The sequence below is a fragment of the Macrotis lagotis genome, chromosome X (assembly GCF_037893015.1).
Source record: "Macrotis lagotis isolate mMagLag1 chromosome X, bilby.v1.9.chrom.fasta, whole genome shotgun sequence".
Lineage (NCBI taxonomy): Eukaryota > Metazoa > Chordata > Mammalia > Peramelemorphia > Peramelidae > Macrotis > Macrotis lagotis.
The window spans coordinates 624,317,841-624,389,929 of NC_133666.1; the positions used below are offsets into that span (position 1 = coordinate 624,317,841).

Sequence of the window (72,089 nt, forward strand, 5' to 3'; positions counted from 1 at the left end):
GGGGAAAAAACTGCCTGTTCACATCCTTTGATCACCCCTGCCCTTTCTATCACATCCAACAACTATCCCTATGGATAGGTCTGCTGCCTTGTTGGGTCAGCAATGGGGTGAGTGTAGTCACCCTGACCTCAGTTTCTCCATTTGTGATGCGGGGGATATTGAACTTGGTGATATCAAAGTCTTTTCTAACCCCCTCCCAGGATATGTACCCTACCAAAGGTCCCTCCATGCCACTTGCACCCCATTCAGGGACCAAAGAGGATGACAATAATTATTATTAGATTATCATATATTATGTTGCATGACATTGTTTATTATTTGATATAATTAACTATATCACATTATAATCATAATTTGCTTTAAGATTTGCAGAGCACTTAACAATATCTCATTTGATTCTCACAACCACCCTGGGTAGTGGTGGCTATTATTATTTTTTTTAACAAATGAGGAAACTGAGGAAAAATATGAGTTAAGTTACTTACTCAAGGTCACACAACTAGTAAATATCTGATATTGAATCTGAACTCAGGTCTTCCTGACTCCAGGTTCAGTGCTCTATTCATTGGCAGGAGGAGGAGGACCTTGGGAACTGGCCATCTTCTGGTTCGCATGATAGTGACGGTCCAAGGGAATGAAGACAGGGTGAATGCTAAACCCACCCAAACAAATGGTGTAGACATCTCAACATGACACCCAATAGAAAGGAAGAAATAGGATAGTTGTTGGATGTGATAGAAAGGGCAGGGATAGTCAAAGGATGTGAACAGGCAGTTTTTTTAAAGAAGAAATCAAACAATATATAGTCGTGGGAAAACGCTCTAAATCATTATTGATAAGAGAAAAGAAAATTAAAACAACTTTGAGATATCATCTTCCACCTATCAGATTGGCTAAAATGACAGAATGAGAAAAATGGCAAAAAGAAGTAGGTTGTATATTTCATAAAGGGAAAATGACATGACCTCTTCAGGAATTCAACTAACATCAAATAAATTCCTATTGTGTGAAATGCATTGGGGAAACAAAAAGCAAAAGCAAAGGTGGCCCTACTCTAAAAGACAGAATGTCTTCTGGAAACTACATCACACAACACAAAAAAGGTATAATTGAACATCTGGCATTAGCAAAGTAGTTTTGAGAGGCAAGGTGCTAATAATGGGATTAGGAATGGTCTTGTGTAGGAAGAAGCACCTCAGCAATGATTTACAGCAAGGCTGTCTAAAATACAGGCCACATGCAACACCCCCTGTAGGTTTAATTTTCATGAGTAAAAAAATAAAATAATTTGCTTGGAATGCATATTAGATTTTTAAATTCCATCACTAAATAAATAATCTAGATGATGTTAATTTTCTTTGGTGTTTTTAAGCAGTATTACAGCTGGAAATATTATATGGAATTTTCAACTGATCTGTGGGATGCGTTCTGTCTGTACAATGCAGACTAGTCAGCATGCACCTACCTTTACACTGTTGTGTTGTCACACCTTCACCTGTGTTATTAATGATGCACGGTTCCCCCAATTTCTTTTTTTTATTAGAGATTTTATTTATTTTGAGTTTTACAATTTTCCCCCTAATCTTACGTCCCTTCCCCCACCCCCCACCCCCACAGAAGGCAGTTTGTCAGTCTTTACATTGTTTCCATGGTAAACATTGATCCAAATTGAGTGTGATGAGAGAGAAATGATATCCTTAAGGAAGAAACATAAAGTATAAGAGATAGCAAGATCAGACAATAAGATATCAGGGTTTGTTTGTTTTTTTCTAAATTTAAGGTAATAGTCCTTGGTCTTTGTTCAAACTCCGCAGTTCCTTCTCTGGATACAGATGGCATTCTCCATTGCAGACAGCCCCAAATTGTCCCTGATTGTTGTACTGATGGAATGAGTGAGTCCATCAAGGTTGATCATCACCCCCATGTTGCTGTTTGGGTGTACAGTGTTTTTCTGGTTCTGCTCATCTCACTCAGCATCAGTTCATGCAAATCCCTCCAGACTTCCCTGAATTCCCATCCCTCCTGGTTTCTAATAGAACAATAGTGTTCCATACATATGCCACAGTTTGCTAAGCCATTCCCCAACTGAAGGACATTTATTTGATTTCCAATTCTTTGCCACCACAAACAGGGCTGCTATGAATATTTTTGTACAAGTGATGTTTTTACCCTTTTTCATCATCTCTTCAGAGTATAGACCCAGTAGTGGTATTTCTGGGTCAAAGGGTCTGCACATTTTTGTTGCCCTTTGGACATAATCTCAAATTGCTCTCCAGAAAGGTTGGATGAGTTTACAGCTCCACCAACAATGTATTAGTGTCCCAGATTTCCTGCATTCCTTCCCACATGTCCTTTCTGGTCATATTGACCAGTCTGAGAGGTGTGAGGTGATATCTCAGAGATGCTTTAATTTGCATTTCTCTAATAAGTAATGATTTGGAGCAATTTTTCATATGACTATGGATTGCTTTGATTTCCTCAGCCATAAATTGCCTTTTACACCATGCCCTTTTTGATATCTAACAACCTAGGTTGTATACGGTGACAGGAAGTACTCTTAGAGGAGCAAAGACAAGAGATTAAAGCTCTGATTGTAACATTTGCAGTCAGTGATTGCAGTGTGGCCCATAGCTTAATGTCATGAAGGACTATTCCCCTTCCATTTAAATCATCCCTAACAAGGTATGTGATTTAATTAGTCATTTTGATTTTCTTAATCCAGAATTTTATTTAATTCAGGAAATATTTATTTAAGGAGAATTGTGTACAGAGACCTGGGCTAGGTGTTGGAATGACCCTATAAAGAAGGAGAGAAGGTGGGTCCTATCTTTCTAGAACTTATATTCCCATTTGATTATAAACCAAAGTTTATCATGATAATAAGTGAATAGGAGAAGTAGAAATTAAGTTCTGTGAGGTGCTTGTATGTTGGGAAGGAGGAAGAAACCATCTTTGACTCAGAAACTTCTGAGATGAAAGGTCATAAGGGTTCACTTAATCTTACCTGTACCTGAAGAGGACTTGCCTTTTTAAAATTTCCAACAAAAGATCCTCCACAGTCCACTTGAATATTTCCAGTGATATACTCCAAATGTGGTTCAATTAGGACAGGATCCAGTGAAATAATCATCTCTCTGATTCTTTGTATATTGTCTTTTGAATACAGATGGAGATTTTATCAGTGATTATAGCTGTTACGTCATTCTGTTTACTCATATTGAGCTTATTGTCTACCAGAGATTCCTTATTCCCCTAACCTTTCACATTCAACCCTTTTGTGGTGAGTTTTTAAACTAAAGGGTAGAAATTTGCATTTATCCACATTACATTTCACTATATTTGTTTTAGTCTATTATCCTAGCTTTTCAGGTTCTTACCAGATCCAGAATCTGTTGTCCAGTGTGTCAAATGGCCATCCTAGCTTTGAATCATCTGAAAATTTGACAAACGTGTTTTTTTTCCTGCCTTCATTCAAGTCATTGGTAAAAATGCTAAATATATATGACAAATACAGGTCTTTGAGATACACTGCTATGAGTTTTCTTCCAAGTTGATTAGCCTATTCAATTAAAATTTTTTTTTTTTATTAAGCACTTATTTATTTATTAAGGTTTCTTTGTTCCACGGAGCATACTTTTTACAGGAGATGCAACTTATTCATAAGTGTAATTCAGAGTAAAGCGAGGAGGAAGAAAAATGTTCAGGGAAAGCTACAAGAAGAAGGGAACACATAATTTGAGCCTTGAAGGAAGACAAAGATTTTAAGAGATAAAGATAAGAAGAAAGTATATATCAGCCATATAGGAAGGCTTGGGTAATATTCAGAGGCAGGAGATAAAATGTCAGTGTCAAATTCAAGTACAGCTTGCCTGGAACATAGCTATTTATTAAGGAGAATAATATGACACAAGATTGAAAAGGAAGGTTGGAGCCCAGCTGTGGAGGGCCTAAAATTGCTGACTGAGGAGTTTGATTATAGGATAAACTATAATGGTTGTTTTTTTTTTTAAACAGGAGATTGACATAATTAGATGTAAAATAAAATTATTTTGACAGTTTTGTGGAAGATGGATTGGGGGATAGGAGAGACTTACAAACTATTTGGATCTGGTCATTCAGCTTGTTCCTAATTTATCCAACTATAGTCTCATCTACTTACATCTCTCCATCTTGTCTTCTAGGATATTAAATTCTTTTTTTTAATATGCTTTACTGAAGTCCTGATAAGCTTTATTTACAAGACTTTCCTTATTCCTAAGTCTAAGAATTCTGTCAAAAAAGGTTCATTTTACATGACCATTTTTTTATGATTATCCTTTCTCTTTTCTTAACCCTTTGCCCCCCCCCCCCCCAGGTTCTTGTCTGTTTCCCTGAGATGATTCCAGGAGATTGGGTGATGGTGAACAAACTCCTACCAGACAGATCTCAGGTGAGCTCTCTTTCCTAAGATACCTTCATTGTTAGGTTTCCAATGTGACCTTTTTCCCTTTTTCTAGGTCAGGAGTGTTTCTTCTTAGAAACTACCATTACCCTCAGTGGACATAAATCCCAATATCCTTCTCTAGGAACCTGAGCTGAATTCTGGATGAGAGATTCCACATACTCTGTTGTCAATTATTTATTTTTTATTTTTTTAGGTTTTTGCAAGGCAAATGGCTTTCCCAAGGCCACACAGCTAGGTAATTATTAAGTGTCTGAGACCGAATTTGAACCCAGGTACTCCTGACTCCAAGGCCGGTTCTTTATCCACTATGCCACCTAGCCACCCCTCTATGTTGTCAATTATACCCCTGACTCAGCAATACCTATACAATACAATAGCAGTTTCCTATACCATTTGGAAATATGTACTATGTGATCTTTTCAAATAAGTGATACCTGACATATATTCTCTACCTTTAATCTCCTAGGTCTCTACTGAAAAAAAGTCCTGGACTATTTATTGCAATAACTTCCCTGCCTCTAATCTCTCTCCTTCCAGTTCATCTTTGACACAGCTCTCAGAGTGATATTTCTAAAGCAGAGACCTGATCTTACTATTATCAGATTTAAAAACTTCCAATGGTTCCCTATTGCCACTAGGATTAGCCAGTTAGACAGTAAGTATTTAAGAAGTCCCTACTATGCTTAGCACTGGAGATAGAAAGAAAAGAAAGAAGATATTTATTAAATGCCCACTATGTGTCAAACACTCTGCTAAACACTTTACAAAAATTATCTGATTTGATCCTCACAACAACTCTGGAGGAAGCTGTAAGCTTCATTTCACAATTGAGTAAATTGAGGTTGACAGAAGTTAAGTGACTTGCCCAGAGTCACCCACCTGGTAAATATTTGAGGCAGTATTTGAACTCAGATCTTATTGACTCTAGGCACTCTATCCACTCTGACACCTAGTTAGCTAGATGGCCCCAGCTCTCAAAAAGCTCAAATGTCATGAGATCAAGTACAAACTCTGCTATTTGGCATTTAAAGCCTTTTGTATACCAATTTGTTATTCCCCATATCCAGTCAAATTATCTTCTTGCTGTTCATAACACATCATACTATCTTGTCTTTGCATAAACTATTTCTCTTTTTCATCTATTGTTTACATACAGATAAGTTTATGTACACATAAGTCCTCAAGGTCAGAAACTTTTTCATTTTTGTCTTTATATCTCTAGTGTCTTGCATATTTCCTGACAAATAGTAGTTGTTTAATAAATGATGATTGTTTGATACAGACATTTGTACCCATCAATATTCAATCATTTGCACATGGATTTGCTTGAATCACATATGCACTTATTTCTACTCATATATACTTAAACACATATATTTGTACATTCTCCCTATTCTTCTTTTCAGAATCACCTTTTTATGTAGTACTATGTTTGAGGATATGGCTTTCTACCTCACCCAGAATGAATGGGGCCACCTGGGAACTGCTCAGAAGAGTTTCTATAAGGATGTGATGCTGGAGAATGTGGTGCTAGTCTCATGGGATAAGGCTTATCTCCAGGGACTCAGATGTGATTTTTTAGCTTCTTTGAGTAAAGTCTGATGGATTCAATTAAGTTTGGGCTTTAACAGGTTCAATAATCTATGACTGCTGATCTACTTCAAAGCTAGAACATTTTTATTCCCTTTTCTCATCTTGAACATGGTCTGTATAGAATAAGAAATGAGTATTTGCCTTAAGCCTCTTTACATTTGTGCCTTTCCTCTCTTTCCAACTTCCTATAGAACACTTCACTTTCCTCTTGGATCCAATGGGGATTTTTGTAGATGGAAATTTTCCACCCTTCTGATTAAGGAGAGGATGAGTTAATTTTTCCCAGTCTCCAAATCACCAATTCCTTCTTTAGGAAGATTCTTCAAGAGGTGTTCAGCTTGGGCCAGTTTGTCATGACTTTTCTGGATCTTTCTCATGAAAATTATAGGACTGGAAAACACAGGAAAAGCCCAGGAAAATTTTGTGAATCCACAGCAAATTATACATATTTTTTTTTCTTATAGGTAGGATACAGGATCCAAACCTGAGGTCATCTCTCAACTGGATCAAGGGCAGGAACCACAGATCCTAGAAATAAAGAGAATTGAGAAAAGAGAGAAGTCAAAAGGTGTTGACCTCCCTGAGAGAATGAGAAATTTTCTTTCATTCAATCATTACGCATGTATTCATTGAATATCTCCTTGTGTTTGTTGGGGTCAAGTTCAAAGGATGTAGGAGAATCAACTTATGCCCTGGAGATCTTCCTGAACAATTCATTCTTTCAGGTTTCTATCCTTGAGCAAAGGGTTGAATGTGTTAGGTCATATTGTCCCTTTGGCATCAAATTCAATTTCCATTAAGAACCCTATAATCCCTATTATTGATAAATGTATATATCTTTTTAAAAAATTTGATAGTTGTTTTTTAATGCAAAAATTACCTCACATTTATTTGTTACTTTCTTCACAAAGACCTTGTGAGGTAAGTAGCTGCAAGTATTATCTCCATTTTATAGATGAGGAAACTAAAGCTCTGAGAAGTAAAATGAATATGCATAGTTAGATGGCAAGTAGTTGGAACCAAGATGCAACTTAGATCTTCTAGCTTCATGTCTAGTGATTTTTTCAGCATATTACACTTGTCTTTCATATTGTAATATAACCTGTAAATGATCAATTAAGCCTTTACTTTAAAGCCCCAAGTAAAAGGGATCAGTTACCAAGACAGGCATTTCCATGTTAGGATAGTTGAAGTAATTAGAAGCTTTATCTTGACCTCTGTTAGGGACTGTTGTGTGTGAGAATACTGTAAATTATCATCATCTGGTGCCTTTGAACATCAGAACCTTATTTTACTAAGTGCCACAGGAGTGGATTAGGGTCTGGGAAGAATATTTGTATAAGGCCATAGCAGATACAAGCAAGAGAACCAGGAGACATCCCAGAGTAGAGGACATTGGAGAAGGTAACAAGTTTACCATGGGTCTGATGTTGAGAAAGTTGGAACAAGGAGGTGTGGAGGAAAGCGAATGTAAAGTGAAAGTGCATTTGCCTCTATGGCCTGAGGCAGAAGAAATAAAGAAATATTATAAGAAAAGCCTAGGATCAGCCCTACAGCACCTAGGGAAGGGATTTCAGCAGTACAAAAGACCATCAAAAAAGCAAAAGATCAGGGAGACAGTTTGATGGATCTAGGAGCTGAGTTTCAGTCATATCCTGTTATTGAGGAGCCAGATCCTTTTAATCCAGAAAACCTTAGGTGAAGACATAAACCACTAGATATAAAAGCAGTCAGAGATTTAAAGAAGGCGGGGGTGGGGGATATAGGGCAAGATCACCTTTTGTCTGGCTACAATTGGATACTCTTGCATACTCCATTTTAACACAATGATTAGAAACAGAGCACATTTGTCACCTGGACAATCTGTTTTTTTGGATGATGGAGTTTATAGAACAATGTAGACACGATTTTGAGGCATGCACAGGGTCCCAATGACACTACATATTATGAACAATTAAGTGGCACAGGTCAATTTTTCAACAATACAGACCAACTATATTATGGGTTAGAAACATTTGAAAGAATTACTACCTGTGTAAAGAATGCTTGGGGATGTATTCCAATAAAAATGATAAGAAAGAACCATTTGGAGACTTCTGGCCAAGATGGCAGAGGGAAGACAGGCACAGTTCTAAAGTCTCCTGTTCTTTCCCCATCTATCATATGAAACAAATCTCTTAACAGAAATCTGACCCACAAAACCCAGAAAGAAAAGCCAGGACAAAGAACAACTACCTTAGGATTTGTCTCCTGCAGCAGCATTGGATGAATTTGGATGGGTGAGTCTGGGCTCAGAGGGTGGATCAGCCCCAGATCAGCCAGATTAGCAGCTGAATTGGAGCCAGGGATTCTGAGGGCCCAAGAGCCTGACCTGCTGGATCAGTGGTGGGGCTAGATGGCAGGGGATTGAGTCAACTAGAGAGCAGAGGCACTGGTGTTGGTGCTGTCCCTCTGCAGCTTGCCAACAGGGCTGGGGGGAGAGTTCTGGTGCAGGAGAGCTGCAGACACCATCCCTGGGCTCCTCTGGTCTAAGGAACTCTGAGTCCTTGTCTCCATTACAGCTGAGACCTCTTCCTGGAACAAACAATTGCAGACTAATTCTGCTTCAGGCACAGGTGTGTGAGCAGAAGAACCAGACCAGCTGACAATAGAGAGAGGAATGACCTCAGGCTAGGGTAAAGCCCACTATTGAAAGAATTCAATACCTCCAACTCCTCCCTTCCAGCAAAGGGAGAAGGCCTCAATCAAGGTCACAGACACTCCAGAGAAAGCAACCAGCACCTCCTACTGGCCATCCAGAGAAATTGCATTCAGTGAGTAAAGCCTTTAGCATCCCAAGCCCCTGTGAACCAGCCCCTCCCCAACTCAAGGTCTTAGCAAAATGAAGAAGGGTCAGTGGAAAGGTGGAGCCATAGAAAAATTCTTGGAAGGAAAAGACACTAACTCAGAGAGACCTAGAACCTCTGAGGAGAATACAGTCTGGTCTTCAGCACAGAAAGACTTCCTTGAAGAAATAAGGAAGGAATTTAAAAATCAACTGGAAAATATGGGAGAGACAATTAATACCTTGCAACAAGAAAACAAATCCTTAGAAAATACAATTGGACAAATACAAAAGGAGAAAAAAATATCTCAGATCCTCAATTGGACAAATACAAAATGAGAATAAATCTCTCACATCATCAATTGGACAATTACAAAATGAGAATAATTCTCTCAGATCCTCAATTGGGCAAATGCAAAAAGAAAATAATTCTCTCAAAACCTCAATTGGTCAAATGGAAAGCTCTTTTAAAAGTAGAATTGACCAACTGGAAAAGGAGTTGCAAAAGGTTAATGAAGAAAACTCCTCCCTAAAAAAACAAATGGAGTCTGCAAAAACTAATGACTCCATGAGAGAGCAAGAGCCAGTTAAACAAAATCAAAAAATAGAAAAAATAGAAGAAAATGTAAAATACCTCATTAACAAAACCACTGACCTTGAGAATAGATTGAGGAGGTGCAACCTGAGAATTATTGGACTTCCTGAAAACATTGAAGAGAAAAAAATCCTGGACTTAATATTACAGGATCTAGTGATGCTAAACTGCCCTGATATCATGGAACCAGAGAGCAAAGTAGTTATTGAAAGAATACATTGATCCCCTCCAGAAAAAGATCCCAAAATGAAAACACCAAGGAATATTGTGGCCAAATTCCAGAACTATCAGATAAAAGAGAAAATCCTGCAAGCAGCCAGACAGAAACAATTTAAATATCAAGGAGCCACAGTAAGGATCATTCAGGACCTGGCTGCATCGACATTAAGGGATTGAAGGGTCTGGAATGAGATATTTCGAAGAGCAAAGGAGCTTGGAATGCAGCCGAAGAATCCACTATCCTGCAAAGCTGAGCCTTCTCTTCCAGGGGAAAAAGGTGGACATTTAATGAAATGGAAGAATTCCAAAAATTCCTGATGAAAAGACCAGAGCTAAATAGAAAATTTGGACATCAAACAGGAGGTTCAAGAGACAAATGAAAAGCTAAAAAAGGGGGGGGGCGTGGTAGAAGAAAAAAACTGCTATCCAACAAGTTGAAACTGGCTATATCCCAGCATGGAGAAAAAGATTCTCATTAATCTTGAGAATTGTAACTCTAACAGAGAGAATATACCTAGCCAGAAATGATGGACATTCATGATCTATCCATGAGACTGCTATCTAATGGGATGTAACTGGCTTTAACCCCACTTGGGAGAAAGACTCATAACTCTCAGGAATTTTAACTCTATTAGATAGAATGTACTTAGCTAGAAGTGACAGATACTCAGAATTTTCTATGACTCAGATAATGATCTAAAAAACACTACCTCCTTAAAAAGGGGGACAGGAAAGAGACAGGAAGAGGGAGGGGGACTGAATGGGGTAAATCTCATTACACTAAGAGGTACAAAATATCTATGGTAATAGAGGGGAACAAGGGAGGAGATAAGAAACACCTGAATCTTTTTCTCATCAGACTTGGCTTAAAGTCAACCTACACATACTTAGTTAACTTATAAAACATCTAACCTTTCAAGTATTAAAAGGGGAAAAGGGGAGGGGGGGACAGAGAAAAGGAAGGGGAGTGGGGAAAAAAGGGGAACTAACAAAAGGAAGGGAAGGGAAAAGGGAAAAATGGAAAGGGGAGGGAGTGATATAGGAGGGCAAACACACTGAAGGGGGTGGTATTCAGAAACAAAATACTGGGGAATACGGATAAAGGGGGGAAGGGGAAAATACAAACAGAGGGAAGATAGCATGGAGGGAAATAAAGAATTAGTAATCATAACTTTGAATGTGAATGGTATGAACTCTCCCTTAAAATGTAAGTGAATATGAGAGTGGATTAAAATCCAGAATCCTACAATATGCTGTTTACAAGAAACTCATTTTAGGCAGAGAAATACATATAGAGTAAAGGTAAAAGGTTGGAGTAAAATATATTTTGCTTCAGCTGAAGTAAAAAAAGTAGGGGTAGCAATCCTTATCTCAGACAAAGCAGCAGCAAAAATAGATAGTGTTAAAAGAGATAAGGAAGGAAACTTTATCCTCCTAAATGGTACCATAGATAATAAAGTTATTTCAGTACTGAATATATATGCACCCAATGGGATAGCATCCAAATTCTTAGAGGAGAAGCTGAAAGAACTACAGGAAGACATAGACAACAAAACTCTACTAGTGGGAGACCTCAACCTCCTGCTCTCAGATCTAGATAAATGGAATCATAAAATAAACAAGAAAGAAGTTAAGGAGGTAAATAGATTGTTAGAAAAACTAGATATGGTAGACTTATAGAGGAAACTGAATGGGGATAGAAAGGAATATACTTTTTTCTCAGCAGTACATGGAACTTATACAAAAATTGACCATGTACTAGGACATAAAAACCTAATGATTAACTGCAGAAAGGCAGAAATAGTGAATACATCTTTCTCAGATCACAATGCAATAAAAGTCATATGCAATATAGGGCCAAGGAGTTATAGACCCAGAACAAATTGGAAACTGAATAACCTCATTTTAAAAAATGAATGGACCAAAAAACAAGTTATAGAAAGAATTAACCATTTTATCCTAGATAATGACAATAATGAAACAACATACCAAAACCTATGGGATTCATTCAAAGAGACTCTCAGGGGATATATTATAGCTTTAAATGCTTACATGAATAAATTGGAGAAAGAGGAAATCAATGAACTAAACAGGCAACTAAAATAATTAGAGAAAGAACAAATCAAAAATCCCCAATCAAATACCAAATTAGAAATTTTAAAGATTAAAGGAGAAATTAATAAAATTGAAAGCAAAAAAATATTGAATTAATAAATAAAACCAAAAGTTGGTATTATGAAAAAACAAATAAAATTGATAAACCTCTGGTCAATTTGATTAAAAAAAAGAAAGAAGAAAACCAAATTACTAATATCATAAATGAAAAAGGTGAACTCACCACCAATGAAGAGGAAATTAAAGTAATAATTTGAAATTATTTTGTCCAACTCTATACCAATAAATTTGATAAACTAAGTGAAATGGATGAATATTTACAAAAATATAAGTTGCCTAGGTTAAATGAAGAAGAGATTAAATACCTAAACAACCCTATCTCAGAAAAAGAAATTCAGCAAGCTATCACTGAACTCCCTAAGAAAAAATCTTCAGGGCCTGATGGATTCACAAGTGAATTCTACCAAACATTTAAGGAACAGTTGGTTTCAATTCTATATAAACTCTTTGGAAAAATAGGGAAAGATGGAACTCTGCCTAACTCTTTTTATGAAACCAATATGGTGCTGTTACCTAAACCAGGAAGAGTTAAAACAGAGAAAGAAAATTATAGACCTATCTCCCTGATGAATATAGACGCAAAAATCTTAAATAAAATCTTAGCAAAATGATTACAAGTTATCACTAGGATAATATATTATGATCAAGTAGGATTTATCCCAGGAATGCAGGGATGGTTCAATATTAGGAAAACTGTTAGTATACTCAATTATATCAACAACAAACCTATCAGAAATTACATGATCATATCAATAGATGCTGAAAAAGCTTTTGACAAAATACAGCATCCATTCCTACTAAAAACACTAGAGAGTGTAGGAATAAATGGACTGTTCTTTAGAATAATTAGCAGTATCTATCTGAAACCATCAACAAGCATTATATTCAATGGGGAGAGGCTAGAGGCATTCCCAATAAGATCAGGGGTGAAACAAGGGTGCCCATTATCACCATTACTATTCAATATTGTATTAGAAATGTTAGCTTCAGCAATTAGAGAAGAAAAAGAAATTGAAGGAATTAGAATTGGGAAGGAAGAGACAAAACTCTCACTCTTTGCAGATGACATGATGGTCTACCTAGAGAATCCCAAGAAATCATCCAAAAAACTACTGGAAACAATTAGCGATTTTAGCAAAGTTGCAGGTTATAAAATAAACCTCATAACCCCTCAACTTTTCTATATATGTCTAGCAAGAAACAGCAGGAAGAGCTAGAAAGAGAAATCCCATTCAAAGTAACCTCAGACAATATAAAATACCTGGGAGTCTATTTGCCAAGACAGACTCAGAAACTCTTTGAAAACAATTATACAACACTTCTCATGCAAATTACATCAGATTTAAATAACTGGGCAAATATCAATTGCTCATGGATAGGTAAGAGCTAATATAATAAAAATGACAATTCTACTAAAACTAAATTACCTGTTTAGTGGCCTACCAATCAAAATTCCAAATAATGACTTTAATGAGTGGGAAAAAATTGTGAGTAAATTCATATGGAGAAATAAAAAGTCAAGAATTGCCAGGAGCTTAATGAAAAAAAGTGCAAAAGAAGGTGGCTTAGCCCTAAATGATCTGAAATTATGTTATAAAGCATCAGTTGTCAAAACTGTTTGGTATTGGCTAAGTAAAAGAGTGGTGGACCAGTGGAATAGACTAGGTGCAAAAGCAGAAGACGATTATAGTAATCTGCTGTTTGATAAACCCAAAGAGTCCAGCTACTGGGATAAAAACTCCCTCTTTAATAAAAATTGCTGGGATAATTGGAAGTTAGTATGGAAGAAACTTAGATTAGACCAACAGCTCACACCCTTTACTAAGATAAGATCCAAATGGCTACAGGACTTAGACATAAAAAACAATACTATAAGCTAATTAGAAGATCAAGGACTAGTTTACCTGTCAGATCTATGGAAAGGGGAGCAGTTTATGACTAAGGAAGAGGTGGAGAATATCACCAAAAACCAACTAGATGATTTCAATTACATTAAATTAAAAAGCTTTAGCACAGATAAAACCACTGTAACCAAGATCAAAAGAAATGTATTAAATTGGGAAACAATCTTTACAGCTAATGATTCTGACAAAGGACTCATTTCTAAAATATACAGAGAACTGAGTCATATTTTTAAAACAAAAAGCCATTCCCCAATTGACAAATGGTCAAAGGATTTGCAAAGGCAATTTACAGATGAGGAGATCAAAGCAATCCATAGCCATATGAAAAATTGCTCAATCATTCATTATTAGAGAAATGCAAATTAAAGCTTCTCTGAGGTACCATCTCACATCTCTCAGACTGGCCCATATGACCAGAAAGGATAATGATCATTGTTGGAAGGGTTGTGGGAAATCTGGGACACTATTACACTGTTGGTGGAGCTGTGAACTCATCCAACCTTTCTGGAGAGCTCTTTGGAATTACACCAAAAGGACAACAAAAATGTGCATATCCTTTGACCCAGCAATACCACTACTGGGTCTATACCCTGAAGAGATGATGAAAAAAGGGTAAAAACATCACTTGTACAAAAATATTCATAGCAGCCCTGTTTGTGGTGGCAAAGAATTGGAAATCAAATAAATGTCCTTCAAATGGGGAATGGCTTAGCAAACTGTGGTATATGTATGTCATGGAACACTATTGTTCCATTAGAAACCAGGAGGGACAGTATTTCAGGGAAGCCTGGAGGGATTTGCATGGACTGATGCTGAGTGAGATGAGCAGAACCAGAAAAGCACTGTATACCTTGAAGGACTCGCTCATTCCATCAGTGTTCCAATGCGAAACAATTTTTGGCTGCCTGCAAAGGAGAGTGCCATCTGTATCCAGATAAAGAGCCACGGAGTTTGAATAAAGTTCAAGGATTATTCCCTTTAATTTAGGAAAAAAACCCAGATATCTTATTGTCTGATCTTACCTCTTAGACTTCTTGTCTCTTCTTTAAGGATATGATTTCTCTCTCATCACACTCAATTTGGATCGAGGTACGACATGGAAACAAAGTAAAGACTGACAGATTGCTTTCTGTGGGGGGGTGGGGGAGGGAAGTAAGATTGAGGGGAAAATTATAAAACTCAAATAATATCTTTAATAAAAATAAATTAAAAAGGGATGGCTAGGTGGTGTAGTGGATAAAGCACCGGCCTTGGAGTCAGGAGTACCTGGGTTCAAATCCAGTCTCCTATACTTAATAATTACCTAGCTGTGTGGCTTTGGGCAAGCCACTTAACCCCATTTGCCTTGGGAAAAAACTAAATAAAAACTCAAAAAAAAAGAAGGAACAATTTGTACTTATGAGACAAAGAAATGGTGAGGCTTTTGTAGACTTCTTTGCCTGGTTACAGGAGGCAGTAGGAAGAACTTTAGGAGATGTAGCAGGAATAGATGTATTAATAAACCAATTAGCATGGGCTAATACAAATGCTGATTGTCAGAAAGCAATAATTGGCTTAAGAAGGGATTCCACCATTGAGGAAATGATTCAAAGATATGAAGTATAGGGTCTCATGTATATCATACCGAATTAATGTGACAAACGTTTTTGCTAATATGTGCATTGGAAATAAAGAGAATCAGACTTGCTTTGTTTGTGAAAAAACTGGACAATTAAAGAAAGATTGTTGGCATGCCCAAGGAGCTAAACCCAGAAAGTTGGGGCACATCATCCTAAAACTCTGTGCCCAAAGTGTGAAAAGACAGGACACTGGGCATCAGAATGTAGACAAGGAAATTTTAACTGGGAAAGGGGCCCTCTGTCAGGGGCCCATCAAAAATAATCATGGGGTATGACAGTTCAGGACCAGCAGAGATGGAATGAAAAAATCAGTCTGCAGTTTTGTCAGCAAGCTCACCTGTATCAAACTATTGATAGTCAAAAATGCTGGGAAATTTAGGGTGCCTCCATATGCTTCTATTGAAGTACCTATTCACCCTTTATGATTAATCAATGAGGAGTTTGCAATCATTCTGGCTCCACCAAATCCAGATCATACTTACATTATACCTTTGGTAAAGCACATGAGTGGGGAAATTTTCTCTATTGCAATAATCAGTGCTAAAGATGATGATAGCTACATAAATGAGAACCAATGCATAGCTCAGTTATGTGTTTTTTCAAGATCTGGTATAGGCTTGATTGACACTGGGGCCGATCGGACTGTGTTCCCCACACAAAACTGGTCACAAGCTTGGCCTAAGCAGGTTGCTTATACTAACCTAGTAGGCATTGGAGGTAGACAGGAAACAGAAATTTCTTGTCAACCCTTGAAATGGAGAAAAGAGGATAAAGCAAGGGCCTGTTACTCCTTTCATAGTTGAAGGACTCCTTACAATATTATGGGAGAGATATATCAATTAGGGGTTAGAATTAGCACAGATCCTCTGATTGGGGCTGCTGTTGAATTGGGTAGTGGAATCTCCGAGTTAGTGCCTCAGGGGATGGAGCTTTTTGCTCAGCAGGAGTCCATACCAGTGCCATGAACGGGAAGTGGAGGGACCTGGAGGACCGGCTTGCTGCTCTTTTTGGCTGTGGCTGCCGGCCTGATTGTATTATGCCTGTTAAGCACGATCCAAACCTCTAAATCTACAGGCAACTTTAGAGACTTCTCATTGTTGCCGAAGACCCTGACGCAGAGCCTAACATTGACCCAGACTTTGACACAGACCCTAACTCCTACAACCAACACAGCTAGTTTCACTTTTCAGCCTACAGCCAGGGTTGTCAAGACATTTGCTGGAGCAGCAGAGGGCTGTGAATTGCTGCTTCCTGTGTTGAGAGGGAAAGTGTCACATGTTGTTGGACAGTTTGTTATGGTGATGGCTACTGTTCACAAGGTGCAGCAACCTCAGGTTGTACTGGTGTTAACCGCTTAGGTGATTTCAAATGCTCTCTCTCATTTTCTACCCTTCCCTCTGCAGAGGGAGGGGGAGGGAGAAGGGAAATCTTCCTTTTTGGAACTTCAAAACTCAAGCTTATGTCTTAGATGGAATGTAGACTTTGCTTCAAGGACAAGACCCCTCCAAAAACTTATTTTAGAAATCAAGGGACCCCCATGCCTTCTTCCTGCTTTGGGGAGGAAGTGGGGTTTGGGCAATGACTATGTTTTTCAATAGGTTATTGATTGGGAAGCTTTGTGCATCAGTTAAGAAAAAAGGGAAAGAAGACTTTTTTGGGGATTAGGAAATTTGGATTTTTGTCTTATGAAGTCTGTGCCTATGGCTTATATTTTTGTTGACTGATCTTGATTGTTTATGTATGTATGTGTGTATCTGAATGTCTATAGGCCATTTTCCATCTCTCTAACTGGCCTGGAGAGGTGGGAAAATGTTTCTATATTCTGAGATCTGGTACTGGCCAGGGTATCAGTCTCAACTTGGTAAATGTGATACAGGAGAGTTGTTTCTGTGTTCTTGTTTGTGTCTAAATTCCTGTGTGTGTGTGTGTGTGTGTGTGTGTGTGTGTGTGTGTGTGTGTGTGTAATTCAGATCTGAAATAGTTAAATGTTACCTGAGTTAAAAGTTACTCCTTTTAGTTTGGGTTTCGAATTTGATTGCTTTGAAAGGTTTTTTTTTTTTTTGTTGGCAAAAGAAAAACTTTGTAATCTTTGTCTGTTTGTAAGTTGGGGATAAAATGTATTTCAAGGAATTTGGGAATATTGGTTTTGTTACATTGACATCTGTATATACTGTTTTTGAACTTTTGTTTACAACTTTTGTGGCATTCATCATGTAATAATTTTATTTCAAAAACAAGAAGGGGGATATGTTAGGGACTGTTATGTGTGGGAATACTGTAAATTATCATCACCTAGTGCCTTTGAGCATCAGAACCTTGCTTTACTAAGTGCCACAGGAGTGGGAGTGGATTAGTGTCTGGGAAGGATATTTAAGCACTTGTATTCTGGTGAATAAATGGAGCACTTGGAGATCTTGATGGAGTACTCGTCTCCCTTGTCTTCCTTGATTCCCACCCCTCCAGTGCTAGCCTGGGGAAGATTGAGGGAGTCCAGAAGTGGGACTCAACAGACTTCAAACCTAAATTCACTTCTTGACAAAGTTTTACTGATTGCTACTAGCTCTTCTCTTTAGGCCAAGCGGAACTATTACTATTTCATATTCAGGAACTCTAAAACGGCAGCTTGGTGGTGCAATGGATAGAGCAATGACCTAGAAATCATGAGGATGAAAGTTCGAATCTAGCCTCAGACATTTGACACTCACTGGCTATATGACTTTGGGCCAGTCACTCAACCCTGATTGCCTCATATCCAGGGCATCTCTCCTGATTCGTATCTGGCTACTGGACCCAAATGGCTCTGGAAGAGAAAGTGAGATAGGTGACTTACAGAGCACCACCTCACTTAAATCCAATTCGTGTACTTGTCATGACATCACTTCCCTGATGTGACTTTCTTTGATGACAAAGGACAAACATCAATCACTTCAAAACAACTATCATTTGCTGCCCTAAGCCTTCTTTTGTTCAAGGTAAGGATCTCCAGTTCTTTCAACTATTTCATGATCTTCATCTCTAACCATTCTGGTTATCTTCCTCTTCATGTTTATCCAATACTCTCTCTAAATCCTTCAGTTTATCGGATTATATTTGTTCAACCTATGGTAGAGCATTCTGAGCTTGTATCAGTTTGATCATCCACTGTATAATATAATTTGTCTCCAACATAGTGATGTCATTTTGGACTTCTTCAATAATGAAGGACAAGAATCAATCACCTTCCCTAGATGAAATATGATGTCCATGTTTTGGGTGTCATGGTTTTCAAGCAATCTGATGTTTTTAAAACTATTTCTCTTTGACTTATTTTCTGGTCAGTTGTTTAATGATAAGAAATATCTTACATTTTCTTCTATTTTTTTCAATCTAAGGATTATGTTCTTGGGCCATTCTAATTTTTAATGGAGCTCACTATTTAGGTAGGATTTTGCATCTCTTGTATTGAGCTATTTAGTCATCTATCCATTTTTTTCTTCTAGAATTCTCATTTTGTTTGTAATATCCTCTTTAAATCTCTTGCTCTATTTCTTCCAGGAATTCTTAAAGACCATATGATTAAGCTAGAATATATGCATGTGTATTTGTATGTGTGTATACATATATGTATGTATATTTATGCATATACATTTTTGTTTATGTGTGTGATATATATGTATATATGTGTCTATCTATGTTTGTGTGTGTAGATATATATATATATATATATATATATATATATATATATATATATATATGGCTTTATTTGTTGTTATTTTCTTCTGGATCTATGTCTTTGTGCTTTGCAGTCCAAAGAAAATGGTTTTTTCCTTTTTGATTGCCATATTCCTGTCCTAAGTATCACTCTGAATTCAGACATGATATGAATTTTGAAAATTTTTTTTTTACCTGATGAGACAAGCTCAAGAAACAAAGAACCTCCTTCAAAACAAAAAATTTATGAAAAAGTAGAATCCTGGTATATGACCTTAGAAATACTCAGAGGGGATGTTCCTGAGTTCCCAAAGTTCAGAGAAGTATATAAATATGAGGGCAATATTGAGCAACACCAAGGAGAAACTATTGAAGAGAGACAAAGGAACTGTTCTTTGGTGAGAAATTTTAGGCCAATGAATATAATTCAGAATGAAAACTTCTTAGAGCAGAGACCATATGTAAACACCAAATTTGGGGGATTATATTTGTTCTCAAACATAATGGATACCTGAGAGTTTCTGCTAAAGACATACATTATAAATGTGATACATGTGGCCAAGACTTCAAACAGAATTCAGTTGTAAGTAAATATCGAAGAATATCCATACAGAAGAGAGACTTTGTAAAGCTAATGTATTTAGAAAAGTGTTCAGGTAGAATTCAGAACATCCTGGAAAAGAGAAAATGTACAATGGTGAGAAATCCTCTGAGTGCAATGAATTTGAGAAAATTCTCAGTTCAAGATCTAAACATGAAAGACCATTTGCTAGAGACAAACCATATGAATGAGATGAATGTGGCAAAGCTTTTAGCCAGAGAGCACACTTTATCCAACATCAGAGAATTCACTCTAGAGAGAAACCTTGTTAATGGAATGAGTGTAAGAAAACTTTCAGTCAGAGACAACCCTCTTTAAGTACAATAATGGAAAGAACACATAATGGAGAGAAACCCTGATGACATCAGGGAAGTGATTCCATGGTAAGCACATGGGTTGGATTTCAGGGAGGCGGGTGCGGAGCTAAGTCAACAGTCTCACTTTCTTCTCCAGAGCCATTTGGGTCCAGTGATCAAATATAAATCAGGACAACCGGAGATGAACTTGGATGCAAGGCAATCAGGGTTAAGTAACTTGCCCAAGGTCAACACATAGCTAGTAAGTGTTAAGTGTCTGAGGCTGGATTTGAACTCCCATCCTTCTGACTTCTAGTTGCTAGAAACAATCCTTATGAATGTAATGAATGTAAGAAAACTTTCAGTCAGAGATCAACCTTCCTTAAGCATAAGATAACACATAATGGAGAGAAACCCTGTGAATGTAATGAATGTGAGAGAACCTTTCATCAGAACTCTCACCTTATTTATCATTAAATAATTCACATTAGAGAGAAGCCCTCTAAGTGTCATGAATATGGGAAAGCACTTAGTACTTGTTCTTCCCTTATTCAACATCATAGAACTCATACTGGAGAGAAGCCCTATGAATGCAATGATTATGGGAAAACTTTTTGTCAAAACTCTAACCTCATTCAGTATCAGGAAAAGTCAAATAATAGCTTTTGTGTAAGAAAGTCTTCAGCACACATTCAGCTTTTGTTCAGCATCAAAAAATTTACTGGAAAGAAACTGTATAAATGGGACCAATGTGGAAAAGCTTTCAGTCAAATAACTCACCTTATGACACATTAGGGAATTAATACTGGAGAGAAACCCTATAATTGAAATGAATGTGGAAAAGTTTTCAGTCAGAACTGTCATCTTATTCAACATCAAATAATTCATGCAGAAGATAAATCTCATGTGTATAATGAATGTGGGAAACCCTTCGAGACTCATTCTTAAATTATTTTGAAATCAAAGAATTCATACTGGAGATAAATCTTATGAATATACTGAATGTGGGAAAACTATTAGCCAGGGAATAATCCTTATTATTGGGGGCGGCTAGGTGGCGCAGTGGATAGAGCATCAGCCCTGGAGTCACTTAACCCCATTGCCTTGCAAAAAAAAAACCAAACCTAAAAAAAAGAATAACTTATTATTCATGAGACAATTCATACAGGAGAGCAACCTTATGATTGTGACACATGGAAAATCCTTCAGTGCTCCATCATCTTTTATTCAACATTGCAAAATTCACATTGGAGAAAAACTTTATGAAGGTAGTGAATATAACAAAACCTTCTGACAAAGTTTTCAACTTATTGCACAGAGGAATTCATACTGGAAATCTTATAAATGTAATAAATGTGGGACAGCTTTAAAATTCATGGTCTCACATCAGAGACTTCACATTGGAGGAAAATCCCATCAGTGTAAGGAATGTGGGAAAGTCTTCAGTACACATTCCTTTCTAATTTTACATTATAAATTTTTTGCTGGAGAAAAACTCCATAATGAATTTGGAAAAGTTTTCAATACACATTCAGATCTGATTCCACATCTGTAAATTCACACTGGAGAGAAACCCTATAAATATAATGAATGTGGGAAAGTGTCATCATTCTAGCCTAGTTAAGCATCAATGAATTCATACAGGAAGGAAATCTTATGCTTGTAATGAGTGTGGGACAGCCTCTAACCAGTACTCTACCCTTATTCAGAACTAGAGAGAAACCATATGTGTGGTGGTTTTAGGAAAGTTTTCAGCCAGAGTTCCAACTTGCTTAAACATGAAAGAATTCTTGTTGCAGAGAAATTCTGCAACAAAGTAATCACTTCTGATTTTGTTTTTTAAATTCAGTATTCAAGGTGGTATGTTTGCTTTTCAAATATCTTCCCTTACAATTTATTTACAACAGACTGACAGCATTTGATTGTTGGTTATTTTGTCATGTTGATAAGGATCTTGAGATGACTCAGAAGTCTCTTACCAATCCTAATTTATATATATGCACATGTATATATATATGACAATATGTATATATAAAAAATATATATTATATATACACACATGCAACTTTCAAAGTCCATACTTTATTGCATTATTATATTTTATTATTATATTCATTGGTAATATGGGTTACATTGTAGTAATAAATAAATATTAAATTTTATATGCAGCCTTTGATAATTTTTTTCCAGTGATGTGGCCCAGAAGAGCTAAATGGTTAGACACCAATTCTTTAGAGTAAACTTAACAAATATAGTTTGGCATCTTCATTCTTTCTCAATTTGAAATTTACAGGAAAGGTAAAAATCATCAATAATAATCAGTAAGTATGTACTGTATACAAAACATCAGAGATTAAGGGCATGATCTTTTTCCATTAAGCACTTACCTGGAGACATAGCATATACATTAGAAAGTTGCAATAGCTGTTTACTCTCTTAAGTGTAGGAACAGGATATTTAAAATGACAATAGCTATCATATAATTTAAAAGCTTCAGGCTCTATATTTCATTTGACAACAGTTTTTTTCTCTCAGCTATCAACTATAATGTTTTAGTCTTTCCTTCACTTCACTAGAAAAAGAACTGTATTTTTGCACTTGGTTAGGACTAAATAAATGTTTAACTGAATTAAATCAGACAACTGTGTGGAAGGAAGAGAAAAAGAGATATTGTTCTTCTCCCAGCTCTTCTCTTGTTATTTCCCATTTTAAAAAAGAAGCAATAGAAAGATATGTAGCTAAGGGTTTTAGGGTTAAAAAAAATACAACAAACCATGGACTTAGTTTTTTCAACTGAGAGATATTTTAAGTTACATTTCTTTTTTTGTTTGATTTCTTTTGCAAGGCAATAGGGTTAAGTGACTTGCCCAAGGTCACACAACTAGGCAATTATTAAATGTCTGAGGTCCAATTTGAACTCAGGTACTCCTGACTCCAGGGCCTGTGCCCTATCCACTGTGCCACCTAGCCTCCCCATTAAGTTATATTTCTAACTCATCTCCTTATTTCCTTGATACAAACAATGCAAAAAAATTGCTTCAATTTCATTTTAAAGAACCTTCAATTCCCACCCATTATTAGCTTACATTGCCAGTTGAAATTTGAGGGGATTGGATATATTGGGTTATACTGTTTTTAGCCATTGAAAAAGACTTGATTGCATTATCCAGAAGTGAAATTTGGAGGTTGGAGCTTGGAGGACCCGGAAGTAGGGCCTCTAAATATGTGTCCCTTTTTGTTGAATAAGAAGAGTCCTAGAGGGCGGCTAGGTAGTGCAGTGGATAGGGCACTAGCCCTGGAGTCAGGAGTACCTGAGTTCAAATGTGACCTCAGACACTTAATAATTACCTAGCTGTGTGGCCTTGGGCAAGCCACTTAACCCCATTTGCCTTGCAAAAACCTAAACAAAAAGAGTCCTAGGAGTAGGTTTCTTTGATTTGATATCATGTAATGGATGTTTCATAGAAAATAAGTACAAGACTGCAAAATATTTGAGAACAGAGAGATGCATACAGAAGGAATAAGACTTTGCGAGACCAGAATGTCCATTAGCAAATAATGTTTGGAATAAACTGTAATACCCCCTCTAAGGCAAGGGCACTTAAGTTTTTGGACCCCTTTGGAAGTCTAATGAAACTTAGAGGTCCCTTTACAGAACACCATTTTAAATGTATAAAATACTATTCATAGGATTACAGAGAAAACCAATTACATTGAACTTCAGTTATCAAAGTATTTTTTATTAGAAAATCCCTAGGTTAAAAACTCCTCATTTAGAAGGATACATTATTCTCATCAGACTTAAGGATGCCCATTTCTTTGGTAAATTTTTTGCCCTTTTATTACCTTTCTTGGCCCTGGGTCTGGCACCTCACCCTTGTCCTGCTTGGTTTAGGCATTGAGGTTTTTAAACCTCCTTTGCCCTTGCCTCCTTTGCCTCATTCCTACCTCCTTTGCCCAAGAGGGGACAGTGGAAAGTTCCTTTATTAATGGATTCCTGCATTCATTATCCCAGGTTCACACTGTCCACATAAGCCATGATTAATGGCTATAAAAAGCTTGGATACCTTTCCTAAACTGAGATATCTATAATCATCTTACACAATGCCCTTCCTCCTTTCCCATGGCAATATGTAAGGATTCATTTTGTTTGTTTCTCTCTGAACTTTTCCCTCATTCAATTGTTTCTCTTTAACTAATTTTTTTTTAGGTTTTTGCAAGGCAAATGGGGTTAAGTGGCTTGCCCAAGGCCACACAGCTAGGTAATTATTAAATGTCTGAAACTGGATTTGAATCCTGGTACTCCTGACTCCAGGGCCAGTGCTTTATCCACTACACCACCTAGCCACCCCCTCTCTTTAACTAATTTTATAAAAAGGAGCAGTTAGGTGGCACAATGGAGAGAACAGGAAGATTTGACAATTATTAGTTGTGTGATCCTGGGAAATCACTTAAACCTATTTGCCTTATTTTCTAAAATGAACTGAAGAAAGAAATGGCAAACCACTTCAATATCTTTGCCAAGAAAAACCTCAGATGGAGTCATGGAGAGTTGGACATGAATGAAATGACTCAGCAACAACTTTGCAAAACATACTATATTTGGTCTCTTCCTTAGATTTTTCTTGACTGTTAATATGATTACTTGGCATGTTCTAGCTCTCTGCTTTGTCCTGATGGATTTTTTACCTATGAGCAAATTACTTGTTTTCACAAAAGTCATATTCAGTTATATTCAGAATCTAGATCTGGCTGAGTAATAAGAATTAATAACAAGTATATAGCACTTTAAAGTTTACAATGCACTTGTAAAGATAAAATTATATATATATTATATATGTATATCATTTTATCTTTACAACATCTTTATAAGACAGAAGTTGTTATCCCCATTTTACAAATTGTAAAACTGAAACTGAGGCTAAGTGACTTGTTCAGGATCACATGGCCAATATGTGTCTAAGACAGGATTCAAGCTTAGGTCTTCTTGTCTCCAGGTTAAGCATTCTATTTACTGTGCCATCTAGATGTTCCCTCATCAAGACAAAATAATAAAATTCAAATTTTAAGGGAGAAAGTTAAGCAACATTTGTGAAACACTATCCCCTGTACCACATAACTACCTCCCAAGAGAAATTCAGTTGTTTCCTGTCAGGTCCTATAAAAAACTAAGTTTACATGATACTGCAACCAGGCATTTTCAAAGTTCTGGATAGAGTATGTTCCACTATTTCTAGTTTGGGTTATATTTTCATGCTGATATTTCCCTTCTATTAGACTATATTCTGCTTTATAAATTTGTTAACTAGAAGACTTGCTATCCTCTTGCCAATACCAGGCTGTCTGATACCCACAGTTTAGTTTGTCAGAAATTAAGTTCCTGTGAGAAATAGGATTATTGGATTATAGAATGTGTTAAGAAGAGCAACATATAAGCCTGGATATGCAGGCTGGAGCCAAACTTTGAAAGCCTTTAAACATTAAACAAGGGAGTTTATATTTGTTCCTAGAGTTAACAGGCAACCACTGAAGATACTGAGCCAGAGAGTGATAAAGTAATAAACTACACTTTAGTAATAACACTTTAGCAGCTCTGTGGAGGTTCTACAACGTTATACACATATTCTTCAATCCATTGACATTGGCCTCTTTCTTGTTCCTGGAGAAGATACTATTTCCCACCTCTGGGCATTTTCTCTGTCTGTTCTACCTGCCAGTGATGACCTTCCTTTTCATCTCTCTCTCCTGGCTCCCTCCCTTTGCTTCTGTCCAGTTTCATCTAAAACCCTACCTTCTACAGGAAGCTTTTTTGGATCCCTCTTCATTTTACTGACTTCCCTCTGAAGATCCTTTACTATCTCAAAGATGGTCATTGGTGAGTTGTCTCCCCTTTGAGATTATGAACTCCTTCAGATTTTACCTTTCTTTTTAGTCCCAGCATTTAGCTGTGGGGGGGCACATGGTAGGTGCTTAATATTTATTAATTGATTAAAAGAATCACAGAGTATATGGAGAGGAGTAAGGGGTAAAAAGACTAGAAAGGCAGGAGTGGGTAAGGTTATTAAAGACTTTAAAAAATCTAATATACAATTTTAGATTACTCCTGGAAGTGTTAGGGAGCCACTGGAGTTTACAGCATTGGGGGAGGGGTGGCACAGGAAATAGAATTTTGTACTTGGAACCAGGAAAAATCATCTTTATGAGTTCATATTCAACTTCATACACTAGCATTGTGGGATGCTGGGCAAGTCACTTAATCCTACTTGTCTCAGTTCCTCTTCTGTGAAATGAGCTGGAGAAGGAAATCACAAAGGGATTCAGTATTTTTGTCTGGAAAACCCCAAATGGGTCATTTCTGTCTCAGAAATTATTAGTGACTTCTCCCTCACTGCACAATAAATTCTACAAAAGCTGGAATATTTTCTATTTCTTTTGAATGTGGACTGAAAAGACTTAGCCTAGTTCTTTCCCTGCACACATAGAAGAAGCTCAGTAGAACCATGTTCAAACCTTGACAGAACTCTAATTTGATCTTTTTTTTTTTTTTTTGCATATCCAGGACCTATGGTTCTTCCCCTTGTTCCAGTCAGGAGATCGTGTTAGCTAGGTCACTGGAAATCCTGCTTCTGGGGAAGGAAAAAGGGCCTAGTATTTTCCTATGCTCCCCAAAGAGGCTATGATAGGAAGTCACAGTGAAGATCTGTCTGTCCTCTGCAGGGGTCTCAGTATTATATTCCGTGAGGGAGAAAAAAAGGGGGGGATAGTATACTAGCTTTAAGGAACAATCATCCTGCATGTCCCATTCCCACTAGGAAGTTGAGAAACTGCCAAACCTGAGTGAATCCATACTTGGGCCATAGAGGAGTCTTGGATCTGGGGCATTTAGACCAGCTCTCCTAGAAAGTAGAGGGAAGAAGAGGGGAAAGGAGAACATTTGGAAAGAGCTCTAGGAAGTCACCCTTTTCTTATTCTGCAAACTTAACCTATCTCCTTGGATAGGAAGCCCTCAGTCCAAATATGATTAGAATTATCTGGTTTCAAAAAAAAAAAGAATTATCTGGTTTCTAAATCAAAATCCAATCAATCTCTTCTATTTCCAAAGTTAGTCACTTATCAAGATGGCCAGAAACTCAGATCTGAGACCTGGAGAAGATTTGCCAAGTAAGACTACATTCCCATCATTATCTAACATCACATCCCTGAAAGAGATCTCTCTGAGCAGAGCCAAAGTGACTATTTTTCTTGGGTGTAATGCAAAAACAAAAAATTCCTATTGAAATCCCCAAATCAAAGAGCCCTAGAGAAAGGAATCTGAGGATATAAAAGGTCATTTCTTTAGAATGTCTGTGAATGCTTATGAGTGGATAATAATCATATACTTAGCTAATGCATAGATGGAGTTTGGGCAGGTATCTGCAAGGGAAGGAGATAGGATGTACACAACTATTTGATAGAAGTTATGTGGGACAGTGTAGGCATGCAACCTAAGAATGCAGGTCCCCATACAGTTGGATGTTTCTGTGATAGCAAAATGAGACCCTATTTCAAGAGTCCTCAGTTAATTCCTCATATGTTCTTTAAAATTTTTTTCTTTTTTTATTATGAACATGACATACCAAGGACAAAGAATTATAAATAAAATTATTAATCTATACTATATGCAGCCTTTAAAATGTCTATATTAAACATTTCCAGTTTCAATCTTGCTCCACCTGTGTTTGGAATGCTGTTCCTAGCAAATGTGTCAGTCAAGAAAGTCCCCAGTAAGCCTTGAAAAGCATCTTACAAATGGTGTAGTGGAAAGAAAAATTGATTTAGAATCAGAGGATCCAGATCTGAACCTTAGTTAGCTTCACTTACTATCACTGAGGTAGTGGATTTGTTGTTTTTCTTCCTCTAGTTGGATTGTAAACTCCTTGAGGACACTCTCTTTCTTTCCTTCCTTCCTTCCTTTCTTCCTTTTTTTGTATTTGTTTTCTCCATTACTTTCTTCCTTCTTTCCTTCCTTTCTTTTTTGTATTTGAATTCCCAATGCTCCCTTCCTTTCTTCTTTTTTCTTCTTTCCTTCTTTTTTCCAATACTTTCTTCCTTCTTTTCTTCTTTCTTTCTTTCCTTCCTTTTTTTGTAATTGTATCCCAAAGCTTTCTTCTTTCCTTCCTTCCTTTCTTTTTTTCTTTTCTTTGAATTTGTATCACTCAAACTTCCTTCCTTCCTTCCCTCCTTTTTTTTTGTTGGATTTTTGCCTGGAGCATAGTGGGCACTTGATAAATGACTTTATATAGCATATTTTCTCATTTCATCTTCTTAACACTGAGGTAGGGACTATTATGACCTTTATTCTATGGATGGAAAATGTTAAGTTAATAAGCATTAATTAAGCACCACTTTTATACTAGCTGGGTAATAAGTGGATAGAGCATTGTACTTGGAACATGGAAATTCTGAATTTAGTATTGCCTCAGACACTTATTAGCAGGGCAGTTACGTGGTGCGGGTGGATAGAGCACTGGCCCTGGAGTCAGGAGGACCTGGGTTCAAATCCATCCTTAGACACTTAAGAATTGCCTAGCTGTGTGACCTTGAGGAAGTCACATGGCCCCATTACCTTAAATAAAAAATTTTAAAATACCTAAAAACACCCTACTTATTAGCTGTGTGACTTTGGACAAGCCACTTAACATTTTAGTCTCAGTCTTCTCATCTATTAAAATGAGAATAGTAATAGAACCTACCTCACAAGGTTGGTTGTGAGAATAAAATAAAAAAAAACCTGGGAAAGTGTTTTGCAAACCTTAAGGCATTACATAATTGCTAGCAATGATGATAATGGTGATGATGCTGGTGATGATGACGATATGATGATGATAACGATATGATGATGATGGTAATGATGATGATAGATACTGGTATGATGGTGATGGTGGGGAAATGAAGCCGGGACAGTAGTACTAAGTGGGCTAGGGACAGTTTACCCTCCATGAGCTTAAAATCTTAGGAGACACTCATTTTCCTGATCTCTATACCATGATTGGGCAGGACCCTTTGACCGCTACAGAGGAAGGGGCTGGTATTCCTCCTATTCTTTTGGTTGTGATGGCCAGCAGACCCCTCGGTCCCTTCGCAGACAGCAGCAACAGTAGAACCCAGACCCCTTCTCCTGGGTTTGCGGACTTCCCCCGCTGAGGCGGTAAAGCTCCTGGACGCAGACCCTCGCAGGGGGCTTTCTCTAGTGTCAGTGACCGCTTGGTGGCGGTGTGTGAGCGCGGACTACAGCGAGGGAGACCAAGAGGCGGTGCGGGGCTGGTCCCGGCGCCCAGCCTTCCTTGACGCGCTCAGATCCGGCCAAGCCAGGCACGGGAGCTGGCCCTGGACGGAATTAGGGCCTTGATTAAGGACTGCTGCCCAGTCCGGGCAGGGGAATCCAGCTGGCTCTGTCCTTGGTCCTTCCCTTTCCCCTCAATGCTCCCCTCCCCCGCCCCCACCGAGGCTGTGGAGGAGCTCATCAGTATGGCTGCAGAACTCTCATTAAAACTGCCCAAAGAACAATAGCAGTAATAACCACTGATAATTAGCATTTTAGTGTTTACAGAACATCTGCAAGTTAACCCAGTGAGAGTAACTGATTTTGTTATTGAATACCAGACCTTGGTTTCAAAATTTTCCCACAGCAGATTTGCTTCTTTGAACCTTTGTTCAGGGTTACTAAGGCTGGAAAGGCGATCGTTGCCGAGGCAAATGTCCTATGATTGAAACACTGAAGTGTCAGAATCCACACAGGAGTCATTGACCTCTAAAGCTGAAGAGCAACATAGGCAACTGTAAGAAATAAATTCTACGAAGAGAATAAGAAAGGAGCAGGATGCTTTAAGAGGGAGATCGTATGCATGGGAATTCTCAAACAATTCAGATGGGACTATGCCTACATCTTGTATAGACAAGTACTCCCAAATGGCCATTCATTTTATGCGTTAATCACTTTCTGAGGCTCATTGAAGATTTTGACAGTCAGCCAAATATGATCTTCGAACTTTGTGTCATTTCAGACTGTACAACCATGATGAAACCAAAGCTGATTTCAAAGCAGGAAGTTTCTATAGGGAAATCATCAGAAATCAACACACATTTATATCAAAATCTGGGATCAAAGCAGTCTTTGAATGTTAGGGTAGGTTAGGGATATATTGTAGAACTCAGCAATAAACTGAGAAACTATCTGTCCTGGGAGATTTTTTTCTGAGTGAAAATAATGCCCAAGAAAGTGTCACAGAGTTAAGAAGCCCAAAGATAAAAAATTTGAGGAGGCAAAAAAGTTTTAATGTGAGCTCAAATCCTATTAAATATTAGAGAAAGACACCAAAGACCCATATAGGCAGAGCTTGCACCAACTTTTATAACTGAATAGTCATTATATAATTCCTGATAAACCACTCAATATTGCAGAGATCTTCATGCAGAGCTTAGTCCTAAAAGGATACCAGGAAACTGACATTAGAAATCTTATAAATCTGATATATTTGTCCTTCCTTTTTGAAGAAAGCCATGACATCAAGGAGGTGATGCCATGACAAGCACACAAATTGGATTTGAGTGAGGGGTGCTGTGCTAAGTCACCAGATTCACTTTCTCCTCCAGAACCATCTGGGTCCAATGATCAGATATGAATCAGGACCACTGGAGATGCCCTGGAGGAGAGGTAATTAGGGTTAAGTGACTTTCCCAAGGCCACACAGCTGGTGTCAGTTGTCTGAGGCTATATTTGAACTCCTATACTCCTGACTCCAAGGTCAGTGCTCTATCCACTCCCTATCTGCCCCTATAAATCTGATCTCTCTCTCTCTCTCTCTCTCTCTCTCTCTCTCTCTCTCTCTCTCTCTCTATCTAAAAGTTTTCTATCAAATTGCAAACTTTATCCAACATTAGTTGATTCATACTGAAGAGAAATGTATTCTGGGCCTGGCCTGACTCAGCCAATCTTCCAGTAGTTTAGTTTCTGATATTGGAATGAAACATGGCTTTTGTAGGTCATTCAACAGTTAACAAAAGAAAATTTACTTAGCTCTTTCAGGAAAAATAATTTTAAAAGGATATTGAGCCCTTTAAATTCATTCAGTTGAGAAAAGTTCCCACTGAGATCCACTAACTAAGCACCTCAGAGCCTCCTCTTGACTATTTTGTATTTAGATGATGAGAAAGTAATTTCAATGAGCCAATCAAGTCTTGAAGAATATCTCAATACTTTCTGAGAAACAACTAACCTAAATTGCATTGAAGAAGTGGCTAAGATATTGCTTCTACCACCATCTGTTAAAGAGTGTGAGAAAGCCTTCAGAGCTTACTCAGTTTTTATTCAACATCAGAATTCACAATGGAGGAAAAACCTTCAGTGTAATGAATTTAGCAAATCCTTTAGCAAAAATATTTACCTTATTTGACATCATCAGTCAGTGAATAAACATTAAAATGCCTACTATGTGCAAGGCCCTGTTTTGTTTGTTGTGGTTCGTCCTTTGTTTTCTAAAAGAATCATGATATTAGCAATATGATGCTATGATATGCAAGTGAACTGGATTTAAGTGGGGAAAGGTTAGGGATACAGTTCCTGCTCTCAAGGGAAGGCACTAGAGTCAAGGGGATCAAGAAAGGCTTCCTGGCTGTGAACTGATTCAACCTTTCTGAAGAGCAATTTGGAATTATGCCCAAAGGGCAATAAAAATGTACATACCCTTTGATCCAACAGTGCCACTACTGGGTTTGTATCCTGAAGAGATCGTGAAAAAGGGTGAAAAGCCCACATGTACAAAAATATTCATAGCAGCTCTGTTTGTAGAGGTAACAAATTGGAAATTAAGGGGATGTCCATCAATTGGGGTATGGCTGAACAAATTGTGGTTTATGGAATGCTTGTTCTATAAAGAAATCATGAGGGACAGGATTTCAGAAAAGCCTGGAAAGATTTGAATGGAATGATCCTGAATGAGATGAGCAGAACCAGAAGAACATTATAATCTTAACAGCATGGGGTGATGATCAACCTTGAAGGTCTTATTTCTCCATCAGTGTAATAATCAGGGACAATTTTAGGGGATGCTTGATAGAGAATACCATCTGAACCCAGAGAAGGAATTGTGGAGTTTAAACAAAGACCAAAGATTATCATTTTCAATTTTTAAAAAAGTTGTTTTATGTATTATGTAATTTTGCTATCTCTAATATTTTCTTTATTCCTTATGGATCTGTTTTATTCTCTCAACACATTCAATTTTGATCTACGCATATCATTGCCTTCTTTTGTGGGGAGGGGGTGGGAAAGAAGGGAGAGGGAAAAATTGTAAAATTCAAAATCTTGCAAAAAATGACTGGTAAAACTACTATTGTACATAATTGGAAAACAAATAAAATATTTATATAATTTAAAAAAAGAAAGACTTTCTGAATAAAAGGCTGGCACATGAAGGAAGACAGGAAACAGAATGAGAAGGGAGAACAGCTAGTGAGAATGCCTGGAATCAGGAAATAGAGTATCATATTTGAGAAATAAGGAAACCAGTGTTGCTGGATCAAAAAGTGTGTGTGTCTGTGTGTGTGTGTGTGTGTGTGTGTGTGTGTGTCTGTGTGTGTGTGATAGCAGGGGAGGGCATAATATATAAAAAGACTGAAAAAGTTGAGGGGTGGAGAGAAAGAGGACTTTGAATGCTAAGCAGAGGATTTTTTAAAATTTTTTTTTATTTATTCATGGAGTTGATAGGGAGCCACTGAATAGCAGACCTGCATCTTAAGGAGGTCATTTTCAGCACTGAGTAGAGATAGTGACAGTCAGACCCATCCGTGGACTATTGCATGAGATGATGAGGGTCACCTGGGCAGTAAATGTGCAAGTGGGGAGAAAGGGATGAATTTGAGATGTACTATGAAGATAGAAATGTTAAAACTTGGCAGGAGGTTGTATATGTGGAATGAGTTCAAGAGAGGGGTTGAAGATGATACCAAGATTGTATGGTAGAAAAATGGGAACCATGATTATTTCATTATATCCTGATGGACTAACAATATAGAAATTCCACCAATCATGTAGTAGCCTATTTTTAGAAAAATCCCCAAGTCTCAAACAAGGACATGGTAAAGCAGATGGCTTCACCAACTGTTATAACTACTATTTGCTCTCCTTAGATCAGAGACTGAAGTTTTGTGCAAAAGGACTGAAGGTGGGGAGGGGAATGAAATAAAAATGTCTGGTTGTGACCCCTCTTTTTCTCTACCCCTCCTCCACTTGTGAAGTGCTTTGCTTTTTTATCCTAAGTTACTACAGAATACTACTGATTGACTATGTACTCTGAGTGGGCCTGAAAAATTAATAAAATTAAATCTGTACCCCAAGAATTTGAATTTGTTATCAGTGAGAGTAGATTCCTTAAAATCTGCCCTTTTGTCTTTGACCCATAGTTATCAAACCCTCAAATGATGGGTATGGCTGTCTCAAGATTTGGAGAAAATTCCCTGACAATTGCAAGACTGATGATTAGGAGAATGGTGGTGCTATCATTAATGAAGAATTTTGGAAGAAAGGCAAAATCCTTTGGGGAAAAGATGAGCTCTGTTTTGGATATATTTATTTTGAGACATCCAGTCTGAGATTTCCAAAAGAAAATCGGTGATGTGAGAATAGGGGTCAAAAGAGTGATTAGGGCTGGATAATTAAATCAGATATTCATCAACAGAGAAATGATAATTGATCTATAAAATCAAAATAGTTTAGAGGCAGAAGAGCAAAGGGCTAAGGGTAGATCCTTAGGGAATACTTATAGATAGTGAGTATGACCTGGATGATGGCCCAGCAAAGAAAGCTGAGCCAGAATAATCATGAGAAGATAGAGAACCAGGAGAGATCAGTCAGAAAAACAGAGGGAAAAAATATCTAGGAGGAGATCAAGAGTGTCAAAGAGTTACGGAGAAACCAAGAAACATGGGAATATAGATAACATCATTAGATTTCACTGGTAACTGAAGAGAATAATTTTAGTTGAATAATGAGGTTGGAAGTCAGATTGCAGAGTTTAGGAGAGAGACCTAGAGAGGAAGAAGTAGAGGCAAATAGTTTTCTTAAGTTTAGCCACGAAGATATAGGACTATAGCTAGCAGGAATTGAAGGATTGTTAGGGTTGGTGTTTTGTCTTTTTAAGGATGTGAAAAACATGGGGATGCTTATAGATAACAGGAAAGGAGTTAGTAGATAGGGATTGAAGATGATAGAATAAGCTTCTGGAGAAGACTGGAAGGGATGGGATCATGGATCCTGTAGAAGGATTTCTACCTCTTCATGTGAGAAAGGGGTGAATGGGTAGTTGGAGAACAAGTCTGAGTGATATGAGACAAGGAGAGATGAAGAGGGAGGGCTCATGAAATGATGTCTTTTTTTTTTCAATGAAACAAATCAAAATTCTCAGCTGAGAAGGGGGAGAGAGAGGGGGGATTGCCATAGTGGAATTGAAGGATGAAAAGATTTGAGATGTGGTGAATGAGAGAACAAATTATTAGATGGGGTTTAGGACTGCCTTGCTTATTCAGTGAGGGCCCAGCTAAGATTGTAACAAAGTAAAGTTTTCTGACATTCCAGTTCTTCTCCAGCAATATTGAATTATAGGGAAGTCAAAATACATAGTTGGCAGTATAACCCATCAGGGTTTGAGGATATGATAAGGGAGCAAGAGTATATGGGGTAATATAGAGGTGAACTGATTACCAAGAGGTTGAGATAAAGAAGGGTGGGGAGTGTAGACAATGCTGGGATGATGGTCAAAGGGAAGATGGAGAATGGGGTTAGAGGTGATAAGACCTAGGGAAAGCTGGAATGATAAAAGTTTAGGGGCAGATAAAGGAATTTTTAGAGTTCATTAACATGAAAACTGAAAATACTTGTGGATGACAGCCAGATCTAAGATATCACAGTGTATGTAGCTAAGATGGATTGGAGGAGTAGGTCATGGGATTTGAATAGACTTAAGGACTGGTAAGTTAGGATATTTGAGAATCAATATCTAACAGGGTGTTCCAAAAATCTTAGTGCAATTTTATGCTATTAAAATGAAGACATTTGGGGCACTTGTATGTTGGAATATTTTAGTACAAAGGCAGGAATTAGAGCAGATAGAAAAACAGTGGATCAGGGACCCAAAGGGCAAATACCAGAAAGCAACCACTAGGGATCTAGATGGGTCAGTACATTTTAATATCATGAACCTCAAAGGAGGAACGGTTGTTGAATGATGTTGAGAGACTCCAAGTGGCAATGGAATGCTTAAAAAATAGTGTGCAACCCTTGATACTTCTTTGCCAACTAGAAATACATGCTGAGGATGAGGTTCTTTCAATGGGACAGAAATCCTTCCAGCTCTGATCCAAAGAGGGGATTTTAAAGCATTTATTTCCATGGGGCAAAATCTCTACAAGTGGAACAAAAGGGATGATCAAAAAGATTCTGAATTATTTGTATAAATGATATTCAGTCTTGGCTAGAGGAGGCATTTATCTAGATTGGATTGAACTTTTTCCTCAGGCCCAAACATATAACAGACAGAAAAGTGCTAACTTCTCAGATGTGAAGTTCATATAAATCCTGTTTTTAAGTTTATTTAGATTTCTAATTGTTTTTTAGTTGTTGGGTTAAGTGGCTTGCCCAAGACCACACATCTGGGTAATTATTAAGTATCTGAGGCTGGATTTGAACTCAGTACTCGGTGCTCTAACCACTATGCCCCCTAGCTGGCCCTCTAATTGGTTTTAATGTCTGGTCACATGAAGTACTATATCTCAGTTGCTTCTGATTTTGTGTTTCATTACTGTGACTAAGAAGTTGGAAAAAAAGGAGTGATTGGGCAAGATATACAAACAAGAAGGTGGGGAAAATTAATACTATGCCTTATCATCTGATAATATTGCTCTGTAATCCAACCTTTTCCCCATTTTGTCAAAAATCTTTTAGTCTAGTTTACAAGTTTATCTCTTTGTTAATTTTTCTCTCAATATAAAGAAACTTCCCTTTTTTCACCTTGACATTTATTGTTGATCTCCGCACTTCTGCATTCTTTTTTTTTTTGTTTTTAGGTTTTTGTAAGGCAAATGGGGTTAAGTGACTTGCCCAAGGCCACACAGCTAGGTAATTATTAAGTGTCTGTGACCGGATTTGAACCCAGGTACTCCTGACTCCAGGGCCGGTGCTTACCACCTAGCCGTGCCCCCCCCCCCCCCCCCAAGCTCTTCTGCATTCTTAAGAGTTTTTATAGACTTATCCATGCTTTTATAATCATCCTCCCTTATGGGCTCTCTGATCTTTTACATGTGTCTTTGAAATTTAAATTGTTGATAGGTTTCTTGTGTATCCAAATGTGTCTCTTTGGCCACCTTCCTCTTTTCTTCCTCATTGATATGTAGAACTTTATCCTTGAGAACTTTCCAACACCTAAATGACTCTCCAAAAATGTCTCATTTTCTTCCCCATCAGGTTCAAAAAGAAGTGACTTTTCTAAAAAAAAAGGAAAAAAAGTGACTTTTCCATTCTCTTTCCTCATCCCATTTGAGAGAAAAGTCCATTTTCTTTGTTCCTGCTATGTGACAATGATTTAAATTAAAAAATATTTCATAATTTGATCTGATACTTCATATTTTTGATGAACAAGAGTGTGAAAATTTAGTATTAAATTACTGGGTCTTGGCAGAAGCTACACTTGATATTTCATTGAAGACCTTGTCTTGGTGTTCTAGTGCCATGATCCACAAGCCTAAAACTCCCAGATTTCACCCAGGGCAGCAATCATAACATATGGAGTTAACTTAAGGTGGGGGAAAGACAAAACAATCCTTTGAGTACAGAGCTATGAAATTTTGTTATGTTTTGATCTATCCATGGCTTTAGCATTCACTTGATATTTCTATATGGACAACTCCATGATTCTGAATGAAAGCTTAGAAAAAAGGTGTTACTTTATTCATACCATTCAATGTTTTTTTCCAGATTCTCTTAAGATTTATATAAAGTAAAGCACTCTTTCCCCTACAGAAGGTCTCTGATGCACTAAAGGGATATTTTCTTTACCAGTTTTGCTTTGTTTATAGTTTGAACTAGCTGATATTTGTAGGATCACCTCTCTGTGTGAAGGTCTATATGCCAATAGAGAAAGGGTTTTTTTTGGGGGGGGAGGAGACATGGGTTTGTCAGTCAAGAAGAACTTATTAAAGGCTTATTATGTGCAAGGGATGTACCAAGGTCAGGGGACATAAAAGTTGTTAATGCTTTAATTATTTGTAACTATACTTTAAAATTAATTTCAAAAAAATAAATTTTAATAAAATACTTGGGAGTCCATTTGCCAAGGCAGACTCAGAAACTTTTTGAAAACAATTGCAAAACACTTTTCACACAAATAAAATCAGATTTAAATAACTGGGCAAACATCAACTGCACATGGATAGGTCAAACTAATATAATAAAAATGACAATTCTACCAAAACTACCTACCTGATTAGTGCCCTACCAAACAAAATTCCAAAAAATTACTTTAATGAGTTAGAAAAAAGTGGTAAGTAAATTCATATGGAGAAATAAAAAGTCAATAAGAAATAAAAAGCCCTACCAGATCTAAAATTATATTATAAAGCTTTAGTCATTAAAATTGTCTGGTATTGGCTAAGAAATAGAGTAGTGGACCAGTGGAATAGACTAGGTGCAATAGCAGGAAACGATTGTAGTAATCTGCTGTTTGTTAAACCCAAAGAGTCCAGCTATTGGGATAAAAACTCTCTCTTTGATAAAAACTGCTGGGGAAATTGGAAGTTAGTATGGAAGAAACTTATATTAGACCAACAACTCATACCCTCCCTATACTAAGATAAGATCAAAATGGATACAGGATTTAGACATAAAAAACAATATTATAAGCCAACTTGAAAATCAAGAAGTAGTTTGCCTGTCAGATCTATGGAAAGGGAAGCAGTCTATGACCAAAGAAGAGATAGAGAACATCATTCTAAACAAACTGGATAATTTTGATAATATTAAATTAAAAAGCACTTGCACAGACAAAACCACTGTAACCAAGATCAAAAGAAATGTAGTGAATTGGGAAATAATTTTTCAAATTAGGAAAAAACCTTTATATTATTAAGTAATTTTACTATCTCATACTGTATTTTCCTTCCTTAAGAATATGCTTTCTCTGTCAGCACATTCAACTGAGATTAATGTATAACATGGAACCAATATAAAGACTAACAGAATGCCTTCTTGGGGGGTGAGAGGAGGGAAGCAAAAATGGAGGGAATATTGTAGAACTCAAAATAAATAAAAATCTTTCTTAAAAAAAGTTTTTGCACAGACGAAACCACTGTAACCAAGATCAAAAGAAATATAGTAAACTGGGAAACAAGCTTTACAACTAGTTTACAACTAGTTTCTAAAACACAGAGAAATGAGTCAAATTAAAAAAAAAGCCATTCCCCAATTGACAAATGGTCAAAGGATATGCAAGGGCAATTTACAGATGAGGAGATCAAAGCAATCCATAGTCATATGAAAAATTGCTCTAAATCATTACTTATTAGAGAAATGCAAATTAAAGCTTTTCTGAGGTACCAGCTCACACATCTCAGACTGGCCAATATGACCAGAAAGGACAATGATCATTGTTGGAAGGTTTGTGAGAAATCTGGGACACTAATACATTGTTGGTGGAGTTGTGAACTCATCCAATCTTTCTGGAAAGCAGTCTGTAACTATGCCCAAAGGGCAACAAAAATGTGCATATCCTTGATCCAGCAATACCACTATTGGGTCTATACCCTGAAGAGATGATGAAAAAAGGGTGAAAACATCACTTTACAAAAATATTCATAACAGCCCTATTTGTGGTGGCAAAGAATTGAAAATCAAGTAAATGTCCTTCAATTGGGGAATGGCTCAACAAACTGTGGTATATATATGTCATGGAACAGTATTGTTCTATTAGAAACCAGGAGGGATGGGAATTCAGTGAAGCCTGGAGGGATTTGCATGAACTGATCCTGTGAGGTGAGCAGAACCAAAAAATATTATACACCCTAACAGCAACATGGGGGTGATGATCAACCTTGATGGACTTGTTTATTCCTTCAGTGCAATAACCAGAGACAATTTGGGGCTGTCTGCAATGGAGAATACCATTTGTATTCAGAGAAAGAACTGTGGAGTTGGAACAAAGACCAAGCTCTATTACCTTTAATTTAGGAAAAAAACTGATATCTTATTATCAGATCTTGCTATCTCTTTTACTTTATGTTTCTTCCTTAAAGATATGATTTCTCTCTCATCACATTCAATTTAGATCCGTGTATACCATGTAAACAATGTAAAGACTGGCAAATTGCTTTCTGGGGGGGAGGGAAATAAGATTAGGGGAAAAATTGTAAAACTCAAAATAAATAAAATCTTTAAATAATAAATTAAAAGTTAAAATTTAATTTAAAATAAAAAATACTTTATTTTGTATTTCTTTATCTATAAATATATTATTTCAATATAATGTTAAGTTCCTCATGTTTCCTAGTTTTTGTATCCTTCCTTAATAAATATTTGAATTCTTTGATTTTGAATAAGATTTGGATGCTCACTCAATGCTTTCCTACTAGCATTATAAGTTTTCTAAGTATGAATTTTACAATACTGAATGAAGTATGAGCTTGCATGAAATGTTTTCCCACAGCCATGACATTCATAAGGTTTTCCTCCAGTATGAATCCTGTGATGTTGAATCAAATTTGCAAGTGCAATAAATGCTTTCCCACATTCACAAAATTCATAGGGTTTCTCTGCAGTGTGAATTCTCTGGTGATCAATGAAGTTAGAGCTCCAAATGAAAGTTTTCCCGCATTCATTAATTCATAAAGTTTCTCTCCAGTGTGAATTCTTTGGTGTTGAATAACAGAAGACTGTGTACTTAAGGCTTTTCCACATTCCATACATTTAAAGGTTTCACTCCAGTGTGAGTTCTTTGATGTTGAATAAGGTTAGACTGCTGATAGAAGGCTTTGCCACAAAGATTGCACTCATAGGGTTTTTTCCCAGTGCAAATTTTCTGGTGTTGGTTAAGACTAGAACTTCTGTTGAAAGTTTTTCCACACTCTTTATGCTCATAGGGTTTTTCTTCTGTGTAAATTCTCTGGTGTTGAATAAAGGATGAACTTACAGAGAAGATTTTTCCCACATTCATTACATTCATGGAACTTTTTTCCACTGTGAATACTCTGTTGTTCAATTAAGACTGTGTTCTGCCTGGACGTTTTTTCACATATGTTAGATTTATAGTATTTCTCTCCTATATGAACTCTGGTCAGGACTCTGTTGGGAACTTTGTTCTTTTGTATCATGTTGACAAGGCTTTTCTCCAGTAAAAATATTCTGCTGTTTAATATACTTTGAGTTCATATTAAAGTATCTCCCAGATTCACCAAATTTGGAGGACATTTGTCCTAGGCTAATGTTCCTATGGCTCACCATCACTGGTTTGACAAGTCCCCAGACAGTGATTTTTTTGAGTTTTTCCCTGTTGCATTCCTCTGAGATCTCATTAAACTACTTCTGATTTCATGGGTATTATGAAATTTTGATGGCTGTGTAATATTTCCTCTGAGTATTTCCAATATTGCCCTCTTTGATTCCTTTTCTTCAGAAATTTCTTTTGCTGAAATGAATTTCTTTTTCTTTTTGCTGGTCTCACAATCTAAAATAAAAGATTCATTTATTACTTCATTTAACTAAAATTCATTGAAAGCCTATGTATACCAAAAATTCTAGGGTGGATAAACTTGCATAGGCAATTAACAGTAGATGTTTTCAAAGATTTTATACTTTAGGAAGTATGAGATTGCCAACAAATGACCTAATTTGACCATTTTTGAAGGAGATAGACATTAAAATCATCTGGGGGAGGGGTAGGAGGAAGATTAGCACCTTTTGAGGTGTAAACAGACCTTACTTTTGGGAACAAGTGACTGTTAATTAACAATTATTGTCTCATCAGGGATCTTCCTGGGAGAGAGAAGGGATGGGGAACTAGAAGATGAAAGAAATAAACCCTGAGAATAAAAAATAAAGTTCATGTAGCTGAGCCTGAGGATGAAGAATTAAGAGATCAGTGAAAGGAGTCTAAGAGGTATTAAGCTTGACCCTGGGTATATTTTAAAAAATTTTATTATGATATTTTATTTATTTATTTTTCTAACTACATGCAACAATCATTCCCTTGAAAGGGTTTGAGTTTCACTTTTCTCCCTCCCCCTTCCTTTCCCCGATAGAAAGCAATCTAATATAGACTAAACATGTATAACCATGCTAAACATAGATCCACATTAATTATGATAGGAAAGAAGAATCAAATCAAAGTAGGAAAAAATTAGAGAAACAACATATATATATATATATATATATATGATAACTTTTAAAAGTTGAAGATTGTAATCTTTGATCAGCATTTAAACTCTACAATTCCTTCTCTGGATATAGATGATTATTTTCATCACAAGTCTTTTAGAATTGTCTTTGATTATTGAACTGCTGCAATGAACAAGTCCATCATCATTGTTGTTAGTCTGTACAATGTTCTTTTGGTTCTGCTCACTTCACTCAAAATCAGTTCATGCAAGTTTCTAGGCTTTCTGAAGTCTTGTCTTTCATGATTTCTTATAGAACAATAGAGTTCTACCAAATTCATATACCACAATTTTTTCAGCCATTCCCCAGATGATGGGCATTCCCTCAATTTCCAATTCTTTACCACAATGAAAACAACTGTTATAAATATTTTTGTACACGTGAGTTTTTTTGCTCTTTTTTGTAATCTCTTTGGGATACAGACCTGGTAGTGGTATTGCTGGATCAAAGGGGATGTATGCACTTTGGGTGTAATTCCAAATTGCCCTCCAGAAAGGCTGGATCAGTTTGCAACTCTATCAACAATGCATTGGTGTCCCAATGTCCCCACATCCCCTCCAGCAGCGATCATTTTCCTTTTTAATGATATTGACCAATCCAATAGGTGTGAGGTGGCCAGATACCTTTTAAAGACCAAGAGTGGCTGTTCTAAAAGCTAGTTAAGCCTTACTATTTTTTTACCTATATTAGTTATCTATTCTGGATTTATGTCTCTGTAATGATAAACAGTTAAAAATTAAGAGGAACTATTTACTAAAGAGGGAGAGGGGGCAGTGAAAGGGAGAGGATGAAAAGCAAGAATTATTGCTCTGGGAAGAGGAGATTCTAGATGGAAGAACAAATGGTAGTGGAAAGATAAGTAAGAGAATAGAAAGGAAATCTGGAAGGTAAAAATCTGTAGTTACTAGAAAAGAATTGGAGCTCCTGGATATTGCCTGAAGGCCAAGAAGTTTTTCCTGAACTTTCTACTAGTAGGGCCTTCATGTATCTCCACTGATATATACAAAAATTAAGTCCAGTACAAGATATACTGTGTGATAAGTGACATGTGAGTAGCACAGTTTACAGGAATTTAATAGGGAAAAGATCATTTCTGTTAGGGGTGACTGGTCAGTACAGTAGGAATGACAACCTCTTGGCCAGTGATTAAGCACACTTAAGAAGTAGTGGGGGGAAAGTAATTGTTGGAAGGCCAATGAAAAGACAAGAACTGTAATATACTATTGATGGAGCTGTGAATTGTTCTTACTTTTCTAAATATTAATTTGGAATTATGTGAGAAAAGTCACTACACACTGACCCCACAATTACAGGAATGTAGCCTGAGGATAATATGATAGAGAAAGGTAAGCTCCCAGAAGAGATTGGGGAGGAGGGGTTAGAACCAACCAAACAAACAGGTTGGAGAGGCAAGAACTATATCTTCTATTTGCTTTGAACTTTCTGAAAACCTAATACCCCAAAAAGCATACAAGAAGAATACAGTAAATGCCTATTCAGGCACTGAATGAAGGAAAAGTTCTCTGACTCACCTGAACAGTTGACTCAGATTCTTTTTTCCCTCAGCTACCTTCATGCCAAAGACCCATGGCTCTTCCCCTCACTCCAGTTGGGAGATCACATCAGGTATGGATACTGGAAATCCTGATCATGGGGAAGAAAATGGCAAAATGTGGTTTTATCCCCTTAGTTACAAAGGGCTGTCCTAGTTTCAATCCTAGTCTTATGAATAAGCAAGCAAGTTGGAGAAGGGACTATCTACGTTGTCAAACAGGAAAGCCCAGGCAAAAGCTATTATATTCTCCCAAGACTGAGGGGATCCAGGGAAGCTGTGATCTGGGCATAGAAGAACAATTGTTTCATATAGCCTTTCTCTAATATTGGGTAGAACACTCCCACTTTCATCATCAGAACTTTCCTATACCTGAACAAGGAAGTTGGAGGAAATGGAAAATTCAGGCTCAGAGAAAACTTAAAGGATCTACCTATTTTCTTCTCTGATAAATCTTATGGCCTGGGAAAAGCCAAGGTGGGATTAAGAATTTCTGATCCTTGAGTTTGGAGCCCAAATCCAATAAGTTCTTTTTTTAAAAAAAATAAAACTTTTAATTTTTTTCTCATTTTTTCCCTTTCAATTGTAATTCTTCTTTCACAACATGACTAATATGAAATCTATTAAACACAATTGTCATGTACAATTTATAACAAGTTACTCACTGATAAGGAGAGGGGGGAGGAAAGGGAGGGAGACAGAAATCTCACAAAAAGATGAATATTCAAAACTATATTTTCATGTAATTTGAAAAAAGAAAAGAAAAGAACATAAAAAATTCTGTCTTCAAGTTGCTTACATTCTTTTTAAAATTTTTTTTATTTTTATTAAAGATACTATTTGAGTTTTACAATTTTCCCCCAATCTTGCTTCCCTCCCCCCACCCCCACCCCCACCCCACAGATAGCACTCCGTCAGTCTTTACTTTGTTTCCATGTTGTACCTTGATCCAAATTGGGTGTGATGAGAGAGAAATCATATCCTTAAAGAGAACAGAATTCTCAGAGGTAACAAGATCAGACAATAAGATATCTGGTTTTTTTTTTTCCAAATTAAAGGGAATAGTCCTTGTACTTTGTTCAAACTCCACAGCTCCTTATCTGGATACAGATGTTACTCTCCTTTGCAGACAGTCCAAAATTGTTCCCAATTGTTGCACTGATGGAATGAGCAAGTCCTTCCAGGTTGAACATCACTCCCATGTTGCTATTAGGGTGTACAGTATTTTTCTGGTTCTGCTCATCTCACTCAGCATCAGTTCATGCAAATCCCTCCAGGTTTCCCTGAAATCCCATCCCTCCTGGTTTCTAATAGAACAATAGTGTTCCATGACATACATATACCACAGTTTGCTAAGCCATTCCCCAATTGAAGGACATTTACTTGATTTCCAATTCTTTGCCACCACAAACAGGGCAGCTATAAATATTTTTGTACAAGTAATGTTTTTATCCTTTTTCCTCATCTCTTCAGGGTATAGACCCAGTAGTGGTATTGCTGGGTCAAAGGGTATGCACATTTTTGTTGCCTTTGGGCATAGTTCCAAATAGCTCTCCAAAAGGGTTGGATGAGTTCACAGCTCCACCAACAGTGTAATAGTGTCCCAAATTTCCCACATCCCTTCCAACAATGATCATTATCCTTCCTGGTCATACTGGCCAATCTGAGTGGTATAAGGTGGTACCTCAGAGAAGCTTTAATTTGCATTTCTTTAATAATTAATGATTTAGAGCATTTTTTTCATATGGCTATGGATTGCTTTGATCTCCTCATCTGTAAATTGCCTTTGCAAATCCTTTGACCATTTGTCAATTGGGGAATGGCTTTTTGTTTTAAAAATATGACTCAGTTCTCTATAAATTTTAGAAATGAGTCCTTTGTCAGAATCATTAGTTGTAAAGATCGTTTCCCAATTTACTACTTTTCTTTTGATCTTGATTACATTGGTTTTTATCTGTGCAAAAGCTTTTTAATTTAATGTAATCGAAATCATCTAATTGGTTTTTAGTGATGTTCTCCAACTCTTCCCTAGTCATAAACTGTTCCCCTTTGCATAGATCTGACAGGTAGACTAGTCCTTGATCTTCTAATTTGCTTATAGTATTGTTTTTTATGTCTATGTCCTGTAACCATTTGGATCTTATCTTGGTAAAGGGTGTGAGGTGTTGGTCTAATCTAAGTTTCTTCCATACTGATTTCCAATTATCCCAGCAGTTTTTATCAAAGAAGGAGTTTTTATCCCAATGGCCTGACTCTTTGGGTTTATGAAACAGCAGATTACTATAATTCTCTCCTGCTTTTACACCTAGTCTATTCCACTGGTCCACCACTCTATTTCTTAGCCAATACCAAACAGTTTTGATGACTGATGCTTTATAATATAATTTTAGATCGAGTAGTGCTAAGCCACCTTCATTTGCATTTTTTTTCATTAAGCTCCTGGAAATTCTTGACTTTTTATTTCTCCATATGAATTTACTTACAATTTTTTCTACTCATTAAAGTAATTTTTTTGAATTTTGATTGGTAGGGCACTAAACAGGTAGTTTAGTTCTGGTAGAATTGTCATTTTTATTATATTAGCTCTACCTATCCATGAGCAGTTGATATTTGCCCAGTTATTTAAATCTGATTTAATTTGTGTGAGAAGTGTTTTGTAATTGTTTTCCAAAAGATTCTGAGCCTGTCTTGGCAAATAGACTCCCAAATATTTTACACTGTCTGAGGTTACTTTGAATGGGATTTCTCTTTCTAGCTCTTCCTGCTGTTTCTTGCTAGACATATATAGAAAAGTTGAGGATTTATGAGGGTTTATTTTATAACCTGCAACTTTGCTAAAATTGCTAATTGTTTCCAATAGTTTTTTAGATGATTTCTTGGGATTCTCTAGGTAGAAGATCATGTCATCTGCAAAGAGTGAGAGTTTTGTCTCTTCCTTCCCATTTCTAATTCCTTCAATTTCTTTTTCTTCTCTAATTGCTGATGCTAACATTTCTAGTACAATATTGAATAGTAGTGGTGATAATGGGCACCCTTGTTTCAACCCTGATCTTATTGGGAATGCCTCTAGCCTCTCCCCATTGAGTATAATGCTTGTTGATGGTTTCAGACAGATACTACTAATTATTTTAAGGAACAGTCCATTTATTCCTACACTCTCTAGTGTTTTTAGTAGGAATGGATGCTGTATTTTGTCAAAAGCTTTTTAAGCATCTATTGATATGATCATATGATTTTTGATAGGTTTGTTGTTGATATAATTGAGTATACTAACAGTTTTCCTAATATTGAACCATCCCTGCATTCCTGGAATAAATCCTACTTGATCATAATGTATCATCCTAGTGATGACTTGTAGTCCTTTTGCTAAGATTTTATTTAGGATTTTTGCATCTATATTCATCAGGGAAATAGGTCTATAATTTTCTTTCTCTGTTTTAACTCTTCCTGGTTTAGGTAACAGTACTATATTGGTTTCACAGAAAGAGTTAGGCAGAGTTCTATCTTTCCCTATTATTCCAAAGAGTTTATATAGGATTGGAACCAATTGTTCCTTAAATGTTTGGTAGAATTCACTTGTGAATCCATCAGGCCCTGGAGATTTGTTTTTAGGGAGTTCAATAATGGCTTGTTGAATTTCTTTTTCTGAGATAGGGTTGTTTAGGTCTTTAATCTCTTCTTCATTTAACCTGGGCAACTTATATTTTGTAAATATTCATCCATTTCACTTAGATTATCAAATTTATTGGCATAGAGTTGGGCAAAATAATTTCAAATTATTACTTTAATTTCCTCCTCATTGGTGGTGAGTTCACCTTTTTCATTTATAATACTAGTAATTTGGTTTTCTTCTTTCTTTTTTTTAATCAAATTGACCAGAGGTTTATCAATTTTATTGGTTTTTTTCATAATACCAACTTTTGGTTTTATTTATTAATTCAATAGATTTTTTGCTTTTGATTTTATTAATTTCTCCTTTAATTTTTAGAATTTCTAATTTGGTATTCGGGGATTTTTGATTTGTTCTTTCTCTAATTTTTTTAGTTGCATGTTTAGTTCATTGATTTCCTCTTTCTCCAATTTATTCATATAAGCATTTAGAGCTATAATATATCCCCTGAGAGCTGCTTTGAATGAATCCCATAGGTTTTGGTATGTGGTTTCATTATTGTCATTATCTAGGATAAAATGGTTAATTCTTTCTATATTTGTTTTTTGGTCCACTCATTTTTTAAAATGAGGTTATTCAGTTTCCAATTTGTTCTGGGTCTATATCTCCTGGGCCCAGTATTGCATATGACTTTTATTGCATTGTGATCTGAGAAAGATGTATTCACTATTTCTGCCTTTCTGCAGTTGATCATTAGGTTTTTATGTCCTAGTACATGGTCAATTTTTGTATAAGTTCCATGTACTGCCGAGAAAAAGGTATATTCCTTTCTATCCCCATTCAGTTTCCTCCATAAGTCTACCATATAATTTTTCTAACAATCTATTTACCTCCCTAACTTTTTCTTGTTTGTTTTATGATTTGATTTATCTAGATCTGATAGCAGCAGGTTGAGGTCTCCTACTAGTAGAGTTTTGCTGTCTATGTCTTCCTGTAATTCTTTCAGCTTCTCCTCTAAGAATTTGGGTGCTGTCCCACTGGGTGCATATATATTCAATATTGAAATGACTGTATTGTCTATGGTACCTTTTAGGAGGATAAAGTTTCCTTCCTTATCTCTTTTAACGTTATCTATTTTTGCTACTGCTTTGTCTGAGATAAGGATTGCTACCCCTGCTTTTTTTACTTCAGCTGAAGCAAAATACATTTTGCTCCAACCTTTTACCTTTACTTTATATGTATCTCTCTGCTTCAAATGAGTTTCTTGTAAGCAGCATATTGTAGGATTCTGGTTTTTAATCCACTCTGCTATTTGCTTATGTTTTAAGGGAGAGTTCATCCCATTCACATTCAAGGTTATGATTACTAATTCTTTATTGCCCTCTGTGCTATCTTTCCTCTGTTTGTATTTTTCCCCTTCCCCCCTTTTATTCATATTCCTCAGCATTTTGCTTTTGAATACCATCCCCTTCAGCGTGTTTGCCCTCCTATATCACACCCTCCCCTTTCTTTCCCCTTTCCCTTTTTCCCTTCCCTTCCTTTTGTTATTTCTCCTTATTTCACCCACTCCCCTTCCCTTTCTCCATCCCCCCTCCCCTTTTCCCCTTTTAATACTGGAAAGGTTAGATGTTTTATAAGCTGAGTACGTGTAGGTTGACTTTAAGCCAAGTCTGATGAGAAGAAGATTCAGGTGTTTCTCCTCTGCTCCCTTCTCCCCCCTATTACCATAGGTTTTTTGTACCTCTTAGTGTAATGAGATTTGTCCCACTCAATCCCCTCCCTCCTCCCATCTCTTTCCTCTCCCCCTTTTTAGGGAGGTAGTGTATTTTTTTAGATCATTCTATCTATGTCATAGAAAATTCTGAGTGTCTGTCCCTTCTAGTTCAGTATATTCTATTGAATAGAGTCAAAATTCCTTAGAGTTATTAGAGTCTTTCTCCCAAGTGGGGCTAAAGCCAGTTACATCCCATTAGATAGCAGTCTCATGGATAGGTCATGGATGTCCATCATTTCTGGCTAGGCACATTCTCTCTGTTAGAGTTACATTTCTCAGGATTTATGAGAGTCTCTTCCCCCCCCGCCCCATGCTGGGATATAGCCAGTTTCAACTTACTGGATTGCATTTTTTTTCTTTTACCACCCCCCCCTTTTTGTTTTTACCTTTTCATGTATCTCTTGAACCTCCTATTTGATGTCCAAATTTTCTGTTTAGCTCTGGTCTTTTCATCAGAAATTTTTGGAATTCTTCCATTTAGTTAAATGTCCATCTTTTTCCCTGGAAGAGAAGGCTCAGCTTTGCAGGAAAGTAGATTCTTGGCTGCATTCCAAGCTCCCATGCTCTTTGAAATATCTCGTTCCAGGCCCTTCGATCCCTTAAAGTTGATGCAGCCAGGTCCTGCATGATCCTTACTGTGGCTTCTTGATATTTAAATTGTTTCTTTCTGGCTGCTTGCAGGATTTTCTCTTTTATCTGATAGTTCTGGAGTTTGGCCACAACATTTCTTGGTGCTTTCATTTTAGGATCTTTTTCTGGTGGGGATTGATGTACTCTTTCAATAACTACTTTGCCCTCCGATTCCATGATATCAGGGCAGTTTTCCATCACTAGATCCTGTAATATTAAGTCCAGGCTTTTTTTCTGTTCAATGTTTTCAGGAAGTCCTATAATTTTCAGGTTGCCCCTCCTCGATCTATTCTTGAGGTCAGTGGTTTTGTTGATGAGGTATTTTACATTTGCTTCTATTTTTTCTATATTTTGATTTTGTTTAACTGACTCTTGCTGTCTCATGGAGTCATTAGTTTCTGTAGACTCCGTTCTTTTCTGGGGAGAGGAGTTTTCTTCATTAACCTTTTGCAACTCCTTTCCCAATTGGTCAATTCTACTTTTGAAAGAGCTTTCCATTTGACCAATTGAGGTTTTGAGAGAATTAATTTCTTTTTGCATTTGCTCATTTGAGGATCTGAGAGATTTATTCTCCTTTTGTGTTTGTCCAATTATACTTTCTAAGGTTTTGTTTTCTTGTTGTAAGGTATTAATTGTCTCTCCCAAATTTTTAAGCTCCTTCCTTATTTCTTCAAGGAAGTCTTTCTGTGCTGGACACCAGATTGTATTCTCCTCAGAGGTCCAATAAGTTCTTTAAGATGCTATAGTTATTTATAGGAACTCATGAAGGTCAGATCTGAGTCCTAAGAAATATACCTACCTCAATGAGATCACGTTCCTATAGGTCTCCAGTATCACTTCCCTGTAGAGACACCCCTGAACAGGGCCCAAGCAGGCCCACTCCTGCTGGGTGAGGAATACAGCCACATCCTCAAAAGTCACAAATGCCTGGAACAAGACCCTCCAGTTGCAGGCCTAGGGATTGTCCCTGGATAGGGAATGTAAGAGTTTGAAGGTTTTGGGCACGTATGCACATGCATAAGTACTTAGTATTTTATTAATATTTGAATACTGGTTCCATGAGTCTAAGTGATACAAGCAAGTGAGTATGTGTGTGTGTATGTGTGTGTGTGTGTGTGTTGAACATAAAGACTGACTATGTATGAAACTCACTTCTCAGAAAAGATGGGCACCCTTGGGAGTTATAGAAGTGTTACAAGTAGTTCTCCCCTCCCCCCAAAATGAATTGAGATCACTCTGTTCCAAACCCTTATCCAGGTACAATAACTCAGAGAGACTATATCTACAAATTCTATCACCCAGGTTTCAACCTCTGTGCAGGTGGGGAAAAAAATGAAGTCCAAACAAAATAACTCAGGTAAGGTCTGACTCAAGTTCCTGGAAGAAGAAACTGCTGTTCAAGTCCCTGGGAAGAAGAGAAGTTTTTAGTTTAGGAAAGGAACTAAGGTTACAAGGGGACTTATGAGTGGTAAGAATGAGGTCTCAGAAAGGACAAGCTCACCTGGGGCCTAGCTGATAGGAGTTCAGTTGCTGTAGCCTGGTCTCCTGGGTTCCCCTTAGAGGCATAACTTTCCAACTAATATTGGACCCTGGGATTTCTTAGCTTTCTTTGGGTCCAATCAGAGCCATAAGGACAACCCTTTCCTGTTCCCTCTATTGTCATATTTTAGATATGTTTGTTTATATGTATATGTGTGACCCCTTGTTTATCTGACTGCATGTATATAAGATAAACGTTGCAGAATGTAACAAGACATCAGGGTAAGGCAACACCTCTGGTTGAAAGTAGTGCAGTTGTTAATTGGTGAGGTATACAATCTAGCCTTTACTGCTGTCTGTTCCTAAAATGGAAAACTTTCTCTTTTTTCTACCAAGACCCTTTCCCTTTTTCAAGTCTATTTTTTTTTAGTTTTTTTTTGCAAGGCAATGGAGTTAAGTGGCTTGCCCAAGGCCACACAGCTAGGTAATTATTAAGTGTCTGAGCCCGATTTGAACCCAGGTACTCCTGACTCCAGGGCGGGTGCTTTATCCACTGTGCCACCTAGCCACCCCTCAAGTCTATTTTCAAGATTCTTCGCCTCCCTTGTTCAATTCTAGTCACTGCCCTGAAAACTGTATATCTATTACTGTTTATGTGGAAAGAGTTGTTTATGTTTAAAACAAATATTCTCAATGAAAAGGTCCTTTTTCTACTACCCAACTTTATTCTTCATCATCCTCCTAACGGCTTTTCCTCTCCTGCCAAAATGATGCCCTACATACAGTGTAACCCAGTCCTCCATAAGGACACATTCAGATATCTGGAAAAACCTTCCCAGGGCCATCATCTTTTTTCCATCAAGAGTTGCAGAACTGCCCAGCTCAGATGTCTCAAGCAAAAGCTAAAGGATACTGAGGAAATATGAAAAACACAGAGTAAAGAAAAGACTTATGAAGGAGTTAGAAAGGTTATCATGTACTGTGCTAAACTGAAGACATATCTAACACCACACCAATGGAAAACTCTACCAAAATGAGTCTCATCATCTTCTCCAATGCCCTCCTTCACCCAGGTACAGACCCAAGATAATACTAATTTCTCCCAATCCTCCTTCTACCATTCACCCACACTTCTGGGACAATCCCAATTGTCCTCCTCAGTTGAATGTGGGCACAGGGTTTAGGGATCAAATTTCTGATCCCTTTTGAGCTCAATTAAGATATTTCTTCCTCCTGTTTTCAGGTCACAATTGGTCAGTCCAGTTAGGAATACTTAGGTTTCTCTGACATAGTCCTGACCTGGTACTTTCCTCCTCTTCCAAGTTCCCTGAAGGGTATTCAGCCTCATTGCCTTAAATCTAGGGCTCTTCTCTGTGATTCAATCTTCTCCAAATCCACACTTCTTTCAAACTTTCCCCACTTCTATTGTGGGCATAATTCTTCCAGTCACCTAGGTTCACAGGTCAGTTTTATCCTTAAATCCTAATTCTCACTTACCCCACATAGTCAATCAGCTGAAAAATCTTGTCATTTCTCCCTCTCCATTTATATAACTACCATCATTTCACCTTTCACCTGTCTTACTTTAATGGACTCTTTAAGGGTCTCTCTGCCTTAGGTTTCTGTCTACTCCATTCATCCTCCACACAGCTTCCACAGGACTTTCTTCTAAAATCAAACAAAACATCCCTACTTTTCCCATTGAAAGATCATTTTCTATCTTTCTAGTCTCATTACAGACTATTCTTCTTCACACACTCTTGTCCAGACAAATGGGCATTTTGCCTGTTCCTCATATACAACACTCCCATCTCTGAATCTTGCATTGGCAATCCCACAGGCTTGGAATATACTTCTTTCTCTGCTCCATCTCTTGGAATCTTATTTCCTTCATGGCTAAACTAAAGAATCATTAGATGGAGCCTTTCCTTACCTCCCTAGCAGCTTTAGTCTTCCCTACAAAATTACTAATTTATTACTCATTCTTATATACATACCTTCTCCCCTGGCTAGCCTGGAAGCTTTTCAAAGGCAAATATTTGCCTTTATTTCACTTTTATTCCTCTGTCCTCAGTATCTAGTACAGTCCAGGCATGTAGTAGGCATCTAATAGATGCTTGATATTTGATGGTCTGAGGGAAGAATCTGGCATACAGAAGGCCTAACACTACTTTGTTGTTTACTGATGGTCTATTTTGTGACCTTGTTGTTGTTGTTGTTGTTCAGTCATGGTGGACTCCCTCCATGGTTTTCTTGGCAAAGATACTGGAGTGATTTGCCATTCCCCACTCCAGTTCATTTTACAAATGAGGAAACTGAGGCAAACAGGGTTAAGCAATGTGCCTAGGGGCACATAGCTACCAGAGTGTCTCAGGTCAGATTTGAACTCTGGAAGACAGAATCTTCCTGATTCCAGACTCAGTCATCTCTACTGGACCCCCTAATTACCCTTGTTTATGAAGGATCTACTTTAAATTTATATGAGCTATTCTCAGTTGGAACCTCATTATTCCTTTTATTCCCTAACAGAATCCCTATCCTCATCACAGCAGCTGTTCCAAATCTTCTCTTCTTTCCTTCAGCTTCCCCTATCAGTCCCTCCATTCACCTTCTCAGCTAAGGATCTTTGCCTTACACATCACTGAAAAACTGAAGATCATTCACCCTTGAGCACCTTCTCCCTTCTTCCTCATCTCATATCCCTTTGATGTTGTCCCCCATTATCCTTTCATTCATCTTATGATGAGATGGCCTTCCCCCTAATTTGTGATCTCATCAACTCCATTTTCTTCAGCAGATTGCCCCAGTCATCATCTCTACTCTTTTGATAATATTCAATCTCTCCCTATTTCCTGGTTCTTTTTCTGCTACCTATAAGTCTATTCATCCTTAGAAAATCCTAATCAGATCCCATCCTGCCCTTCAGTTTTTGTCCTAAACTCCTAGAAAAAAGCTGTCTCCACTAGGTGCCTCCATTTCCTCACCTCCCTTTCCCAAATGAGAAAATATTTGTAAAGCCCTTAACCTGGTGGCCTGGCACAAAGGAGATGCTTCATAAAGGCTTTTCCCCTTCTTTCTATCATTAAAGTTAAACAATTCTCTTGAAAGTTCTCTCCTCTGTCCTCATCCTTTTTTATCTCTCTTCAGTATATGACATTTTCTTTCAGGCTCTTCTCTTTGAGTTTTTGTTACTCTGCTCTCTCTTGGTTCTCCTTTTTGACTATTCTTTCTCAGCCTCTACCACTGAGCATCAAGCTCGTGCCCACTCATGTGAAGGTCCCTAAAGGCTGACTTTCTTTGCAACTAAAGTGAAGTGATACATTTTTGAAGTGACAAAAAATAACAGTACTCATCAAATGGGGAATGATTGAATAAATTATGAATATAAACATAAGGTGCCCTAAGAAATTATGAAAAAGACTGTTTCAAAGAAACCTAAGAGGACCTGCATGAAGTGAAGGGAGTAGAATCAGGAGAACAATTTATACAAAAACAATACTGTCAAAAACAAATACCTCTGAAATACTTAGGAAATCTGCTCAGTATGTTGACTAAACATATTCCAGGGAATCAATGCTACCTACCTCCTTTCACAGAGGTGGTGAATTCAGGGGGCAGAATAAAATATATATCTTTTGGATACAGCCAATATGGAAATTTATTTTGCTTGATTATAGACAGTAGTTACAAGGGTGTGGAGTTTTTGTTTGTTTTTTAGTGGGAGTTGGGGGAAATAGAAGGGAAAATAGATCCGCTCCTTCCTATGTACTGTCTATATATGCTCCTTCTAACAGCTCTTATAAATAAGAAAGTTCATATGAGTTATCAATATCTTCTTTCCATGCAGGAATACAAACAGTTCAATATTATTAAGTTCCTCATAGTTAATCCTTCTCTCCTACCCCCTCTATGGTTCACCAGAGTCCTGTACTTGGAGATCACACTTTCTGTTCAGCTCTGGTTGTTTCAATAGGAAAGTTTGAAAGTCCCCTGTCTCATCGAAAATCCATCTTTTCCCCTGAAAGAGGATGTTCAGTCTTGCTGAGTAGTTGATTCTCAGTTGTAAACCAAGATCTTTTGGCTTCCAGAATATCATATTCCAATCCCTATGAGCCCTTAATGTAGATGCTGCCAGATCCTGTGTAATCCTGTGTAAACTATGGAGCTTCAGTAGCTGAATTGTTTGTTTCTGGAAGCTTTTAGAATTTTCTCTTGATTTGGGAGTTTTGGAATTTGGCTCTAATATTCCTGGAATATTTTCTTTTGGGATCTCTTTCAGCAGGTGACCAGTGAATTCTCTCAATTTCTATTTTACCCTCTGCTTTTAGGCTCTCAGGACAATTTTACTGTATTATTTCTTGAAAAATGAAGTCTAGGTTCTTTTTTTTTATAATTAATTTGATAATTTTAAAATTAATTCTTCTGGATCTGTTCGTGAGGTCAGTTGTTTTTCCAATGAGATATTTCACATTTTCTTCTAATTTTTGACTTTTTTGGAAGAGTTTTATTTCTTCCTGATTTCTTTCAACTTCCTTTACTTCCATTCTGCTTTTGAAGGAGTTATTTTCTTCAGAGAGCTTTTTAATCTCCTTTTCCAGCTGGCCAATTCTGCTTTTTAAGGCATTCTTCTCCTCATTCACCTTTTGCTTTGCTTTTTCCATTAGGCCTAAACTGGTTTTTAACATATTATTTTCTTCAATTTTTTTTGTATTATCTTTCACCAAGCTTTTGATTTGGTTTTCATGATTTTTCTGTATTGCTCTCATTTGTCCTCCCAATTTTTCTTCCACCTCCCTTAATTGCTTTTCAAAGTCTTTTTTGAGCTCATCCATAGTCTGAGCCAATTTTCTATTTCTCTTGGAGGTTTTGGATATGGAAGCTTCGATTTTGTCATCTTCTGAGTATATGTTTTGATCTTCCATGGGACTAAAGTAATTCTCTATGGTCAGATTCTTCTTTTCTGTTGTTTATTCATTTCCTCAGCCCAAGACAGTACTTCCAAGGCCTTAGGGATTTTTTTTGGGGGGTCACCCCACTGGGACCTTTATTCCTCCAAGGTCTTATGCTCTCTCACCTGTGCTTTGATATGTAGATGACCACCTTACTCCCCTCAGCCCTGGAGCTGTAAGAAGGGATCCTGCTTGGCTACTTAGTATGGAAGCCCAAACTGCAACCTGGATCTGAGTGTAGGCAAACATCAGAGTCCTATCCTGAGGGAGAGAAGAGAAATTTCTGCAGTCTTCCCTGACCCCCTTATCATCTCTGGGAGTTCAGGTTGCTTTCTCCAGATTCTCACTGCAGATTCTGTGGCTGGTGCTCCTCACTCCACACTCATTCTGGTGTAGAAGAGTTCTCTCACCACCCCTTCAAGCTGTTGCTATGATCTCTGGGCTGGTCTGGGCTGCACTGCAGCCAGGGCTTTTTTACAACCCCCGGTCCTGGTGAAACACACCTTTCCCATGAAACTTCTAAGCTATCTTGGATTGGGAAAATGTATCACTCAGTCTTTCTGTGGGTTCTGCCCCTCTAAAATTTGGCTAGAATCATAATCTGTTTGCTGTTGGAGTTTTGGGGGGAAAGGAGTTCCAAGGAAATGCTGCTTTCACACTGCCATCTTGGCTCTGCCCCCCAGTGATCTCAATGATATGGAAACCCTAAGTTAACTTCGCAAGATATCAGAGCCCAGCATCTCAAGGGCAGAGTCCAAGCTTCCAAAGGGAAGTGGATGAAGGTGATGGCTAGAGTCTATTTTCTGGTTAGCCAGGAAGTGATATAGGAGCCTGGTTGCAGGTGGAATAAGTGGAAAGCTCAGCCATCAAAATCCAGGATCCCAGGGATTAGAGTAAAAGGTTCTGGAGGGAGAGGAATGAGGATGATGACTGAATTCAGGAAATGTAGTATGAACAATCTACCACCTTTTTGGCTTGTCTGGACTCTTTCATCTTTCCTTTTTCTTTCCTTCTTATCCTCTTCCCCAGACAATGAGTACTATATTGTGATACTAGGAGAGAGCCATTACATGTATATTTTACTATTTCTTTTTCAGTAATATATAAAAATCAAATCTCATTTCCTATTTTACTCATTGATTCAGGTTGTGAAGCCAGGACTGAAAATGAGAATGTGACTCCAAATCAGGGAGATTTTGATGGATTGAAATCCCAGGGGGGGTAGTATTAGAAAACTTACAGGTAATAATGCTCATAGACACAATTTCAAAGAAACCTTTCAAAATGAGGACAGATTAGTGGAATACCAAAAAAAACTCCACAAGCAGAGAGCTATGGAAATCACCTCCCCAGAAGATATATTTCAGATCACTTGCTGCAAGCCATAATAAAACTCTCACTGATGATAGAGAACAGGAATGTAATAAATTTGGGAAGAGCAACACCCCAAGCCCATGTTTTTGTAGACAGCAGAAAGTCCCACTACAAGAGAGATCCCATCTATGCAATACATTTAGCCAAAACTTTAAGTGACATTTCAAACCAATTATCCAACAGAAAACTCATGTGGGAAAGAAACCATTTACAAATATTTTATGTAACTTCAAAAAGAACTCAACCTTGATAGAACATCAGCACAATGGACAAAAACTCTATGAGTATAGTGAGTGTGAAAAAGCCTTTAGTGCTCACTCATCCCTGTTTCAACACCAGAAAATCTATACAGGAGAGAAGCTGTATGAATGTGACATGTGGGGGAAACCTTCAATGCCCGTTCAGTTCTTATTCAGCATAGTAAAATTCACACTGGAAACAAACCCTATGAATGTAATGAATGTGGAGAAGCCTTTATCCAGAATTCTAATCTTATTCAACATCTGAGAATCTATAATGGAGAGAAACCCTATGAGTGTAATGAATGTGGAAAAACCTTCAAGGCATACTCATCCAGGATTCATACTGAGCAGAAGCCTTATGAATGTAGTGAATGTAGGAAGGCTTTTAGTGCATATTCAACCCTTATTCAACATCAAGGAAAGTTTTTAATGTCCTTTCATCTTTTATTTAGCATTATAGAATTCACACTGGTGAAAAACCCTATGAATAAAATGAATGTGGGAGTCTTCCATTGTATCTCAGGTCTTAGTCAGCATCAGAAAACTCATAACAAAAAGCAATGCAGTGATTGTGGAAAAGCTCTCACCTTATTCGACATCAGAGAATTCATACTGAAAAGACCCTATGCGTGCAGTGATGGTGAGAAAGGCTTCAGTCAGAGCTCTCAACTCAGTCAGCATCAAAGAACACATATCGAAAGAATTACTATGAATGTAATACATGAATCAGCCTTCATTCCAACACTATAAATTTATTTTTTTATTCTCATTTTGTACAAATGTTTTTTACATTAATAAAATATTCTTGTTTACAAGTAAACAAAATACCCCTCCTCCCCCATGAATATAGATAGACTTGCTTGGGCGAAAAAAGTAAAGGGGAGAGAAAAAAATTAAAATAAAAAAATAATAGTAATAACTGTAGGTATGGCCAGGTGGCACAATGGACAAAGCACCAGCCCTGGAGCTACGAGCACCCGAGTCCATATCCAGCCTCCTAAACCCAACAATCACCCAGCCGTGTGACATGCAAGCCACCCGATCCCCACTGACCTGCAAAAACCAAAAAAAGAAAGAAAAAAAAAGACCCGAAATAAAATAAAATAGTAATAATAGTAGGGGTGGCTGGGTGGCAGACAGAGCATTGGCCCTTGAGCCAGGAGCACCTGGGTCCAAATCCGGCCCCAGACACCCAAAGATCACCCCGCTATGTGGCCCCAGGCAGGCCATCCAGCCCCACTTGCCCTGCACCCTCCCCCAAATAATAATTGGATATTTTAAAGGTTACAAATTAAGGATTATTTTATGCAAAAATGTTTTGTTGATTTGAAAGGTATATTGTGGATGCAAAATATATATGAAACAACAACAACAACAACAATAATAATAATGTTTGTCCTTCATTTTCAAAGAAGACCACAGTATCAAAGAGGTGATGGCATGACAAGCATGTGAATTGAATTTGAGTGTATGTGGTGGGGTGCTGTGCTAGGTCACCAACCTCACTTTCCCCTCCAGCATCATCTGGGTCCAGTGACCAGATATGAATCGGGCCCCAGATGTGAGTCAATCAGGTTTAAGTGATTTGCCCAAGGTCTAGTGTCTGAGGTCATATTCAAACTCCTGTCCTCCAGACTCCAAAGCCAGTGCTCTATCCACTATGCCACCTAGCTGCCCCAATGTGAAACATACATTTTCTGCATTTTAAATTTTAAAAGAAATGTCTTATTCATCTCCATAAATTGATACAGTAACTTGAAAATATTTTGTTGCTGAGTTGTGAATAGTTTAAGTTATCTGAGTTATAACAAAGAAAATTTCAATGTGATAGATAAGTTTAAAATATTTAATTACTGTTTGGCTGTAAGAAGAAGAGCTATTAATAATCATGTTGATAAAAAGAGAATGTTCGTTAGAAATAAAAATAGTCTAAAATATAGTTGGACAGTAAATTAAAACTATAAAAAGGAAACCAAATGGATCTTGAAAAACTTGGGAAGAAAACAAGAAAGATTAAAAAGAAAATGAAGTTGTGACAGGTTGGCATTTTTCTAAGACCATAAGAGAGGTGTATTTAACAGGAAAGATGATCTTAAGCAGGTGAAGAAGGTCTGAGTACATTTTAAGAAAATATGATAAGAGTGTGAACATGTATATGTAAAAAAAAGAAGTAATGAAACATTCCTGAAATTGTGAAACCCAGATTTGATATTATTTAGGAAATGCTCATGTTTGAGGTAAATTGAATCCTAGCATCATGGGCTAGTTTGGTGAGTTCTCATGAAATAATCAAATGTTGGTTTCAGAATAAAGAATGGAAACTGAAAATCTTATTCTGATATTAACTGTTTTTCATATTAGAAACTACAGAAAGGAAAAGGTTTTGTTTTGTTTTTGTTTTTGTTTTGTAGCAATAAAAGAGAGGAATATATGAATCAGGTGTTAAGGACCTATAAATCCAGATTTGGTTTGATTTAATCCAAAATTTATTTCTGAAGGAAAAAGGAACAGGGTAACTTAGATTAGAAATGTATTAAAACTATACAATCACCTTTTTTAATTAGATAGCCATATATGACTGATTTTTCTATGTATGATTAAAAATATATAGATTGTATTAACTTGAGAGGTTTTTAAGTTTTAAAAGTGCATAATTGTGATCATGATATATTATGATGTTCCTTAATGTTCTAACATTAAGAAATATTGGTTAATTTAAAGATTTAATGTAGGATTATTGCTAGTGATAAAGTTAAGATAAAGAGAAATGGTAAGTGAACTTTTCATTGAGTGTCTTCCCTCTAAAAACAAACAAAACTTTCTGTTATCCTCCACTTCTCCATTTCCAATATGTTGCCAAGGCTAGTCAACACGTTCCCCTCTCTGGATATGGATGGTATTGTCCATCACAAATCTTTTACAACTGTCTGATCATTGTACTGTTGAAATGAAGAAGTCTACCATAGTTGAGCATCACCCAGTGTTGCTGTTAGTGTGTACAATGTTCTTCTGGTTTTGCTCAGCATCTGTTCATACAAGTCTTTCCAGACTATTCTCATGATGAAGCTCTGCTTCTTTTAATGAAGCTCAAGATTTCATTGGATGCAACAAGTGAAAATGACCTTGAGGCAAGTTTCATCTAAAACTAAGAAAAACTGTCTTATTCCAGATTGTCTGAAATGGAACAGTCTGATCTGAGAGATAGGGGATGCTGGCTGGCTATTTGCCAGATGTGTCGTAGAGGGAATTCTTGTTTGGAAGCTGGTAGAATCCTTCATAGCCCTCAGACCTCTGAATGGTCTGAGAATCAAGGGAGGGAGACCTGGGACGGAACTACCGAGATGGTGAAGCTTCCCTAAAGCCTAGAGAGCCTCCAGAAAGACCCTGAAGGGACAACTCCATAGCTAGGGTTGGAAGTAGAGAAACTATTCTTGCTTGGGTGAGCCTGTTCCTTAGAGCAAGTTGCCCCAGGACAGTCGGAGGGGCAGGAGATGGGGAGCAGCCCCCAGCCACACTGGCTAGAGCAGAGAACAAAGAGTCCTGGCCCCCGACAGGCCAGGCAGGATGGCCAGACTGGTACAGGCATCCTGTCATCCCTGGGCTCAGAAAGGACAGACTGTGGGCACTGTGAGCATAGGTCACCCAAAACTTCCAGTGAGTGTCCACCATGTCCAAAGTGCTGACAAGGACCAGACAGACTGATAGAACAGTCAAGGAAGTAGCCCCATGGACAGCCCTAGATCACACAAGACAGGCAGAAGAGCTGCCCCAAACTCCCTTCCCCATCTCACTTTCAGGCCTTTTAAAAAAATAGATATTTTTTCCAATTACAGGCAAAAGTAGTTTTCTACATTCATCCTTTTGCAAACTTTTGAGTTCCTCATTTTCTACCACCCTCCCCCTCCACTCCATCCCATCCCCAGTCCAGGCAGCCAATGATCTTATATAGTTTGTATATGCTCAATCATGTTTAACATATTTTCATATTAGTTCTCTTGTGAAAGAGGAATTAGAACTAAGGGGGGGATCATGAGAGAGAAAAATAATATAAAAGAAAATTTTTAAAAGGAAACATAGTATGCTTTGCTCTGCATTCAGATTCCATAGTATTTTCCCTCTGGCAGTTTCCATAATGGGTCTCTCAGGATTGCCCTTGACTACCGAGAAGAACTGGCCTCCTAGTTATCATCTCATAATATTGCTGTTAACGTGCCTAATGTTCAGGTTCCTTCAGACCATTTTCCAAAGGATGCCAAGGACACAAGACAGGTGGAGGGGACAGAGAGAGGGAGCTCCTGGTGACACTGGACAGACCAGAGGGATAGACAAGCAGTGTGTGAGGATAACAAGGGGATGATATCACCCCAAGGTCAGCAGTGTCATGGGAACGGTAGATTTATTGTCCAGCTGTGCCCAGCCTCGGGACAAGTCTTCCTGGGGTCTCAAACTCACTATAACTGGGAAGATGAGCTATAACCCTAAGCTAGGGGTTTCACTCAAATGGTTTAGAAAAAACTAGGGGTGTCTAGGTGGCGTAGTGGATAAAGCACTGGCCTTGGAGTCAGGAGTACCTGGGTTCAAATCCTGTCTCAGACACTTAATAATTACCTAGCTGTGTGGCCTTGGACAAGCCACTTAACCCCATTTGCCTTGCAAAAAAAAAACTAAAAAAAAAACAAAAAAAAACTAAAGGGGTTCTGAGAGAAAAAGCAATCAGTATATGGGAAGCTGGTCAGGAAGAGTGTTTGGAAGAAAGAGTATTTTTCACATGGGAAAACCTGTAGATTGTTTTCCAGGCATTTTATTTCCTGATATCAGTAAAAGCTCTTTGTAAGGAATATTGGCTTCTCCTGCTGGGGTGGCCTCTTGCAGACACCTGATGAAGTTGAGTTTTTGACCTTCACAGTTGGCATTCTGAACCATCTTTGCCAACAGTTTGTAGGGCACACTATCCATTATGAAGGCCATCCAGCCTAAGAATAGGTTACTGTCTTTGCTCTCTGTTGTGGCAGCAGTAAAGATGGGACAGAGCTATTCTGGGGTCTTCCTGAAGTCCTCTATGTTTTCTATCTGATTTTTCTATAGTTAATGGACAAGATCTTTTTAGTCATGATTTTGGGTCTGCTCTTGGCATTATTTGCCTGTAGCAAGTTATATTCCCAGGGGCAGCTAAGTGACTCAATAGATAGAGTTCTGGGCATGGAGTCAGGAAAACTCATTTTCCTGAGTTCAAATCTGTTCTCAGACACTTAGTTGTGTGACTCTGGGCAAGTCACTTAACCTTGTTTGCCTCTGTTCTCCATTTTTAAAATGACTTGGAGAAGGAAATCTCTGCCAAGAAAATCCCAAAATGGGGTGATGGAAGGTTAGGTCAAGACTGAAATGACTCAACAACAAAAAGTTACAATTCTAGACAAAATTCTTCATAGAAAATAATAACTCACAGGTATATTGCCAAAGTGTGCTCCTCACAATAATTCTGTAAATTAGATAATGTGAGCACTTATTATCCTTAATTTACCTGAGGGTCTGGGAACAGGGATGACAGATTTGAGATTCAGAGATTTACCCAGAGTCATATAAATAGGAAAAAATAGAACTTGGTTGTGAAATTGAGCCTGAGCTGTTCCCAACCAGCTTCCCTTACACTGGTAGTTTAGTGTTTCCTATACCATTTGAGTAAAACCCCTAGCTTATGTTATAACTCATCTCCCCAATTATCATGAGCCTGAGACCTCTAGAAAGACTTGGCCTAAGACTGGACACAGCTGAACAATAAATCTATCCTTTCTCTGACACTGCTGGTCTGAGTAGAGATAGCCCCTTGTTATCCTCACACATTCCTTGTCTATCCCTTTGGTCTATTCAGTGTCACCAGAAGCTCCCTGTCTCTGTCTCCTCTACCTGTCTTGTGTCTTTTGGCATCCTTTAGAAAAAAGGCCTGAAAGAACCAGGAAAACTATCCAGTGTTTTTTCTCCAGCTTCCCCAGAGCATAGCAGGTAGCCGGGCCCAAGGCAGTAGGGGTTGGAGGGAATTGAATGCCCCACTTTGGGCCTCCAGTGAGAGGTAAGGAATCCCAGGGTCAGCTGATGGGAGAGACAATATAGAGATAAGTCATTCCTTTCTTCTCTCAGCCTTACTTGTTCTTCAGATTCCCACTAGACTGCCCAAGATGAGCCCAGGAGACCAAGTGATAGTGGCCACCCCCTGTCACCTGGGGTCCAGGTGAGATATCCTCCCTGAAAATCAATCACTTCTGTGGTCTAGTTGGACCTCAGCTCCTTTCTTCCACTTTTTGACTCAGTAACTTCCCTAAACCAGTCTCCCAGCCTAGGGTTCCAAGAAAAGACATTGTAATTTAGTGGAAGGAGGACTAGATGGGAAGTGAAGAGACCTGGTCTCCTCTCTACTTGACCTTGGATAAGTCATTCCTTGGCAAACCCACATCTTTGGGCTACCCACAATTTGAAGACCATGTCAATAATCTCCGAGGTTTCTTCCAACTTTGTTATTCTGTAACTTCTTTCTTCTGAGCCTCCATACTCTCCAATTCCAGTAGGGTTTACAGATACAGGCCCTATTCCCTCTTAGGATTCCCAGCTCTGCATTCTTGCTTCTTGTGTGGGGGTTGGGAGAATGAAGAGAAGGTCACTTTTCAGCTCTCCTTCCCTCCTGGCCCCTAGTCTTCCTGGCTACTGCCTGGCAATGCCATTAAATGCCAGCTCCAGTCCACATTCCTGGAAACCTGATGAGCTAAGTTTCTCCTCTCTGACTTGGAACAATGAAAGATCACTTGGCAACTCTCTACTGCTCTATACTACTGCTGCTAAATGACAGCAGCAAGAATGACAGTAGCTTTCATATAGCACTTTAAGTTTGCAAGCTACCTCATTTGACGTGTATCATTTCATTTAGGGAGAGGGAAAGGTGTGATTGGGACCCTTATTCCTTCAGATTCTCAAAAACCTGAGAACTGTCTTCTGGAAGTGAAACTTAGAAAAATTTCCCTGGAAATTCTCATCTGTTCTCGGGCCTGGTGAGAGCACAGGGATATACTCATACATACATATAGACATGTGCACACACTTATACATACTGAAAGCCTTCACACACACACACACACACACACACACACACACACAATCTCACTTGATCTTCCAGCCTTAATTGCATGCTCTTGCACACACATACTCACACACACACACACACACACACACACACACACACATACAACACACCATACTTGTACTAGTTATGTCCTTCCTTCCCCATGATTGCCCCCCCCCCCATAATCCCTTTAAAGCTAAGTTCTGGAACAGTGATTTTTTTTCAGGGGCTTGTGATGTTTGAAGATGTGGCTATTTACCTCACTAAGGAGGAGTGGGACTGCCATAGCCCTGCTCAGAGGCGTCTCTAAAAGGACATGATGCTGGAGAATTATGAGAACCTAGTTTCAGTGATAAAAGTCTCCCTTCCACTACTCACCCCATACCTGAGCTGCTTGGCTTCCTACCTTGTGAATAGCCATGAACTGTAAAGTACTTATTTGAGTTTGGACTCAGAATTCAGGGAATCTGAGACAGATTCAGAGACAAGGAGTTACTGAACCCCAGGCTCCCTCTCCTTGCTGCCTGAAACCTAGTATTATTCCCCTGTGTTCAGGGCAGATGACCCAACAGATTGCATCCTTGTACCTTTGTGGTAGATCAAGGATACTTGAGGTAATTGCTTTTCCCTAGCAGGATTGCCAGCTCATCTGCCCAGGATAGCACAATGATTTCTTTCTAAAAGGTGCTCAGGTTTTCCAAGAGTCTTCCTGTCAGCCTCTCTGGATATTTCCTCTTCCTCCTGCTCTCTGCAGACCCAGGGCATTATGACTGTTTCATGTACCCAACACAACCATTAGATTGGGTTTCCTTCCCCATAAGCAGTCCAAACCTGACGTGATCTCCCAGCTAGAAACAGAGGAAGAGTCATGGGTTCTCAACATGCAACAGGGGGCAGGAGAGAGAGAGAGAGAGAGAGAGAGAGAGAGAGAGAGAGAGAGAGAGAGAGAGAGAGAGAGAGAGAGAGAGATTCTGAAAGACTGCTGCTCCAGTGAAAGAGGAAGAGTCTTTACTCTGTTGGTCATTGGACACCACAGTAAAAATATGCATTCTGGGATGATTGTCATAGGGAGGGTCACTCCCCAACCATTCTGGTTTTGCTGAAGTGATGTCTAGACAGCTCAGAGAACAGAAAACTCACAGTGTTGCCAGTGGCCTTGACAACCAGGGAGCTCCTGGACTTTCTGACTGTATGGAGAGAGGCCTAGAGTTCAGAACATGGGAGATGATCATCCTGCTGTGTTCTACCCCAGCAGACCAGGGACCTGCCGGGCAGGGAGTCCAGAAGGAGGAACTCTTTGAAGGAGTGAAATAAAGGGGAGACCTGATAGCTGCCTGCAAATACTTGAAGGGGAAGACTCATGAAGAGAATTAAGTGTGTCTTGTTTGGTCCCAGAGGGCATGCTAGAATAGTGGATAGACATTTCAGAGGAGGAGATTTAAATTAGAGAGATGTCATGGAAACCTTCATGATTAACACTGTCCAGAAGTAGACTGGGCCACCTTACAGGGAGAGGAGAGTGCAGATTCCCTGGCACTGATGACTTCAAGCAGAGGCTGGATAAGCTTTAGTTGGGTATGTCTTTGAGAAGATTCTCAGTCAGATTTCAGATGGGCTAGATGGCTTCTTCCTATTTGAAGACTTTGAGTGCATTTATACAAGCAGTTTTGCAATTTATAACCTCGGTGAGCTGATCAGCAAGTTTACAAACAAATCCATTCACCATGGACTGTGTTAGATGTTTGTGTCCCTTATAGGAAGCTTTCATTCCTAAATCAAAATGCCTGCTTCAGATATCCAGACATTCTCAGACACCATCTTCTGTCCATTTCTTATATGTCCTACACCTTTTAATGGCCTTGCCATCAATCTGCAGCAGTTCTGAAATCCTCCCCTGTTCTACCTATGGCCTGTCATTTCCTGGCCACAAGTTAACAGTCCCTGCTAATTTGCACAATGGAGAAAGAACTTGGTGTCAGGGAGTTTGTGTTCAAATTTTACCTCTGCTACTTGCAATTTTTTGTACTCTGGGGAAGTCATTTCTATCTCTCAAAGCCAGACAGACTAACTGATTTCTGAAGTTGGACTCCTGCAAGAGGTTGCTAGATAATCCACCCTGCTATTTTCAATTCTGGGTTCCCAACAAGGAAAGAGGGTAGCACAGCAAAAAAAGCCAGAAATAAGCAACCAGTATCTGATACAAGCATGAGGAGAAGAGAAAAAGGAAGAGACCAAAAAAAAAAAATAGCTGGAAATTTTCATTTAAGAAGCCTCTTAAACCTAAAGCAGCACAACACGATCTAGTTGCCTTTTGGTAGTATTCACACTTACTGTATTTAATATATTGTAAACCCTTATGCTTTATGAGCTTTTATAAGTTGGCAAGTCTGTAGAAATCCAGATTTCTAACTTATTTTTTGGTCTCTTTTTTCTCTTCTCCTCATGCTTGTATCATCAGATGCTGATATCTTGTTTCTGGTTTCTTTGCTGTGCCACCATCTTCCCTTACTGGAAGCCTTGAACTAAATATAGCAGGGAGGATTATTTTTTTTAGGGTGTTTTTTGTTGCTAGGCAATGGGTTTAAGAGGCTTGCCCAAGACCACACAGCTACCTAGCTTTATTATTAAGTGTCTGAGGTCAGATTTGAACTCAGGTACTCCTGACTCCAGGGCTGGTGTCCTATCCATTGCTTCACCTAGCCACCCCCAGGGAGGATTATCTTTCAGGCTATTGCAGGAGTCCAGAAGTAAGATGATGAAGACCTACACCAGGGCAGTGGCAGTGGCAGAATAGGGAAAGGACATTAATATGTTATAAAGATGATATGAAGGATATTATGAAGGTAAAAATCAAGTTTGGCAATAGATTAGGTTTGGAAAGTGGGAGCAGAATTCATTCTGGAGGGAAACCTCATGAATGTAATGAATGTGGGAAAACCTTCAAAAGGAGTACAGCTCTTATTTAACATCAAAGATAGCACACTGGAGAGAAGCCCAATGTGTGTGATGCATGTGGGAAAGCTTTCATTCAGATTTCTAACCTTATTCAGCATCAGAGAATTCAGAGGGAAATTCATCAGAGAATCAGAGAGAAACCCTATGAATGTAGTGAATGTGGGAAAGCTTTCATTAAGAGTGCTAACCAGAATCGACATGTTGGAAAATGCCATGGAAAAAAATCCTTTGAATGCAATGAATGTGGGAAAACCTTAAGTAAATGCTCAATCTTGTTGAACATCATAAAATTCATACTGGAGAAAAACCCTGTGCATGCCATGAATACAGAAAAACCTTTGTCCAGAGCTCAAACCTTAATCAATACCAGAGAATTCATACCAGAGAAAAAAACCTATATATATAATAAATGTGGGAAAACCTTTAGGCAGAGCATAAACCTTGTTCAACATCAGAGAACACATAATGGAGAGAAACCTTATGAATGTAGTGAATGTGGGAAAACCTTCAGACAGAGCTCACACTTTCATCAACATCAGAGAAAGCATAACTTTGAACATCAGATGATACAAAATAGAAGGAAGCCCTATGAATATAATGAATGTGGAGGAGCCTTCAGTTAACATGCCCACCTCATTCAAGCAAGAATTCACACTGGAGAGAAACCCTACGGATGTAGTGAATGAGGCAAAGCCTTTGATGCACAGTCCATACTTATTCAACATATTAGAATTCACACAGGAGAGGAATCCAATGAATGTGATGAATGTGGGAAAGCCTTCAGGCAGAGAACACAACTTATTGAACATTAGAGAATTCATACTGGAGAGAAACCATATGATTGTATTGAATATGGAAAAACTTTTAGTCTTAGCTCCAATCTTATTCACCATCAGAAAATCCACACAAAAGCATAGTCTTATGAATGAGAGCTTTCAAAAATTCTTTTTTAAAAATAGTTGAATTCACTTTTTACCTCTACTCCTTATTGTGCCTCAGAGACTACCTCCAGAGCCACAGTTTAACTCTCTGAATCTGAATGTGGATAGGTCAGAATAATATTCAATTATCTGTTCATTCTCAACTGTTTAATTGTGCTAATGATTAGAGAAGAAAGTAAAGGAGTAACTATGGAAGAACTCTGGAAATGCCTTTAGGTCAAGGGGATTTTTATTGCACTGATCCTCATAACTTGCCATATATGCCTTTCCCCCCTTATCCACGTTCTACTTCAGTCAATATTAATTTTATATTGAGTTGGAAATGTGGACAGGGAATTAAAGCAGCAAGCTCTTGCATTCCTGGGTTGGAGGATGATATCATTCAGGAAGTGGCTTCCCTTTTCCAGACCCAGAAGTCTGGCTGGTGTACAGGAGAGAAAGTAGAAGATGGGGAGGGGGGAGGAGCTGATTGTATAGAATGATTATAAATCAACCTCAGAACTGAATTAATCAACTTACCCCATGGTTTTCTTCCCTAGATTTCTTCTTTCCGTAAATTGCATCAATAGTCTCCCAGTTGTTTGGAGTCAAAATCTCAAGGTTGTTTTTGGTGCTTTCCTCTTTATTTTTTTAAAAATTACTTAGTTAAAAACATTTATTGAACTCCTATAAGGCTCTGATTGAGGTACTAAAGGGGAAAGAAAGACATATACATGTTGTCCTTGCTTTTAAGGATGTCATACTCATAGATGTACACAGGGTAGGTGCTCCCAAATGCAGTGGAACAATCTAGTGTGTTGATCAGAAAAGGATTAAGAAAAATTAAGTAATGTGTAAGAAAGAATGAATGGAATGAAAGAATGAATGAGAGAAAGGCTGAAAAAAGATAATTAACTAAGTCTTGGTTCAAGTCTAATTTTAGCGAAATAACCAACTGTCCTTATCCTGAAGTACTGCAACAGTCAGATTTCATTCTTGTCCTTGAAATCAGGGACATTTACTAGCTTTGTGGCTATAGGATTACTTAACCCAGTGACTCTTTTCTTCTTTGTAAAAACGCATGTAGAAATCTGTAGCATCTACCTCATAGAGATGTTTTGAGACCCAAATAACTATAAATGTCAGTTATTCCTCAATGTGAATCATCTCTGCTACAACTATTTACTGTCCCCCTTCCCTTATTAGTACATTCCTTCTTGGCCACATTTTCTTTCACTGTTCATTCCTACTACAATTTATCCAAAGTGTATCTTCTGATAGTTCTTATCACCTCTTAGCTAGTCTCCTGAACTAGTGTCTTCATTGAATTCAATGAATTCATAGAATTCATTCATTCCTGTTTTTGCTGTCTTTCTCATCTTCAGTTTAACCTCTACACAGATGCTAAATTAATCTTCCTAAAGCAAGTAAGGGTCTGACAGTATCATTTTCTATTCAAAAACCTATAGTATCTCTTTGTTGCCTTTAGAATAAAATACAAACTCAGCCTAGTGTTGAAAGCCCTCTACAATCTGACTTTAATCTCCCTTTTTAGTTTTATTTTAAGTTGTGCCCTATCTTCCAACTGGAATCCTTGCTATCCTTCAACTTTGGAATTCCAACTTTCCCCTTCATTTTAGCACAAACACCCCACTTCTTCCTACCAGAATTTTTACTTTCCTTCAAGGCTCAGCTTAGCCATTTTTTCCTTTGTGAAATTTTCCTTAATTTACCCAGTTAAGTGTCTCTCCCTCCTCTTACATATATTTATTATCTTCTGTTTATCTATGTATATATGGAATTCTTCCCACTGTCACCAGTAGAATTTAAGCTCCTTGAAGACAGGAACAATTTTATTTTTCTCCTTATACCCATATCCCCCAGCATACTACTTTGACTAATGTAGGTACTTAATAAATGCTGGAATGAATGAATCTGTGACTTCAAAGTCCAACTACTATCTCACTTTTCCATAAAGCTTCCCTAAATACTTCAGGCAAATTTTTTCCCCTTTTCTCTGAACACCTGTGGTGGTATTATTGGAATGATTAATTTGAATTGTTAGTACTGACTTGCAATGTTCACTGGTTATGAGACCTTGAGCAAATCACTCAACCTCCTTTGGCCTCAGTTTCCTCATTGGAAAAAGCAGATTCTACTCGTATTACCAACCACTGGGGTACAGTGAGGAAAACATAAAATATAATATGAATCATCCAGTACTTGCTGAATGAATCATGGATCAGTTTAATAGGTGTTTATTGGATACCTACTACAGAACTGGAGTGTGTTTATTCGTATGTGTGTGAATAGGAGGTGAAAACATCCCTCCAGATGTTCTTAACATGTGGAAGAAACAATAATAGGGAACATATAGTTACTCGATAGCTGATGTATGAGACACTGAGTGCTAGATTTCAGAGGGGAGAATTCAATGTTTTAGAGTAGACCAGTCGGAAGAATTGAAATTCCAAGATCGAGCTCTAGAAAGAAGGGGCTGTTGAGTCACAAAAACCTTAGTTCAAGATTCAGCATTTTCTAACCTACACGTTCTGCATTTTAAAAGCAAATTTTCAGAGGCTGTAAGGGTTTTTCATTTTCTCCTTTCTATTCTCCACTACTTGGTAACAAATGCTTTCTAAATAAATGGTTATATGGTAAATCTGACCACATCAGAGAAGTGAAAAAGCATTGATGTATCTTTTCAAAATTATTTTGAGGGGCAGCTAGGTGGCATAGTGGATAAAGCACCGGCCTTGGAGTCAGGAGTACCTGGGTTCAAATCTGATCTCAGACACTTAATAATTACCTAGCTGTATGGCCTTGGGCAAGCCACTTAACCCCATTTGCCTTGCAAAAACCTAAAAAAACAAACAAAATTATTGTGAAAGTTAAAAGTGACAGCCGTCTGGGTATCTAAGGTCAGAGCTAAGAAAACAATGCTTATGATTCTGTCAAGAAGTTCCAAGTTCCATGCCAGCATTGGTGGTCACATGGCTACCAATATCATGGCTCAACTTATGAATGACAGCAACATGAAAGGGATATTTGGCTCTGTCCACCTTATTTTTACAAAGGGAGAAGGACTTGCAATTTCATCAGTATAGGAAACTTGGTGAACTTTACTTACCAATGTATATGGGAACCTTCTCTGCAACTGATATTATTTACTTTGTTTTGTTTTGTATGATCTTTGTATTTTATTCGAAGTTAATTCCAGAACTTCAGATATGTGTGAATTAAAATAATATTTTTAAATCAATTACAAGTGATTTTTGAAATATATGTTATTTTGAATAACTTATAATTTGGCAGTTCTTTGATTTTTTTCTTTATTTTTTCCAATTACCTGCAAAAATTGTTTTTAGCAGTCATTTTTATAAGACTCTGAGTTCCACAATTTTTACCTTTCCTCCCTTTCCCCTTGACAGCAAGTAATCTGTTATAGGTTATATATGTACAACTATGTTAAGTATATTTCCATATTAGCCATGTTGTGAAAGAAGAATCAAAAAACAAAAGAGGAAAAATCCCATGATAGTGAAGAAATTCATAAAACAAATTTTAAAAAATTGAAAATAGTATACTTTGATCTGCATTCAGACTCCATAGTTGTTTCTGTTTTTTATTTTTTAAAGATTTTATTTGGGTTTTACAATTTTTCTCCCAATCTTACTTCCCTCCCCCTACCCCCACCCCCCACAGAAGGCAATTTGTCAGTCTTTACTTTGTTTCCATGTTGTACATTGATCCAAATTGAGTGTGATGAGAGAGAAATCACATCCTTAAGGAAGAAACTAAAAGTATAAGAGATAACAAGATCAGACAATAAGATATCTGTTTTTTCCCTAAATTAAAGGGAATAGTCTTTGAAATTTGTTCAAACTCCACAGCTCTTTATCTGGATACAGATGGTACTCTCCTTTGCAGACAGCCCAAAATTGTTCCCAATTGTTGCACTGATGGAATGAGCAAGTCCTTCAAGGTTGATCATCACTCCCATGTTGCTGATAGGGTGTACAGTGTTTTTCTGGTTCTGCTCATCTCACTCAGCATCAGTTCATGCAAATCCCTCCAGGTTT

At 37.8% G+C, this 72,089-nt stretch overlaps 2 pseudogenes; one reads left to right on the plus strand and one right to left on the minus strand.

Annotated features, from left to right (window-relative positions):
* Positions 1 to 4,375: 4,375 nt before the first annotated feature.
* On the plus strand, positions 4,376 to 21,803 carry LOC141499456 (uncharacterized; annotated as a pseudogene).
* Positions 21,804 to 39,626: 17,823 nt separating this feature from the next.
* Positions 39,627 to 51,963, minus strand: LOC141499457 (zinc finger protein 252-like; annotated as a pseudogene).
* Positions 51,964 to 72,089: the final 20,126 nt, after the last annotated feature.